The 72,089-nt window shown below is 45.8% G+C and overlaps 1 protein-coding gene across 3 annotated transcripts; it reads right to left on the reverse strand.

Moving 5' to 3' along the window:
* Positions 1-11,896: 11,896 nt before the first annotated feature.
* On the reverse strand, positions 11,897-53,665 carry LOC138268756 (thyroid receptor-interacting protein 6-like). 3 transcript variants are annotated; one of them, XM_069218744.1, is made up of 10 exons: positions 53,452-53,665; positions 40,748-40,963; positions 39,949-40,124; positions 24,666-24,785; positions 22,712-24,427; positions 18,314-18,404; positions 17,099-17,268; positions 16,097-16,275; positions 14,279-14,399; positions 11,897-14,027 (listed from the first exon to the last, which is right to left on the reverse strand). In XM_069218744.1, exons 2-10 carry the CDS (start codon positions 40,950-40,952, stop codon positions 13,896-13,898), a joined length of 2,910 nt encoding a protein of 969 aa, XP_069074845.1. In that variant the 5' UTR covers positions 40,953-40,963; positions 53,452-53,665; the 3' UTR covers positions 11,897-13,895. The 3 variants fall into 3 exon arrangements, with proteins under 3 accessions (XP_069074845.1, XP_069074846.1, XP_069074848.1); XM_069218745.1 differs by lacking the exon at positions 40,748-40,963 and having other exon boundaries at positions 53,452-53,554; XM_069218747.1 differs by lacking the exons at positions 24,666-24,785; positions 39,949-40,124; positions 40,748-40,963; positions 53,452-53,665 and adding an exon at positions 24,586-24,662.
* Positions 53,666-72,089: the final 18,424 nt, after the last annotated feature.

Here is a 72,089-nt window from a genome sequence, read left to right on the forward strand (position 1 = left end):
CCACAGGACCCAGTGCACAGGAGCCACCCACCAGCACCCACAGGACCCAGTGAACAGAGACAGCCACCAGCACCCACAGGACCCAGTGCACAGGAGCCACCCACCAGCACCCACAGGACCCAGTGAACAGAGGCAGTCACCAGCACCCACAGGACACAGTGAACAGAGCCAGCCACCAGCACCCACAGGACCCAGTGAACAGAGCCAGACACCAGCACCCACAGGACCCAGTAAACAGAGCCAGACACCAGCACCCACAGGACCCAGTGAACAGAGACAGCCACCAGCACCCACAGGACCCAGTGCACAGGAGCCACCCACCAGCACCCACAGGACCCAGTGAACAGAGGCAGTCACCAGCCACCAGCACCCACAGGACCCAGTGAACAGAGCCAGCCACCAGCACCCACGGGACCCAGTGAACAGTCAGTCACCAGCACCCACAGGACCCAGTGAACAGTCAGTCACCAGCACCCACAGGACCCAGTGAACAGTCAGTCACCAGCACCCTAAGATGCGCAGAGGAGTCCTGAGCTGCCGGCAACGGACGGAGACTTAAATACCCCTCAAGGTGACAGGGCAATCAATGACGGAGACGGCCCCGCCCCGAGGTGCGAAGGGGAGAACGGCTCGAGAGTGTGACGAGGAGAGGGCACCCAGGATAAAAAGGAAGAACAAGAAGAAAGGGGAAGATACCTGTTGGGGAATAAAAGAAAAAGGGCCGGAGAAAAGGAAAGCAGGAAGTGTGGACGAATAAGAAGGATGAAAGAGGAAGAAAAGGGAAGACCGAGAGCAGGAAGAGGGGAGAGACGGAATAAAGAGCAGAGACGAAGGGATTTAGGGAAGAAGGGACGGATGGAAGCAGCGAGGGAAAAGAATGGAGGGAGTAAAGAGTGAAGGATGAACGGAGGAAGGAAATGTGGCTAGGGAGAGCGGAGATGCTGAAAGGAGTACAGGGTCGAAGACAAAAAAGAAGGAAAGTGAGGTGAGTGGTGGGAGGGGAGAAAGTAGTCAGGGAAGAAGTACAGCGCAAAGAGATGATGGAGGAAAGAGGTGAAGAGAGAAGAAGGGAGGAGAGAAGGGAGGAAGACAAACGGGCGGAGGGAGGAAGCACGGGAAAGGAAGGAGGAAGGAATGGAACTAGGGAAGGAAGGGAACAGAACGAAGGAGGAAGGGGAACAGAAGGAAGGAAGGAAGGGAAATGAAGGAAAGAAGACGGAAGGGAAGAGAAGGAAGGAAGACGGAAGGGAATAAAGAAAGAAGAAAGAAGAAGGACATGTGGATGAACATGAGTGAGAGAGGAAGAGGAAAGAAGGAAGGAGGAAGGGAGAAAGGAAGGAGGAAGGAAGGGAAAAGAAGGAGGGAGGAAGGGAACAGAAGGAGGAAGGAAGGGAAAAGAAGGAAGACAGAAGGAAAGAAGGAAGGAAGACAGAAGGGAAGAAATAAAGAAGAGGAAAGAAGGACGTGTGGATGAGCATGAGTGAGAGAGGGAGAGGAAAGAAGGAAAAAGTTGACATAAGGGAAGAAAATTAAGTACAAGAGAAGGAAGGAAGGAAGAAGAGAGGGGAAAGAAGGGAGGGAGTTAAGTAAAGAAGGAATGGTGAACAGCAGGGGGCGAGGAAGGAAGAAAAGAAGGGCAAAGGCATCACGGCAAGGAGGGAGGTAGGTTCCATCAACAGAGTCAGCCCGCTATGGGGGGGGTTCAGTCGAGGCCCCCCCACCATGCTTTACTCATGCTATCACCTGACAGGAGGCCCCCGGAGTGGGGGTACCCTTTGGATGTGCTCGAGGGGACCTCTAAGAGAGATGCCAGCCTTAGAGGCAGGGTTGTGGGAGGCACAACCCAGGTCCCTGCGGGTCGCCGTCCTTCGGTGGTCCCCTTTCAGTCCAAAGCCTATGGATAGCTGTGAGATACGGGGTCTCAGAGGTCTCTCGCCAGTTTTCAGGTGGCCCTCATGATGTGGCGTTATGACACTGTCGGGGGGGGGGATATATATATATATATATATACATATATATATATATATAGCGCCTTGAGGCCAGGAGCTGTGTATCGGGGGATTATGTCCCCCGAGCTGTGGACCGCACCCATTATGAAGATTAGGGTCCCTTCATTTGCAGGTTTGCGCTGCAGCCTTGGCTCCTGTCCTGCTGCCTGCGCAGGGTCGCTGCAGGACGTCTACGGCCCCTAATTTGGGTTCCCCACTACTTGTATCCCCTTCAAAAGACAAACTACTCACACTCACAGCCCTTTAAGAGCCGCAGAAGTGGTACCCATTGGGGGTTACTGGGGAGAGCTGCAGCACAGGTGGTTTTGTGCAGGAAGGTGTCCCTTCCTGAACAAAAGCAATCCTTCGTGCAACACAGGCACATTGCACCATAGTGCATGGGTGCCTGCATTGGCGCAAACGGCACCAGTGCAGGGGGAAAGGACAGGAATGCACCGCATGCCATAGATGCCGTTCACTTTGAAGTAGAGCAGCGCATCAAGGTGACGCTGGACTGTCCTGCGCCAAATGCCCGCACATCTCGGCCTCAATCTCTGTCGAGTTCCATCTTTTCAGATGTTCTGAGTTACAGGAGTGGGACGTAGAAGATAATGTGTTATGCGACAGTCCACATCTTGTGATGTCTCTGCGTGTGCCATGTGTCTCTACGCATCCAATGTGTCCCCCACGCGCAGAGCACTCTAGGAAGTGGCAATGTGAACTTGGCCGCCCTGCCGGCCTGTTCTGTGCCTGAAGCTTCCCTTTCCTCACAGTCCTTTTCTGTCCACTCGGTGCTGCTCACAGTCTGGTTTAAACCTGGGGCCCTATTACACACGGGGTGCACTTTCGCTGTTTGCGCCACGGCACCCCTTAAAACGGGTGCGCTGCTTCCAAAAAGAGAAAATACTCCCTATTGCATTGAGTCGTGTGATTCTGCTGGACAGTTTGAGGGGAACTGGAGGTTTGGCACTCAAGCCATTTCACTCTTTTCTCCTGGATAGAGCAATCAGTGGCCCTGGAGACCCTGCATCTAAGCCCCTTTCGCACCGTGTGGCGTTCCCCAGGCGCTTCACCGAGCCCCACACGTCTCTGTATTCATGCGGCTTCGCTCCTTTGGCTTCACGCTGGCGGCTTAGGCTGATGACACATTCTTGTGCCGATTTCTGATGATGCAGATGAGACTGCATATCGTTTTAGTAACTGCATAGGTGCTGTCGTAGGTTGGATGAACAATAACAGTCTCATGCAGAACCCCGAGAAAACTACGATTTTGGTTCTGGGTAGAGACTGCATTTTGGAATCTATCTTGGTGGCCACAGCTGTTTGGCCTCTTCCCTCTCGAGTACCTCAGGTTAGAAATGTGGGCATAGTTTTTGAAGCCCACCTTTCGTTTAACGCACAGGGTAATAAACTCTCTTCTAAAAGTTTTTCCGTATATACCATATGATTTGCAAAAATCAGTTGTTATAGCCTCAATTTGATCACGGCTGGATTATTGCAATGCCCTATATTGAGACATTCAGCAACGCTCTCTAACAAAACTTCAGAGTGTGCAAAACGCAGCAGCACAACTTCTAAAGAAATTCCCTCAGTTCGAGTCAGTGTCTGAGGCTTTGCATGAGTTTCACTGGCTCCCTGTGAGGAAATTAGTCATTTACAAAGGCATGTGTATAGCGCATAAAAACTTATATGGCAAAGGTTAAGCTTACTTGGCAAAACATCTTATCTGGTATCCCAAGGGAACCTTGCGCTCAGGATAGTCTAAGACTGTCAACATTGCATTGTATTGTAATAGTATTTATATAGCGCCTACTACCCCTGACAAGGCGTCGAAGCGCTTTTCGGCAAGTAGCACGCTACTCCGGAACTCTAGAAGAATTAGTTGTGGATTAGTATAGGGAAATATGAGTACATCTCCAAATTCAGAAGTAGATGCTGGGGTGGCAGGAGTTTCCCTCACATTATGCCTCAACTGTGGAACAATTCACCCTTTCGAACTTAGAAGTCAGTCCAACCATCTCAGTTTTTAGTAGTACTGGCCTGTTGTCTTTCTCCTCCCTCTACGTCTGCGGACTCAGCGCCAAGACACCTTTAGTCATTTGTGTGCTGTATACGAACTCTCACGATCAACTGAAGGCGCTGCCGCCGAGACAGCGGCGACCTCGCACTGCCCCTTGGGAAGCACGTTCAAGTGAAAAACGGAGCGGCTTTGAAACTGCGGCTTTGTGTTGCGATTGTGCAGGCGACAACCTGCCTGCGCTTTTAAGGGAGATTTGAGATCCCCTTGCAGGCGGGTGCAGTGAGTGACTGAACCCACCGGAAATGGCATGTCTTAGGGGTCCCTAGGACCACCTTTATCCCCTCTGGAGAGCTTTCATCAGGGGGCCATTGACAGTGCGCCTCCTGACAGCTTCTTTGCCTCTGTCCCCGTGACGTACATACGGCAGAGCCAATAGGTTTCCCTCATTGGCATGGGGCCACGCCCCCATGCATATGAGGGAACACCTTCTGATGACAGCGCTCGCCGTACCTGTGTGCCAGCGCTATCTATATTACAGAAAGAACCACACAAGCGTCTGCGGCCCCCTCTGTAATACCAAAGTGCCCCCGGGCCGCGCAGTGCGGACATCCCCGTTGCGCCCCCGGGGCACTTTGTATAATGCAGCCCCTGGCTTTATCACTGAAGATCGTGACTGGGGTATATAGATCACTCTCTTCAAATAGAGCACCTTGTTCTTCGGTCGCCATTGTCTTTACAGCATGTGCACTGCAGGAAAAACTATACACAGTTCACTTTAATGACATATATAAAAGCCTTTACTTGTTCTATTTCTCTTGTACTATAAGCTTTCCTCTTGCTTGCCAACAGACATGTTGCATCCCGTTTGCTGGGATTTTAACATCGGGCGTTTTTAACATTATTTTTTACCCCCTCTCTGAGCAGCAAAATCGTTATTCAATTCAGTAAGTGGCGTGGGTGAGTTTAGGTTGCCGGTTTGGGATTTTATGACAACATGATTTTGTTCTCTGGAGCTGTGATGAAGGCAGTGCGAGTTTCTTGCAATGTCTTTCAGTGGGTGATAACGGTGGTCAGACTATATGCACATCCAATCCTTGGCCTCTGTATAGCGCCTAGAGCAGGGTCACCTATGTACAATTTTTAAGTGTTTGATGGGCGTCCACTTCTGCAAAATATGGACAGTGGCAAAGGTATAGAAAGCAAGAGCGCTCCTTTCTAATGTTTAATTCAATCTCATATTTTCAGAACTAAAACATTTTCATTTCCAATCATCACAACAAAATCCTTGTTGTTACTCATTTATTTGATAGTGCTAACAACCCTTGGCAAAGCTGAGGCCTGGCTTTGTCGGCACTGTGCTATACGCCTGGGTGCAGGAACAGAAGAGACACAGAAAGGCACATTATTGTCATTTAGAGGTCACATTGGTGATCCCTGGCTTCTCCTTTGCGACCCACTAATGCGATCTTTGCCGCCATTTTATTTGGAAATCGTTCAGGGAGTCGAGATTGCATCATTGCAATCCTTGCCCCAACCCTTCTGCCTCATCAACAAACAGGGGGCAGCTAAAATAAGGGAGGGTCAGGTGGTCAGAACTCCTGTTCCTTGTACCACCCATAACTCCATAGCAGTTTCCTATTTCCTTCTTATGCACTGGTGAAGGGAAAGGGGCCATAATCTTGCCTCATATATCACATTACTATGCAGTGGTGCTCGAACAATTTTTAGAGTGTGGGATGCTGGTATTGTTGTCATAGCTCTGAAGTTAAAGGGACTGTGAAAAGTCCTAGCATCATACAAAAAACAATGGTAGCATATGAGCCACCCCCACTCAGAAGGAGAGTGCTACGGGTGTGGGAGGCAGCTGGTGGTGTTTTAGACAACTGGTGAGGTAGAAAACACATTTACACAGAATATTTTTTTCTTCTACATTTGCACAAACAAGCAGTTCATCTGTCCTTGCAGTTTTTTTTCATTCATTTGGGCAACATGCTCTCTACAGGATACCTAGTTTATTTCCATAGACTACTAGAGATAGTTAATTTCACACTGTGCGCTATAAATGTGAACTTTTACCCCCCTCACTGCTTCTGTTACCACTTACATGTGTGTAGTGTGAGGTACGCCTGTGTGTGCCCGTCTCTGGACTTGTGAGTTGCGGTCACTTCTGTGCCCGTGCCAGTCCTGAGACGGCTTCTCAATGCCTTGTGTTATTTATTGTTTGTTGTTTTCCTTGGGGGTTTATCTCCTTGCTCTGTCATTCCTGGAGCAATTAGATTTGATTTCTAAATTATTTACTTTATATGTTTTCGTGCATTTTATGATACACACTGCACAGCGTATTCCTATTTGTAGGATGGAGTCTGCAGACAGCATCTATGTGTGTTTGCGCATGGACGTCAGGCGCTCATGTGTGCACAATAAGAAAGTCCCACCGCAGTCAGTGAGCATGTGGTGTCACCTTCCTGCAATGTCCAGGCGCTAAGGTTACAGGCCAGAAGACATCACTTACTGTCATGTCACCGAGGTGAAAGGTCAGGGGGGTCATTTCCTTCATGCAATCAGGAGTCATTGACCTATGATGTCACTCCAACTACCCCCTGCTATTTTGGTGAACTGTGTGAAGAACAGGATTTTAGTTTACATATTTTAAGCCATGTCCTTAATTACACAGTGCACACCTCTTGGAATGCACTTATAGTACCATTTACTTTTCCAGACCTTATTTAGAAACCACTCCATCGTCTTCTTCCTACTGAAGGCACTGGGTGGACGAGATTAGTGACCAGTGCTTATTTTGTGGCAGTAGTAATAGGTGAGGTGGACATGCACTCTTTTTTTGTGAAAGGCTGGGATTTACTTATCACCGTTCACTTATCACCAGACTTTGATTCAGAGCTAAAAAGAGACAGGCAGAAAAGGGAGAAACAGAAAGACGAGAAACAAGTGACTGAGGCAGAACGCAGGGATGAAAAGAAGAACCTGCAAGAGTTCACCCCACTCCAGATCAATCCACCCAGTCCAGTCCAATCCACCCCACTCAAATCCACCCCACACCAGTCCAATCCAATCCAATCCACCTCAATACAAACCACCTTACCCCTATCACTCCAATCCACACCACCCACCCAATCTAATCCATCCCACTCGAATCCAACCCAATCCCATCCACCTCACCCCAAACCTATCCACCCCACAACAATCCAATCCAATCCACCGACTCTACTTCAATCCACTCCAACCCACTCCACCACAGAAACACTCTACTCCTCCTACTCCACAATATTTCAACAAATCCACTCTACAACACTCTACTTCAACTCCATGCCACTAACTTTTAGCCATGCTGCGCATCAGCCACACTTGTGTACAACATGGCAACACACATTGCCAAGGTCAGTAGCCCTTGTATAGGAGAGACCTATTGGCTTTGCCAATGCTTTAAAAAAATAAGTAAATAATAATAATTTTAACCTCTGCATCCATGACAATTGTGGGCACTGAGCAATCCGTGTGCCAGAACTGGACCCAGAAATGGGTTCTGAGGTCTACAGGGGCAAAACAAGGGCTCCCTCCTTTTTCAGAGCAAAACAACCGTCAGCTCCCTGGGCTGTTGAAGACCGACAATGGTGGCAGCAACAGATTCTAGTGGTTGAAAACTTATTTTTACCCGTTATCTTCCAGAGAGAAAGATGCTCAATACCATGCTGTGAATAGGACTTTCACTAGGTCCTTCACTTCGTTTATGTGGGGTGTCGACAACATGCATGTGTGTAGGAAACATTTACAGTAGAATGCCTCTAAAGCAAGCAGGCTACATGTGACTGTGGCAAACAGGAATCGCCTTTGGTTTCATGGCAAACTGGTACAGAAGATGGAGCCTTGAGAGAGCCCTAGGCAGCAAAGGGAATGCAGGGCTCCTCCAAAGCATTCCTGCGGTCCTTTGTAGTGGACTACACTCCAGAGTGTCGAAGATAGGTGACAGTCCCCTGGCTTTTCCTGCTGTTTAGTTCCCAGAAAGGATTACTCTCAATAGGTTGAGTTGTACTTAAGACAGAATGACTCTCCCGCTTTAGGCCTTTCTTTTGGGATTTCCAGGAGAGGAGACTTCTAACTCCACACCACCAACCTACTGTATACATGTTTGAGGCTCTATCGGTCAATATGTTTAATTCAGGAAAGAGCCTGATGGTATTCCAGAGTGGACCACACAAACTATGCAAACACTGCATTCGTAAGTGCATTAACTACCAACTGACAACATTTCTGTACCATGAGCCCTGGATGCAACACCAGTGGCAGCAGAGAAACATTTCTGTGCTCCAGCGTTTGCATCATGGATCGCCAAATTCTATTCACCAGGTCTGGTAACTGGAAACTGGACAAACTCTAAATCAGCCAGGAGAAGCTACATGAGGAACTGAACAAGAAGGTTGGGTGTTTAAGATTCCCTTGCAAAGGTCAGAGTTCTAAGCGTTATTCTTCACAACTATTGCTGACATACACACCTCCCTCAAAAACACTTATGGAGAAGATGTCTTACCATCGTCCATCATCAAAGCTCATTCTTGTGATGCCCTATTACCCCCCTACTCACCACTTTCAATGCCTCCCTCACACAGGGCATCTTACCAGAAGTGCTCAAGACAGGCCAGCTCCTCCCACGCCTAAAGATACCTACACAAGACCTAGATGACCTCACCAACTAACTGCCCACCATTCAATAGCAAGATCTTTATTAAAAAAAAAAAAAAAAAAGTCTGTTCAACTCCAAGATCCCAAATCATGCACAACCAAACAACCACTACTGTCTTCAGAGGATACTGCGGAATGGAGACTGCTATCAAATCGTAGACTATGCCCTCTTTACCACACAGAAATATGACCCAAGCCTCTTGAAACTAATCGACCTCTCAGCTTCCTTTAACAGATGCACCCTGGAGTCCTCCTCCTACCTTCCCAAACTACACCGGTTTGTTCAAATGGGCAGCTCCTGCTCACAAAAGATCCCTATTACCTGTGTGCCTATGGACTTCCCCAACCTTTAAATAGAGTTCACTGGTACTCACAGACAACAGCTTCAGGGCTCTCCAACGTGCCGATGATACGCAACTCTACTTGAAAATGTCCTCTACTAAAGGCATCCACCATTTCAAACGTTGCTTGCACATCATCTAGACTGTATGTCCAGTGCCTACCTGAAGCTCAATCCACCCAAGACAGAACTCCTGTTAGTTGCTAAGAAGAATAAACAACATACAGTACAACGTTGTCTGAGTGGCATGAACCTTGATAGCTTTGAACCCCAACTTTCATCAAATGCCAAGTCACTTGGATTCACCCTGGACCTCAACCTCACCCTCAAGGAATACACCGACAAAAACCAATACAGCCTAGTATCAGCTTTTTCTTTTAAAGAAGGTCAAACCATTTCTTTCAGAAAGCACCTTCAGAACTGCTGTTCAACCCCCTATACTTTCTCATCTGGCTGGGGATAATGCCCGACGTGATCTCCCATGTATTCTACACGTCAAAAAATGTCACACTCAGAGAGACTGAAGAAATATGATCAAATCATCCAGATCCTGATGGAACTCCATTGGCTCTCCTTGGTGGTCCATGCCATCTTCAAAACCAGCTGCATTATTTACAAAGCTTTGCAACCAGCACCCCCCTCATCTTGCAACCAAGCTCACCATCTTTGTTGGATCTCGGCAGACTATTTGACTGCACACTATCAAGCATTAAAAAAGAAAAAAAAAAAAAAGAAAAGAAAAAACAAGGCAGCAAACTTTTCCATACATGTATCTGGAACATTCCTGAATCCATCAGGAACGCCCCAACAGTGCTCCAATTTAGGAAAGAGGTGACGACTCTTAAAAGAACACATCACAAAGCATTAATTGTCCTCTTACTCGCTGAATTCATGATTGTCAGTGACCAATTGGCTAGTTTTGTGCTATAGAAATGCCATACACATTCAAGACCCTGCCCTGCCTTGAAAAGGAGGACTCTGAGAGGCAGAGACAGCAGGAACAGAACACAGTCCACTGCAAACCGCAGAAGGCTCTCCACTTCCAGGCCATGAGACTCTGTGGCCCCTTCTGCAGGTCTAGAAGCTAAAGTGCATGAGACTGGGCAATCATGGACATCAACACTGCATCGCTCTGTCTCCACATACTGAAACCAGTCATCTGTGAGCTTTGAGATGATACGTGCTAACTCAAAATCGTGTTCCACAACCTTATCACCAACCTATACAGGAGCATCGCTATGACAAAGTGGACTTTATTTCAGTGGAGGACATGTCTGATCCGAGGGAGAACCACCAATGAGAATTTAAATTAATCCCTGCAGCACCTTCAGACCACACCCTTCATATTGCCAGGCACGTGGCAGCCTTACTTTTTGGACTGAATGTGCAACTGCACTCGACTCAACTGTGCAGTGTCAGCCCACCTGCTCTTGAAGGGCTGAGCTGGACTCCACACCACTGGGAACAGTTCAGTACCCACCCAGAGCCAGCAAAAGAGGACTAACCTGCCCAGGACTATGAAGAGTGAGGGATGGTACAGAGGTCTCACAAATCTAACAGTATTACTGGTGGAGACGGTACGGGAGAACCAAGAAAAGGGGGCGGGTGGACAGCAGATGACCTGTACTCACCAGTTTCCAGATAGGATAACAGGGCCAGAGTTTAAACTGAAAAGAGAATACATTTTCTTAGGACAGGGAATAGCATTTGTTAATAATCATATTTCCCTCACAGTAATTTTACTTTTAAATATTGTGTACCACATTTTTGCCTTGCCCATAAATATTTTATGTACAACATTGTGTTCTATGACTTAAGCATTTTTTTCTATTTGAGCAAAAACACTGGCTGAATATGTATTTATTGATCGTTAGATATTTAATTGAAATGTGCATCTTCACCCCTCACCACCACTATGAGTAAGCTTTGGACTACTCAACACTGCTACCCTGAGATTCAAGTGCTAAGTGAGTTACTTGGTACTAAGTTTTGGGCTCAATAGTAAAGTAAAGCCAGGACAACTGTGGTAAAAGGGTCTGGTTGTTACAACTGAAGTCTGCTTGGACACCAACATTCCCCCAGGCCTGGGACAGCAAACATCTCAACTTCTTTCAAACAAGGAATTAAATACCTTCTACTAGCAGACACCTCTGGTCTACATTGCTGCTCTAATATTAGCCAATCTTCTAGACTAGGATTTTTTTTAAAAAACCCACACCACAGGATATTGCCCCAGCAGGTCATCTACACTGAGTTGTAGACCTCTCTAGTACACCTGCTTTACACACTAAAGCATTATAGGACAGTCATCTCCTCTAATAACAGTTACTTAAATGTTGCTTACTGTTATAGTACTGTTAGTATAGATCATACAGATTTGTGAATTGCTTTTAGGAGACAAAGACCTTACATTCTCTGCTACATTTTCTGTATACATTCAGAGCATCTTGTCATGCAACAGTATGTGTGAGCTATATAAAACCACCTTTCCTCTGGTTTGTACTTACTGTACCTATTTGTAAAGAGTCCTGATGTTGTCAAAAGAACTGGTCCACACAACAACAAAAAATTAAATTGAAATAAGCAAAAAATTTGCACATGACATGGGCCAGTCATCCGCCATGACTCAAATAATTCCATCATCCTAAGGGGTGGCCATCTGTTAGGAAGCACAGAGTCCTCCTCGTACCCCCAGGGAGTCACCTTGAATAGTAGTTGCAACCATTAATTTAATAACAAATATTTGTGAATGCAGTGCATGCAGCCAGTACCGAATGCACCTGTGGAGATGTGCTGAAAAGCAGAGAAAGCAGTGTTTCAAACACGACAGAAACATCTCACCAACAACAAAAATAGACTTCTGTCTTTACACTTTAATACACTCAAATTATCACAGCGAGTCTTTTTTTTCAGTTCCGCTGACAGAATTGAATGCGGTTGGTTATGGATTGTAGATGGCATAGTGATAAGGCATAAAAAGCTGACCAAATTGAGCTTCAGAATCTGAAAACTCACAAGGTAGGGACGGAGTCCGGATGAATGTAATAAAAAAAAAAAAAAAAACATTAAAAAACAGGCCCAGAACTCTCCTTTCCTCCTCCCTCAATGATTTACTGAACCGTAATTAGCAACAGCACTTGTCCGCATAACTCTGAAGAAGTCGTCCAATCATGCAATGCACAGAAAATGAAACCTTCATGCACAAGCCAACAGTCTTACAGAAATGAGCGACTCCTGTTGTTCAAGAGCAGAAACTGTATGCCATTAAGCTAGTAGCCACACAATCTGGGGCACCTCTGGCAAAAGGTTTCAAACCTGACTCCAAGAAGAACTTAAAAGCCCACACTGTAACAATAATCCATAGCTTACTCTGAGGAGCAGCTCTCAAAAGCTGCATTGAGCTCTTAGCAAAGGTGGGGCACCATATTAACACCTCCTCCCACCATATGTGAATAACCCTATCACCTCCCACCCAAAGAGGAGGCTCTAGGGAAGCTGTTGGCCCACTTGAGTTCAGGCAGGAGTGTCAAAAACGAGTGTGACAATAGCACCAAGAGGGCCAAAGATCTGCCAGATTTTCAGAATATCCACAAAAGACATTTCAGTAATAGTCTAACTGGAACATGTTAACATAGTTAGTACTCGTCCTGAAAGTCTAGCAGGGATCTGGCTCTTCCTGAACTCAGTGATCTGCACTGGGACTGCCTATACACCTGGGCAGCAGAGAAGGAATAATTTATTTGCCCTTAAGTCATATTGCTCATGGGGAAATAGAACTTCTTAGTCAGTGGCCGTGCAGTCCACGGAAGGAAGAGGGCCCTCGAAAGCAGACCCAACAGTCAGCTGCAGGTGCATCAGTACAGAGAGCAGAACGCCAGTGAACCCTGCCAGGGTAAGCATTCAGGAAGCAAGGCCTCGGTCCCTGGTGCAACCTATGCAACCTTTGAATGAGACCAAATTTGAGACCTCAATGTTTTCCCTTAGCACTGAAGGTGCTGATCTGAGCTCTATCACAGCATCAAGGATGCACTTCATAGAAGTAGAGAGAAGCACTGGATAAAACACTCGATGCCCACTTCACGACAGTAGAAAGAAGCTGAAGCTATGAACCACAGAGTGCAAATCATGCAAATCATCAGTAGTGAGATTTTCAGACTCAGCACCGTAGAGGGTACCAAGATTCAGTCCATCACTCCAGAGTGCACACCACAAGGATTCAGTCCAGCACTCCAGAGTGCACACAGTAGCACCAGTGAGAATCACCAGCTCAATCAACACCCGAAGGAGGAAAGAATGGCCGCGTACATGGCTCTGTTGTGTGTCAAAGCGCCTGACAGTTGATTGTGGTGCTGCAGATGGCTTAGGCGACATGGAACTAGCTGGATGGAGGAGAGGAGTTTAGGGAGACTGTCATTAAACTAAAAACTCAGCAATTCAAGATGCTGCTAGTGCTTAGTATTCTCTGATACTGGGCCAGTCTTGGCCACTGCACAATAGGAAGGTTCAGGTCCAGTCCAGGCACCATATTTTGTGCAGCAACACAATATTTCCCCCTGCAGCAGGAGGCATGCACAAAGATGTAGTGTTTTAATTGAAAGAGAAGTTGGCATCACCTGCAGCATTCACACTGGTACCAAAGGTTGAAGCTCCATTTCATCAATCTGGCAGTCGCAACAAACCATATACGCTTAAAGACTCCCGGTAGCGACAGCTGCTGCTTTCACAAATGTTGTCCTTAAGGCTCAGCTGTCCCTAGTGCAAAACATTTCAGATAGGACCAGCAGGTGCATTCACGCAAAGCACTGCACCATCCTGCTAGAAGGCAACTTGGACAAATCTTGGCATCCACATTTTAGCAATCCGTCGTGATCTTGGAAGAAAGCTCCTGGATCCGCCGGGCACTGCAGCTCTTGCATAGAATGTGGCCATCAAGCGGGTAGCAGCCCCTGCCCTCTCCTTCGGAGGAGAGCAAGAGACCACACTCCTAAAATGGAAAGCAACAAGCAGTCAGAAGATGGGCAGGAGAAGAAGGCAATGGGGATGGAACTAAAGGCCAGAGAACAAAAGCAAGTCAGAGGAAGGCATCAGTGGAGGATCACGGAGGGGAGCAAGAGACCAGAGTCAGATGACGGGATAGGGAGCCGGGAGACCCAAAGCAGTTAGATCAAACAAGAAATGAGGGGCTGATGACATTTTTTGGGAAGAGAGGCTAGAGATAACATTTTAACTTCCTACCTCACACTTGTAGCAGTTAATGTGAAAACTTCGATCCAGGGCGACAATTCTCACCGTCTCTTCCTGCCCTGGCTCTGGCATGATGGCATTTCCACAAACAGAACAACGTGGCGCAAATTTGCTGCGGAGAAAACACAGGAGTTAATCAGGTTAAAAACATTTTTTTAGCTTGTAATCTTACGTCGCCATCACAGCGTAAGAATGAGTGAGCGAAGGTTTTTTTTAAACGTACAAATCAGCAAACATTGTCTTGGCGCTATAAAGATATCACGGAGGAAAAGCAACACAAGAAGACAATGAAAACGGTCTGGGAGAATAGAAGAGTTTTTAGCTTCCTTCTCAACACCAAGAGATGATTTATTTCTAGAGAAATGAAGGTGAGTCACTACAAGGTTCAGGTCTCGTATGAGAAGAAGAGACTTCAAGTTCTGGACCTACGAATCTTGGAAACTACGAAAATATCCTCAGAAGAGGATCGTAAGTAACAGGCAGGGGAGTAGATCTTTTAATTTATAACACTGGATCATTGGCATAAAAGGCCTGCTGACAGAAGCAGAGGGCCATAAAGATGAATTGTCTTTCTATTGGAAGCCAGTGAAGCTCAAACAGTAGGGGAAAGGAAATGGGGCAGATAACAAGAGGTAAGGAAAAGCTGTTGTGCTGCTGCATTCTGAACCACCTGGAAGTGTCTAACCAGGCAGCCCAAAATAAACAGAGTCCCATACTCCAGGTGAGACCGCACAAATGCCTGGACCAGTCTTCTGAAAATAAATGGAGAAACAAATGTAGGGATTTGTGGTGCAAAACTATAAGGCCGGGTCAAAATAAACTCCACGGGCCTTAGCCGTGACACACCTGGCATATCTGGGCAGCAATGCTACCCTGATCCACGGGAAATTCCTTTACATTCATAAACATTTCTAGGTTTTCTTTAACTTGTATTGTGCTTTTATTCACTTTACCTTACAGCTTTTCTATGTGGTGTTTCAAATAGAAGTACTCTTACAAATCAGCTTATGGGTGAGAGATGATTAATGGAGCCGCTCTAAGGCTGTTTCATTTTGTATACGGAAGCACCACAGAAGTATAGGGTCTTTACAAGTCCTAAGGGAAGGGTACGGCAGCATATACTGTAACATAGTTATTGCTCCAGTCAAGATCAGGAGGTAAGAAGTTCATAGACTGAGAGCTCTGCCAGACACAATCATGGCCAGATTGCTGCTTGACAGGGTCTACAGCAGTGGTCTATAAGCTTTGTAACACTGCACCCCTCCCAGGAAAAGAAGAAAAATCAACAACAACAACAAACAAAAAATCATCGGACCCACCCTCCAATTTTTTCATTATTTTTCTGTTAAATTAGCAATGTTTAAATATTATTGGGCATTGCAGTTAAGTTTTGTTACTGTTTTAAAAATGCAATCAAATACATGATGCCAAACCTACTAGTCTGGTCAGGCAAGCCTTACTTACGTGTACAAGTATCCACAGTGCGATTATTAGAAGTGAGGATGGGGATTTTTGGAGTCCCTTCCCTTTTGGCACATACTACCAGCGTGGATGTAATGACAAAACATGTTAGTGATGGTCCATTACAGAGATGTTTACTGCTGCTTATTTTTCTCAGCTTAAAATAAAGTCCTGTTATTAGCAAAATGCTTCTTTTGACCAGAGCCTGACAATTAACCCCGCCCCCAAGTTTTAGATCCCTGGTCTACCGTCACTTATAAGGCATGGTACCAGAAGCAGCTGATGCTCAGTGACAGTCCTACAGACATCTGCAGATTCTGAACTAGACACAAGGTGATAATGACTTACCGGTGAAAGTCATCAATGCAGTGGATCTGGCTGGTGGCATCCACAGTGAAGGGTACACCGTCTAGGCAGCGCCTGCAAACCACACAGATGAAGCATTGCGGGTGATAGGCTTGGCCCATAGCTCGCAGAATCCGGTCTAGGATGGGTTTGGCACACATAGAGCACTTTTCCAATGTCACCTGTGAAGGCATAAATCAACAACTAATCTGTGGTCAGCAGACATTCCTGCAAACTTGTTGAGTGAAGAGAACACGTTTGCTCAGATCACTCTGTAAAGCAGGCACTGCTAATGTTGTTATAATAGGAGAAAGCAAGGAGATGCCACAAAGACAAAGGGAAGGTGAATACACATGACGCACAGTCCACTCAGAGACACCTGGAAATGGAATGACCAATGAAATCTGTCCAGAGTCCCAATATACACAACCTCTCAGTCACAGGAGGTGTGTGCACCAATAACATCAGTCACAGCATGCCACTCGTGAAGCGTGGTAAAGTGTGGGGGGAGGGTACGTCTGTGTGTTAATTTTTAAAGGTGGGAGTTGCTACAAAACCCAAGTCACAGGTGATAACACAAGCAGGTGATAAAGTCTAAGCAGACCTAGTTTTCTTTTTATCAGACCACTCTTACCAAGACAGGAGGGAGGATCCAATGCTCTGTGCTCAGCAGGTATGACATAACCATATCCTGGTTAGAAAGCAGAACAGGGTCCGTCCACTCCCCATGCATGGAAGTGGGGCCAACAAAGGATGTGCTCTCCTGTGGCCAGGGGGAAAACAGGAGGCACTGCTCCTCTCACCCACCACGGCCACAGAGATGCCCATCATCAATGAGGCTAGGCCACACCAGCAGTTGTAGTCAGTGTGGAGCTGTACACAGAGGTGCCCTTAGTTAATGCAGTGGGAAGTAAGATATAGCAGTGGACAGGAACAGGCAGACAGCTTCATGCAGGGTGTGGAGAACAGGAGACATTTTCACCAGTGGTTAGGGGCTGCACTTACAATGTAACAGGCCTCACAGTAGGATTTCTTTTCGATGGCGTAGAAGGGTTGCCCACGTAGGCGGCAGTTGCAGCTAATGCAGGTGAAACAGTCCTCATGGAAGACCTGGTCCATTGCAATACAGCCGGTGCCATCCCCCACCACGTTCTCTCCGCAGCGAGAGCAGCGGCCTGTAAGAAACAAGTTAAATGGGCCAGTCAAAAGGGAAGCCCTATTATCCCATGTGGCGCACAGGGTTGGCTTGGAGGACCAGCCCTACAGTGAAATCCAGAGATTGGTGCAGATCCACAGCACAAAGCCACGAGCTCAGATCCCTACACAATTACAACATCAGTTCGGGTTCTATCACAGTTTAAAGACAGGGTTTTAAAAGATGATTTGGTACACTGGATACCGATGGCTGATAATAAACATCTAGTCACCTGTACAGGGACAGTGCAACTCTAAAACCGGATCACTCAAATACACGTAGGTATTCAGGCCTATGTCAACTTCCCTAAGAGCAGGCCATTCATCAGCCTTTTCCCTGCAGGGATCGCTCATCCATCTTCTCCAACAGATTGCTCCTCTAGTTCCAGCCACTTCACTATTATAAGGGAAGGCCACATTTCATATCTCTCTCTGCTTTAAGGAAAGTGAACATATTGGTATTTCTAACCCATCCCCCCAAGAGCAGACTGCGACTCAATTTTCATCAGGGTTGCTACTCCGATTGTAAGCCATGCATTCATTTCTGGTCAGCGAGTTCCCGGACAGCAGAAAGCTTCTCACTTTCCACCCCTCCTTTCATTGCTCTGAAAGCAGGACCTGCCCCAGCTTTTCCCAGGTGTCACTGCTCCCAAGGTAGGTCACATATTCCATCTCTCTATCTAGTTCTCTCAGAGCAGGCCACTATTCACTTTCTCCCCAGGGCCACTGCTCTGAACAAAGGTCAGCTATTCATCTCTCTCTCCGGCTAACTGACAAAGCAGGTAATCCCTCACCTTCTCCAGTTTGGGCTCACCCAAGAGCAGGTCGCCCTACCTTTTCCCCATGATCACTGCAATAAAGTTAGGTCACCTCTCTGCTGCCTATTCCTGGACAGCAGCCCGCACCTCCATTTCTCCCAGTTTGGTGACAGCCTTGAGCAGACACCATCTAGCTTAGCCAGAGAGTAGCACATTCTCAGCAGGCTGATGGCCAGATACGGTCTGATTTAGAAACATTTAGACTCACCAAAGTACTCTCCTGTTGGAGGGTGGTTCATGTCGTGGACAAGTTTCTTCGTCAGTCTGTCAAGTTCCTCTTCAGACCGACTTGAGGACCCCTAATGAAAGAAAGAGGTACATAAATCTAATGGTTCTAATCTGTCGCTGAAGCTTCTTTGCCACCAGCTGCACAGTTCTCATGTAGGGCTAGTTACCACCAATGCCACACTGTGCCCTAACAGATTTCATTTGTAGCTCTTAGGTTCTCCTTCTAAGCACTTTTAGCACCAAAAGCTCCAGAGCCCATTTCAATCTGCATGAGCCTCTTGTTCAACTTTTTCTCCATTTGCTTCTTCATAGATATGACCATCTATGTCCACGTCAGGACAGAAAGGCTGGAACAGAAGAAGTGCATTTCCCCCTCCCCAAAGTCAATAGGTCTATTCCTAGTACAGTTTTATTGCCTATTGCACTTAACTCGTCAAATAATCCCAGAAAAAGTACAGAAATGGTAGACGTATTTTTAATGACCATTTTCACTATCTTTAGCAAAGAAAACCTATTGTGGCAATAATTTTTTAGGTTGCCTTCACCTCATCTCTGATGCTACTGGAAACTGTTAAAAGCAGCTCTGGGGGCAAAACGTTGACTAAAATGTGTCAATGTGACTTATTTGAACCCCAAAACCGAGTCCTTTTCAACACAAGTACTTCAGTTAGTCTTGTCTTCAGTTCTCTTGTAGCCCTAAGCAGCAATCCTCCTGTAACTGGGTAAGCAGGCAATCCTACTTAACCTTGCTTTGATACACTACAATACTATCAAAAACTTGAGGACCATCTTTTGTCTGCATGGATAGAACAAGAATTGGGAAGCTAATAGGTTTGGAGTTGGCTGACAGCCTTTTGGCTTTATCAATGCTAATTTTGCAATGTTGCAATATCTTATAAAAACCTTTAATGTTGAGGAGCTGCAAGACCCTCGTCAATATGTATATACATATTTATATAAAAGACACTGATAAAAAGCAAAATGTTTTTGGGCTTATAAGTGCACACTGCCATATAGCCGCATATTGTGAGGGGAAATACTTTGAGTAGATCCATGTCACGTGAAAGAGCAGAATGCAATCACTCTCATTCAAGCTAGCCAACGGCTGAGGCCGCTGATCTCTTGAGTTATGCAGTATACGTAGAAACATTATTGAACAAAAAATCCAAAGGTCTTTGCTAACCTCAGACTTAAAAAGCTTTTGCTAACCAAATTTTAAGTGCTAAATTCATAACCACCCATAAACCTTTAACCAGAATGATCTAAGTTGCGTTGGATGGAGGGACACAACGGAAGGGTGGCACACAGTAGAACTATCCGACTCTTGTGCAACCCTGTAGCCCCTTGCTTCACACCTCTGGACCCAGACCGCCCCGTAAAGCCCCGCTAGCAGAACTGGCTTTTTTGAGGTTGTGGATGAGACAGTGCAGGGGCCAAGGATCTCTGGAACAAGAGTGGAGATGCTGAAATACACAGACGGATGTATGCAAAAGTTGAGAATGGACCACGACCTTCCAGAGCACCTTAAAAATCAAAGGGAAGATGTGGGGAATCTCTAATGGTACGGATTGCCAGCATGACTCAGTTTCGGAGATCATGTTGATGTGGGCTACAGTGGACTGTTGCGCAGATAGGATCCCAAGCTGCCCAAAGCAGGACAGGTCACGCTAGAAACCAACATGGTTTGCAGTAAGGGCTAATTGGATGGTTAGATAAACTCTTCTTTCATGTCAGAATTTATCTAATGCAATTGTACACTATATGGGAAATGCCTAGTGACTTTTCAAAGTCATGCCAACATTCCCATGTAAGCTGAGTACCCCGTACTAAAAGTAGTTGGAACTGCACACAATGCACAGGAGATCCTTTGTAAGAGGCAAAGATCGCAACTCCTCTACAAACACCTAAACGTTCTTGCTCCATGCTGAGTAGCACACAAGAAAGGGGGGCAGTTAAACTAGGCCATACCTTGCTCCCCTCCTCAGGAACTGTCATGGTGCTGGTCGCATGGCAAATAAAAGGAGGGTTGAGATGATATGGTTCAGCCCTGAGTGACACAGACGCCTCTGCCCATCTACGTAGCTGGAATCCTAGGCTGGGTCAGGACTGCTGTACCAAGCACTAGCAATGACAACCGGTCTCGAATGCAAGCGCTATTGGCTTGCTTTGTCATTGTTTTGTTGTCATGCTGTACAGCACCACAGGTGCTGTGCACATCATGGCTAAAAGTAATAATTAAAAGAGCGATATGATGCTGGGAGAGCTAGGCGCATCACAGCACTATATTTAATTACTTTTAACAATGCGGCAGAGCATGGCTACAAGACACTGACAAACCCAATAGCTCTTGCAGGTGAAATCTATTGGCTAAAAGCCACAGGTACAGAATCAGGGCAGCGCTAAGACTTTCATCATTCTAAGGTGGCATCTCACACTGACAGTGCTGTGGGTCAGCAGGCGCTATAAAAATAATTAATCATCATTTCTAAACTTGGGGAATTTGTAATGCTCCAGAAAAAAAAGTTACACTTTATTTTGCCTAGAAATAAATCTGTGCTATCAGAATAACCCTTAACATGTCAAATCTCTGGACGTACAATACAGTCCATAAATGCCTCGAACTCTGGTTTACGTATGGGAAAAAAGATTGTCCCTTAGGAGCAATGCTAGTAAAATAATTTTTAAAAGTGCACAGGGTTTCTTTACTGCAGAGGGGTGACGTGGAATTATTTAAACCAGTCAAAAACAAGCACCCCCACAGTTCACCTGTTTATTAGTAACAACTGTTCTCGGGGTGACATCCAAAAGTCACCGGGAGGAAAAATAAACAATTACTCTTGTGGGGGTACTGAGTGCACTAGCGCGGTGCTGGAATGTATTACACCACGACAGGGAGCACCTTCTGACAGCTACAGTCGAGCTGCTTGCTTCACACCACCCTCAATTATGTCAGAACCCTTTAGTCCCCTGCAAAGGTGCCACCTTCCTGTGAAGCCACAGCTCGAAGAGACTGCTGGGGTCTCCGCAGCCCTATGCTGTGGTTAGACAACATGAAGACCACCACTGGAGTTGCCCCTGCCTTGTCTCTACATTTTGCTCACAGTGTAACAGCTAACTTTCTTTTAGATAACCAGAAAAATGTCTGCTTCTGAATAATTGCCAAGTTGCTTTTAACAGTAAACATTGTCATTTTGGGGGCAACTGTATATTGGACAAAGTTTGTCCATGTGGTGGGTTGTCATTTTTTCCCCGTTAAGTGGCTATTTTAAACAGTAGAAGGATCCTGGAAATAAAAGGAGAATACTTGGAGAATAGAAGGAAAATGCATTTTGGTACTATACAAAGTATCCTTGCATGAGCTAGCTAGCAAGAACGTGCGAAGGATGGGGAGGCAACGGTGGGGCAAGCAACAATAGGAAGCAATGGGACAGGAAGAAGGGAGAAAAAATGAAAAATAGTATCTTAATCACAGCATCAGAAGCAGAAGGACCCAATCAAGATAAAGCTATCTGCACCTGGTCCATGCTCCAGAGGAAAGAAGAAAAGTGATGCTCTGACACACACTGCCCAATTAGGAGGTAGAAAATAGGAGTGACAATGAAGCCAACAAATAGTAAGCAATGGGGGAGCTCCAAGACCCTTTTTGTCCACAAAATCTCACAAGCGAGAAAACGTGCTGTTACAAGCTAGACCTAAAAATTGCCAAGCCTGTTCCTGACTGGTTTGGGACTGAACAAAGCGGTCTGTTATATTTCATCCTTTGTTGTAGGTCATACCACCAACATGGTATGCTTGCATGTTTCATCTATGACAACTTTTCCCTAGGTACTGTGCTGCCCTCCTGCATTCCCTGAATTGGAGCAGCTAGATTGCATGCTGTAGAATATTTTATAAAAGTGCCTCATTTAGTTTGAAATATACGTTTCGTGGTTACTGAACACACCTGCAATTTTGCTATATTTGTAGTTCTAACATCCCATCTCATTTAGGAATGCTAATGCCTATGTTGTGTCAAAACGTTGTGTGCATTTATACGAAACTCGAAGAAAATCCAGTGCTGCTGTGTTCAGGTTTTAAAGCTTGTTTGAGACTGAAAAGGCCTATCAAGGAGACATGAAGTCCTTCCTCCTCAACTACACGAAGGCTGCCTTCTGGCAACTTTCCTCGCTCCCTTACAGTGGTCCTACTCTCATCACTGCATTGAAATTTACTGCTCATCCACCTTCCTTGAACCAACTGCACTTACCCCTCTCTGTGCAGCCATGATCCCTACTTTTGGATCTCTTGCTCATTCCTGCTGTGAAGGCCTCAAACCCAGACTCCTCCAACTTCTCCTGTTACACCGCCTGCTCTCACCGCCACCTCTCCAAGGTCTTACCTGTTGATGGTATCCTGCTGATCCCCCAGATGACAGGGCCGTCTGTTCTCGGTTCACTCTGCTGACTACCCCCGGCTGTTGCACAGAAACCTTTGTTCCTGCACTGTATTGGTCACCTTCTGCCTTCTTAGAAGGTAGCTGTCCAAATTTCCTATCCTGTGGAACCTCAGTGACACTGTATCCTGAATCCGCTCCACCAGGATAGGAGGAGGTCTGGTACCAGTTCTGACCTGGTCCCATCTCTGGATATCGACTCTGCTGTGCTCTATTCGACACATCTGCGTTGTGCAAAGATGCTCTGTGGGCCAACTCTGTAGTCTGTGGTCCTCTGTAAGAAGACTCAACGTTCTGTGAGGTTCTATATGACAGATCATTGCCTTGCATTCCTCTAGGCTGAGAACCTCTGAAGGCCTGCTCAGTCGACTGAGGTTCTCTGTACGATGGTTCAGCCATCTGAAGCCCACGGTATGATGGCTCAGATGCCTGAGGTCCTCTGTATGATGGCTCAGATGCCTGAGGTCCTCTGTATGATGGCTCAGATGCCTGAGGTCCTCTGTATGATGGCTCAACTGTTTGGGGTGCTCTGTATGGTGGCTCTGTTATTGTAGGTCCTCTGTAGGATGGCTCAGCTGCCTGTGGGCCTCTGTACATTGCCTCAGCTGCCTGAGGACCTCTGTACGGTGGCTCAGCTGCCTGAGGACCTCTGTACGGTGGCTCAGCTGCCTGAGGACCTCTGTACGGTGGCTCAGCTGCCTGAGGACCTCTGTACGGTGGCTCAGCTGCCTGAGGACCTCTGTACGGTGGCTCAGCTGCCTGAGGACCTCTGTACGGTGGCTCAGCTGCCTGAGGACCTCTGTACGGTGGCTCAGCTGCCTGAGGACCTCTGTACGGTGGCTCAGCTGCCTGAGGACCTCTGTACGGTGGCTCAGCTGCCTGCGGTCCTCTGTACGGTGGCTCAGCTGCCTGCGGTCCTCTGTACGGTGGCTCAGTGCTCTGCATTCTGTAGGAATATTCTGTGTTTTGCGGTCCTCTGTAGGGTGGTTCATTGGTGTGAGGTCCTCTAAAAGACTGTTCGTTGGCCTGAGGTCCTCTGTAGGAGGGATCCATGGTTGGGGATCCTCTGTAGGATGGCTCTGTAGTGTGATGTCCTCTGTAGGAGGGTTCCATGGTTGAAGGTCCTCTGTAGGGGGACTCCATGGCCTGAGGTCCTCTATAAGACTGTTCAGAAGTCTGCTGTGCTCTGAAGGGTGGGTCGGTAGCTTGCTGTGGGGTGTAGCCGGACCCCATGTGACGCGGTGATGGTGGGCCATAGGCTTGCTCTGCTTTCCGGCGTGGCTCTGAATAGTTCGTCACCGGCTGGGCCACCTTGACCTGGACGTTAAAAGCGGGACTGGTGGAGGACGAGGCAGTAGTGTAAGATGCTGGCATTGGCTGCGGATAAGGTTTCGGCAACTGAGACACCCCATAACCCCCTGTCAGGGATGCCCCATGTGACTCAGCTGGTGAAGGGTTGTAGGAAGAGTTAGTCGTAGAAGAGACTGAATATGTGGCAGCCTGCGGAGATGCCCCATATCCTGATGTCTTTCGATCCATCCCATATGATCCAGTATTAGCTGTTGCCCCATAAGCAACTTGCTTCGGTTTGTAAGCTGTAGAAGCTTTGGAGGCATGCGACGCATGAGTTGCACCTGATGAGTGTGTCATCGCATCATAACCCTGCAAGAAAAAAAAAAAAAGAAAGGTGTTTCTAGCTTTGCTTTCAATTTGTAAGCCATGAAGTAATTTGTCTCCCCTTTGTCACCACACCCATTGGCAAGCTACATTTGCTGCATAAACCATTGCTTCGCGTTTTAAGGTACAGCTATTTAACCTACCACTTCTTGTATCTTTCCATAGTAAGAATGCATTCGAACGGATCACTGACGCAGGTCGCCAGGATCAATCAAAGGTCTACCTGAGGCTCCGGTTGCCGCCGGGGCCCACTGCTCTCCATATCGGCCAGCATGCTGGTGAGGGAGTCTATTTCTGCATCAATGCTGGAGGGGCGGTAGCTGCCCCTTTCGAGGGAGATGCCCTACAAAGGAAGAGACAAGTCTAGTCTAGTAAGGGATCAAAAAAATAAGGGGACAATTCACAAAGAGCCCTTTGTCACCATGATATGGTTATTGGAGCACAAGAGCGGGATTAAACCCGATATTTAAAAAAAACCTAAGTAAGTAATGAGGACATTTTTCTTAGAAATATGAAGCCTTTACAATGTACAGTGATCTGTGCAATGCCAAAACCATGCATCGACATAACGTCCACAATTGCGTAATAATAATAGAAAAAAAAATAATCGATCCTTTTAAGGGCTTTGAAAAACATATTGCAGAACATTTCCATCTTAATAAAATATTTTTGTTTTGTTTAAGGAACACTTCAAAACACAACTGTATAAAAACAATGCACGTGGTTGTATCCTAGTAATTCTATTTGGTGTATAATACACAAAACAAATAAAATGTTGGGTTTTAATAAAACATACCATAACACAAATTATTCAAAGTCTGAATACACTCTTCAACAGGGAGCAACTACATTTACAAACCTAGCGAGACGATTTTAGAGTCAAATTGATCTTCAGCATAAAAACTATGTACACTACAAGGGGCCCACCCTCGATGATTGACACAAAATACATTTGCTGTGTAGCAGTGGTCCTTTTCGACAGTTTAAACAGCCCAAAAAGAGCATTGCACTGCGGAGTTCAATGATGCTGCACTGTTATTCAAGTCCTGAGACACCCTACTGTAATTTTACTTATGTGAGGAGCTTGCAGCATATACTGCTAGCTCAAACTGAAAACAAACCTCTAGCCTGACCTGTCATACACCGCAGACCCAACACAGAAACCTTCACTCAGGTTTTACAATGCATCCCAGTTCTACCATACCAGCAAGAGGGAGCCACAGTTCTTTCACATTGCACTAATTTCCAGATCTGATATATGCTCTGGTCTTCATGTACAGAAACATCCACAAATCTCTGACAACCAGCTAGGGGGACATTTCTAGAAGAAACTAAAAGGAGACACTGAAAACACAGCAAAAAGGCCAGAAATGGACAGGTGTTCATAAACACCACTTATTCTGCATGTTGCTTAGACAAACCTCAAGGCAAAATACACCACAAGAAGAAGTCTGATAAGCCAGTCAAAAAACTAATGATAAATGTCTCCAGTTATCTCTATCAAAGTTAGAGATAGAAACAATTCTTAGAGGTACTTCGTGTATACCAACTGCACAAACTGCATTACAAGAGATGGAAATTTAATTTTGCTGTTCCATGAGGAATATTGATAGAGAAATATTTTTTTCCAAACATAACAGAAAGAGAACCTAACATTGCACCAGGTACCTAAAATGAATTTAAGTGTACATTAAGCACCTATGTCCAGGGCCACTGGAATTATGTGATTGTGCGGCTGGGCCATTGTTTTACCTAATTATTGATTTGCGGCATTTGCCATATATTCCATCACATACGTCATAACCTGCAGATATTTACAAACAAATTGTTCTAGCTCATACGGTGTAAAAGTTACCAAAAATGCAGCAACACACATTGCCGTGCAGTTAAGGACCCGTGCAAAGGTTGACTGGTCACCTTTCTGCTGCTTGTTGCTCTAACTGGCTGTTTTAGTGGTACAAAAGAGGTGCAACCAATGGCAAGACAGTATTAACAAGTGTAAAAATGACAAAATAACGCAGTAATCCTATGACAAAATGGGCTGAACTATGTCTCTCCTTGCTGCATCATTTTCTCAACCCTGCCACATAATTTGGACCTCCTCAGCCACATAATTCTGGTGTCCAAGCTTACCTCATAGGATACTGGATCGGATTGAAACCATGGTGAAAAAGGAAATATAAAACATTTCATTCAAAAACAGTACAAAACAGAGGTCGATAAATCAAGGACAAAATATGCCAGTCTGAAAAAACTATGAGAAAGTAGGTCAATGTGAATAATGAAGTTAACAGATAAAGGAGGTGCCATGGTTCTTATGGACACATCAGTTTATGGGAATAAAAACAAAGAATATGCAATTGATACCACTAACTAGATTGAACCTCACCATTATGCTACAAATGAGTTAACAAAAGTATTATAAATACCAAAAAGAGCTGCACAGGTAGTTAGAATAACTGATAATATTAACACAATCTTCCCTAATTTAACTATGATTCATAAGAATGTCTCACACATACACCTCCACTGGGGAGACTTCATTAGGTATGTATCTGGACACTGTTCTACAAAAGGCAGCAAAAGAACCTATCACTTATGTTCAAGATACTACTGGCTTTCTAAATAAACTTGGAAACAATACACACAAGCTGATGCACCCATGGATGTCAGTTCATTATATACATCAAATGCACAATGTGGGGAACTTGTAACAATGAAATACTACCTTCTGTGGACACTGGAGACATAGGGCAACTGTGTTTCTTTTAGAACTGACTGACTTCATATGACATCACAACTGTAGGCAAATTCTATCACCAAACAACTGGTACTTCAATGGGCTCTTCAGCAGCCCAATCATATGCTAATATGTTCATGCGCAAAGGCAAAGAAAATCACATATGGGGAGAAGACAGGTGGAAAGGGGGCCTCAAAATATACTCGGATATACTGACTAACGTTTCTCTTATTTGAGTAGGAACAAAAGAAGAACTAGAAGACAACCAACTTAATGATCAACAGACAAACATCAAATTTACCTACACTGTTCACAAGTAAACAGTTCATTACCTTGATGCACAAATAAATGCACAAATAAAATAGAGCTACTCTATATCCAACAGCACAGAAATAATCTACCTATTGGTCATAGCTTTCATCAACCTCGTCTAAAGAAAAATCCTCCATACACCCTTAAAAGCAAAAAAAAAATGCCATCAACAATTAGATTATGTACACAAATTCTCAGAACAAATTTCCAAAATTGAAAGGATCCTTTTAAAACTAGTAGAACCTGAAAAGGACTTGAAGTCTTGTTCCTCAGAAACCAATGTTTGTATAATGAAGAAGCAGAAGTATAAACTGACTTGATTATCAAAACTGACAAGATCACAAAACAAATAATCAACAATAGCTTAACCAAAATGGGAGATTTTCCCCTGTTTCCTAAACTGTGTTTACTGCACCAAATTAGTAATGGGTACAGTAAATCACTATCCCGCCACTGACAAATTAAAATTAAATATTATCTAAAATAATATCACTTTAAATTTAAATTAAGTGATGCCAAATTAAGTAACCTCTAAAGGGGCATGGCTTGAGCCCAAGGAAAATGACGTCTGAGACCTCCTGTTGCTCCCAACCTCTCCTGTGTCAAGGAGGACATGTACTGCTAGTGTTTCTGAGGCTTGAAATAGTTTCATGGGTGTGCTGCCATAATAATTTGTCTCACAAGATCAACAGATGAGGAACTGCACTGGATCTATACTCCGATTGTCATGACAGTCTGAGTAACATGAAATGGTGCACCCATATTGTCATTTTCAAAGTAGCTGTGAGCTCATTTGAGCACCTGCAAAGAACTGACACCAATATGTTCTTTGTGATCACTAAAGTCTGCAGGTGACCCATACAACATACAGACACATCAGCACAGCAAGATAGGGTGACCGCTGGCAACCGTCGATCCCCTTACAGCTGAACCTCTATCATGAAGGCAGCTCCTAAAACTATCAAGAGTTATGTGTGACCTATAAGACATTCCCGCACACCAGCTCTATACTTTTATAAGTGTATAACAAACAGTCTTAACTCCAAGATAGCTGAATCCCACATAGATACTTCTAGGGTCACAAATAAGGGAAACAGTGGAGTATAACTCAACCCTGTAATTAATCTTGAGGAAACTAAATGCAGTTCATGACAAAACTGCACAAAGCACAACAACCAACTGAGACCTCCTACAAGCGGAGATGGACGGGGTCAAGAAGGTTTTAACAATACAAATCTCTAATGCAGAATCCGGGATCAGCAGAGCACAAGATGATTACCTCCAAATAAAGCCATCAACAACACTGTTAAGAAGATTTCACAACTGCAACTGGAAATCACAGACAAGGAAGATCTCAACAGGAGTGGTAACCTTAGAATTTTCAACCCACCAGAGGATTCAGAAGGCTCGGACTCTTCCTGCACTACCCCGTGAAACAATGGATACCTAGCACCTGAGCTCCTACCTTCAAATGAAACCGTGAAGTAGAACAATGCTCTTCACATCCAATGACTTCCTGTAGCCTTATCGCAGATGTCATTCTTGAACATTTGGGTGCTTGATGGAGTCTCATTGGGCAGAGTAGGGGGGCTGGGCAAGTAAGGTTTTTCGCTGCTCTTCTTCTGGTTTATATGTGTCTCTCTCTCACATCATCTTCTTCCTTCTCTCATATGCTGGGCTATCACACAAGGGTAACTCTCATAGCAGGATGAGCCACAGTCCAGCCTCACAAGTCACAAAGATCTATGGTACTCATCCCAACATCAATAATGCAAAGGAGTCTGAAGGGAAGGATTCCCATTGACAGTAAGTCACACTTATTGTCCTTATCACTCACTTACCCACCATTTGTTCACAAACCCACAATTACTGATCTCAAGAGTATTTAAATACAAAAGATTGAAATCACCCAATAAGAAGAAATTGAACCTTTTTGGCTGCTGTCATACACTGAAGGAAAACATTGGCCAAGATCAATTACAGTGAAGCCCTTGCAATGGAAATCGGATGGAAGGAAGTAGTTACCAGTTCCGATGCAATCAAGAAAAAGAATGGCAAAGACACTTGTGTCTAAATGATCAGATACAGACAGACACTGACTCTAAATAAGAATAGCTAATTACTAGGCTCCAGTGGCATGAGTAAAACATTTATGCCATAAATATTTATGCTCTCGATTCTGACACGTGTAGTTTAGAACTTACACAACAAAAAACTAAAAAGGTTACACAAAATGCTAACATCATATTTAGAGGAGAGTTTAATCTTCCATGGATGGCCTAATAGTGGTGGGAAGGGTACTCTACTCAGTGGCCAAAGGTGGCACTGGTGACCAGTAACGGAGCCAACACCGAAAAGGTAGTAATACTAAAAAATTGAAGAACTAATCGTGTTTGTGGGCATTATACACTAAGCACAGCAGATGCCATAAAACTCTGTCATACTCTAAGCCCTGGGGTCACCAGTCACTGCTACACCACACTGTGGTCATTGGACGGGTCAATCAATCAAAATTTGTAAAGCACAGCTACTCACCCGTGAGGGTCTCAAGGCGCTGGAGGGGAGGGGCCTCATCCGAAGAGCCACGTCTTGAGGTTCTTCCTGAAGATGGTGAGTGAGGGGCTTTGTCTGAGGTGCGGGGGGGGGGGTTGTTCCAGCTCTTTGCTGCAGTGTAGGTGAAAGATAGCCCTCAGGCTGTAGTTTTGCGGATGCGAGGGACAGTGGCCAGGGCCATCTGAGGAGGGATCTGGCAGGGTTGTGAAAGGAGACACGGTGGTTCAGATAGGCTGGTCCTGCATTGTTTATGGCCTTGTACGTGTGGGTGAGAAGCTTGAAGGGGATTCACTTCTTGACCGGTAGCCAGTGGGGGGTCCTCAGGTGTTGGGAGATGTGTTCTCGGCGAGGGAGGTCCAGAATGAGTCTGGCAGCGGCGTTCTGAATGAGTTGAAGTTTTTTGATGTTCCTAGTTGCGGTGCCGGCATAGAGTGTTGCCATAGTTGAGCCACCTAGTGACTATCACCATAAATGATATATACTTGCGCCATTACGCATGCATTTTTGCATCGTGACCTTGTTTTTTTCTTCTTTTCAGCTTTGAATTTACTGTTCCAAGATGGTGGCCAACAACCTTGGAGTGGTAAATTAAAAATGTATACGTGAATGAAAAAAGGATTATCTGGGAGATAACCAGAGAGCAAGACCCTCCAAAAAAGGAAGAAGAAAAAACTACAGTAAGCCAACAACGTGGTTGGAAAGGGTTGGGGTGAAGAATTCAACCCTGGAAGGAGTAGCTGGGGGCATCAAACAGTGTACCAACAGAGGAGTTTGCAGTAAGATGTAAACTTTAAAATATATATTTTTTTTAAAGTGAAGGGGTAGAATTTTTGATAGGGGAAGCAAAACACAAAGAAGAGAGCAAAAAAATATGAACCCCCATTATGTGCTGAAATAAAAAGAACATTTTAATTCCTTGGACATAAGCAGCAGTGGAAGAATACAAGCCATCCAATCAAAAGGATGGTAACAAAACTATGCTCCAGGGAAGGGACAAAGTCAAGAAATGGAAGGAAAGCCACTGAATTACACGTATGCCATTGAGAGGGATAAGAAAGCCAACTAATGGTTGGCAATGGGCTAATCTAACGCCATTATAATTATTCTCATTGTCCTCAATAGGACTTCGACAACAAACAGCTAAAGGACATCTGTAGACAAGACATAAAAATCAGACAGCACCAGCATCACAACACAATCAAGGAGAGGTACAATTCAAGCCAAATTAGAATACAAATCATAGAAACAATATAAAAAGCACATTAAGGACATGGCCATGATCTTTGTCCAAAAGAGAACATTACTGGATAAAAGGGTCAAACATTTAGTCCCCCAAGTCTCAATGATAGGAAAGAAAGTAAGTTCTATATCAGGACCAAAGGAGAGGATTATGCAGTCCTTTCTTCACTTTATTTACAACAGCAGGTTCAAAGCTCAAACAAGATCAGAACCAAATAAAACTTCAAATCCCATGATGCCCCAGTAACCATGACAACCCATAACCAATCCAATGTCCATAACGAGTAGTATATATATATATATATATAACTGACGGGCACAGTCCTTCCTCTTTCTTCACTGCTGCCCGTCAGTTAAGTCCTCGCTCCTTCTCGTGTTTTCGGGGGATCGGGGATTGCCTTGTGCTTTTAACCGTCTTTTGTGCTTGAGTAGCTTGGGCGAGGAAAGATCCTCGCATTCTTGGCATATTTCATTTCGCTTTGCTGGCGCGAGGAACGTCCTCACATTTTTTACTTTTGTGCGGTAGGCGTTTCGCCCGAGCGTGTGGTGCGGTGACGCCCTGTCACCACTCGGGGTGCACATCGCGCTTACGGATCGGAGAACTCAGCGCTTCGTGTGCTGTGTTTTCTAATCGTTCTGAGCCTGTCAGGAGCCCGCCCTCGGGGTTTCCTGACATTGTAAGGCTCCCAACCCTTGCCTACACCACATGGCGGTACAAGCAGGCCTTCCTGCAATTCTAATTTCTCTTTGGGGAACCTTCTCAGGGGCACATATTTATATATATATTTGCTGACTTTACAACTTCTTGAGCACGGCAAGGGGGCTGCCCAGTTATATTAGGTTAGGAGTTTATTCTTTGGTGCTCTCACCCCCTTTCATTGACGCCCCTTTGTGGGGTAGGTGACGCATTTGTTCTGGTCTGGCCCTTGGTCCTTCCTCTGTGGTACTTTAGTGTTGGGGTTTGTTGTTTTTCCAGGTGAGATGTCTTCGTCTACCCCTTCAATGGACTCTTTCCTGCATCATGCCTACGCCCCATCTTTGGGGTCGGAGGAAGTTTGGCATCCTCAGCGCCATCTTCCTGAGGGTATGGACAGGTTGGTTTTGCAGGCGGTGGCGAAAGCCTTGGCACCCCTGCAAGATAGTGGACAAGCTTATGCATAAGGTGTCCAACTCGTCTAGTGTTTTGGGGGACCCTCGGGCTAGTACCTCTAGGACTCCTCCTTCCTCCAGGAAGCGCGACGCGGGGCACCTGGAATGTTTCGCCCGGTTAAGGAGGGAAGCCTTCTGCAAGAGTGTGCGAACGCTAGACCCTGTACCCTGCCGGGAGGACGTTTCGACCGGAGAGCATGGCAGCACTGCTGCCCTGGCACTGGATCCCTTTGTGGGATCACCCCATTCGGGGAGGGTGACTCCGATGACTCATCGGAAGAGGGTCGCATTATGGGTAGACATTGGCGCCCATCTGTGAACACCTCTACTGTTGAGGAAGAAGGTTGGGACTCGGATATGTTCTACCCAGAGGACATTTACCATCCTCGGTCCTCCGAATGGGCCCCCAATCCCAAGGTGGTGGCCTTTGTGGCTAAGGCTACCCCCCATCCTTTGGAACAGGAGGTTCAGGCCCGTTTGCGGGCGGAATGCCCCAGGCCTGCGCTTGGGGACAAGGTGGCGGCAACGCCTACGCTGGATCCTAAGCTATGCACTTTATTTTCGAAGTACATGCGCGATCCTAAGAAAGGGATCGATTGTTCTTGGCGGTCTTGCCAAGATAAACTTTTAGATGTGTTGGGTCCATTGACAAAGATTATTGAATTGGCGGATTCAGCTAAGACCTCAGGGGAGCCGTTGCAGACCGATATGGCTGCAGGATGGGCACAAAGGGCGGTTTGTCTTTTGGGCAACGCCAATTGTGCCATCTCTAGGGAGAGACGATGTTCCCTCCTGATTAAGATCGACCCTAAATTGGGGGAACTGGCGACGTCTGAGGCTGGCGTGATAGCCCAGGGCAATCTCTTTGGCGACCCCTTCGTGAAGGAGCTTGGGAGATTTGTGTCCACATTCTCCGCCTTGGATAAAGCGCAGTCTTCCATGCGCAGGATCTTCCCCGGGAAGGTTGTTGCCGGGGCCGGTCGAGGAAGGGGTCGCTCCTCCGGCTGCTCCCAGCAGTCAGGCCCCTCCAGAAGCCCAAGGCAAGCGGAATAACGGTTGGATCGATGGCCGTCAGGGGACCTTCTTTCCCAACAGAGGCTCTGGCCGAGGACACTCCTCGCGTTTCCACAGACAACTCCAATTCGCAGGGAGGAAGCACAGGTGAGCACCCCCCTTTTTTCCCCCTCAAGATCTAGGAGGCAGACTTGCTCTCTTCGCAATAAATTGAGCACGGCTTACGTCCGACCCTTGGGTTTTGGAGACAGCGTTGGGGTTCTGCATAGAGTTCTATGGACCCCTGTTTCCCCCCCCCCTAATTCGGTTCAGCGTTCAGGACTCCCAATTGATCAATTCAGAGGTCCAACTTCTTCTGGGCAAGGGGGCCATTTTTTCCGACTCCTCTCCATCTGAGGGGGTTCCTGGGTAACATCTTCCTGGTCGAGAAGAAGGACAAGGGTTTCCGTCCGGTGATAAACCAGAAAGGCGTCCAACGAATGGGTGGTTTATCGTCATTTCAAGATGGAGGGAATCCATCTCCTCAGGGATCTTTTGTGTCAAGGGGACTGGATGATCCATTTGGATGTCAAGGATGCTTATCTTACGGTCCCCATTCATCCTCCTCACTGCCGTTTTCTGCAGTTTCAATGGAGGGACCAGATCTACGAGTTCACATGTCTCCCATTCGGCCTTTCTTCAGCACCTTGGTGCTTCACGAAGTTGCTGAAGCCGGTGGTCGAGTTTCTGAGGACTCAGGGTGTCAGACTGATTATTTACTTGGACGACATCCTTTTGATGGACCAGTCCAAGTCGCAGCTGTTGTGTTGCGCGAACATGACTATTGCGTTGTTGCAGGACCTGGGTTTCGTGATCAACACGGAAAAGTCCTCACTTTGCCCATCTCAATCCACCACGTTTTTGGGGTTTGTGGTGGACACGACGTCCGCAACGCTGAAACTTCCAGAACAAAAGGTCTCCAAGATCAAAAAGGAGATTTCCAAGGTGCTCCGCAGGGACAGGACCTCCCTCCGGCAGACTGCCAGGATTGTGGGGCTTCTGTCGTCTTCTATCCAGGCCATCTTTCCGGGTCCCCTCCATTACAGGGCCCTGCAACGTCTGAAAGCCTCTCATCTCCGGAAAGGTCATACCTATTCAGCTCTAGTGGAGCTCTCTTCGGAGCCTCGTTCGGAGATGCAATGGTGTTTGAGCCACATGGATACATGGAATGGGAAGGGCATTTTTGGTTCTCTCCCCGACCTGGTGATAGAATCGGATGCCAGCAGACTGGGCTGGGAGCCAGGTGTGGTCAGATCTCCATGGGAGGTCAGTGGACATCGGAGGAGCTGAACCTTCACATCAATTGCCAAGAGCTTCTTGCAGGGTTGTTTGCGATTCGGTCCTTGACACAAGACAAGATTTCCTGTTGTGTCCTTCTTCAGATGGACAATATCTCAGCTGTCCAGTACATAAACAGACTGGGGGGCACTTGGTCCAGGGTCTTGGCGGATCTGGCAAAGGATTTCTGGCATTACTGCCTCCAAAGACTGATTTCTGATACAGCGGAATATCTCCCAGGGACTCAGAACCAGGTGGCGGATTGGAATTCCCGTTACCTCAGGGATTCCAGCGATTGGCACCCTGATCCAGAGATCTTTCGGTCTGTGATGGATCGTTGGGGTCCTTGTTCTGTGGACCTATTTGCCTCTCGTTGGAATGCCCAGCTTCCGATTTACTTCAGTTGGAAGTCCGATCCGGGGGCGAGCGCAGTGGATGCGTTCTTGCAGGATTGGTCGAACGACCAATGTTATGCTTTCCCTCCGTTTCTGTTAATTCCCGAGTGGTAGCTGAGGTCCGACATCAGCGGGCGTCACTGATCCTGATATCTCCGATTTGGAAAGTTCACCGTGGTTCCCCACTCTTCTGGAGTTGTCTTTGATGGCTCCTCTCAGACTACTGTGCGTTTTGGGAGTCCTCCAGGACCCGCTGGGTCGCCATCATCCTTTGGTGCTTCAAGGCCACCTCGATCTCATGGCTTGGAGGAATTCAGGGGACGTTGGGAAAACGTCTGCCTTTCACTGGAGGCTTCAGCCCTTATCAGACAGTCGCGGGCTCCAGGTAACATCAGGCGAAATAGATCAGCCTGGAACAGATGGGCTCGTTGGTGTCTGGAGAGGGAAGTGGATCCCGTGGGGGCCCCCGTTGAGTTTGTAGTCAATTTTTTGGCGGAACTTTTTACCTCAGGTCTAAGTTATTGTACCATTAACTCGTTTCGTTCTGCGATTTCGGCAGGGCATAATACGATCAATGATGTCCCGGTTGGGGAACACCCCTGGGTAAGTAAGCTCTTAAAAGGGGCTCGTTTATCCCGACCTCCTGAACCTCGATACTCTGGGTTATGGGATGTTAACAAGGTTCTTAATTTCCTCTCCTCTTGGCCAGAGAATCGTTACCTATCCAGGTAGAAGATTTCCGCTAAGCTGGCGATGCTTTTGTGCCTTGTTTCTTGTAAGCGTGTTTCAGACGTGCATGCTTTGGATGTGTCAGCCCGGGTCTTCACCCCGGAAGGGGTTACTTTCACTATTTCTAGGCGGACCAAAACAGGTACCAGGTTTGTTTTGTATCCCAGTTTTGATTCTCACCCTAAGTTATGTGTGGTAAGATGTTTACAGACTCATGAGGCTGTCACGGAGGAGGTTAGACCTCCGGGGGAGAGGCAACTCTTAATTGCTGTCAAGAAACCGCTTAGGGCTGTGTCTTCCCCTACCATTGCTAGGTGGGTTTGTTGGGTCATGACCGAGTCTGGCAATGACATTCGGCGTTTTGGGGCTCATTGTACTAGAGGTGAGATGCCTTCCAAGGCCATTATGGTCGGTGGGAGATTGGAGGATTTCATGAATTCAGCGGATTGGTCCTCGGAGTCAGTTTTTAAGAAATTCTATTTTAAACCGCTCCATGAAGCTGCATCGTTGGTGGTGAGTAAGCTTTGAACTTGCATAATCCTCGCCTCCGGTCCTGATATAGGATGAAAAATTTCCTAGCTATCATGAAGGAAACTTTCAATTCTATTAAGGACACGGAGGCGAGGATTATCCCCCCCTTTTACTGTGGCAGTATTTTCCAACCCGAGTTAAGTTATTACTTTGTGGGAGTCCTTTGCTTACAGGTCAGTGGTAATCTTGTCTTATCTGTGAAGGTTCTTGGTTTTATGCATTCTTTTGTTGTTTCCCTTTGGTGATGACATTGTTATTATTATGATGCTTCTAATGTTACTAGTCTGTTCATTTTCATCTGGAGTATTCTAGCGGGTGTCTTGCTTTTGAAGTATGTGTATTTCGGCGTCGGATCTCTTCCTTATTTTTGTACGAGGTGATTCTAAAGGAGAATGAAGCCTCGAGTTCCTTAACTTTCTTCAGTGAAGAAGAGGAAGGACTGTGCCCATCAGTTATATATATATACTACTCGTTATGGACACTGGATTGGTTGTCATGGTTACTGGGGCATCATGGGATTTGAAGTTTTGTTTGGTTCTGATCTTGTTTGAACTTTGAACCTGCTGTTGTAAATAACGTGAAGGACTGCATAATCCTCGCCTCCGTGTCCTTAATAGAATTTAAAGTTTTCTTCACGATAGCTAGGAAATTTTTCATTCTTTTTAAGAGACTAAGCAGAATATGTTAACAGTAATACTAGAAATACAAACAATTAGAACGAAAAAGAACAATGGGGCAGCAAACACAAGGTAAGAGTAGCAGAAGCGTGTGCTGATCTCACTTGATTACAAGCCCCAATGGAACAAGGTAAGTCTTGCACAATAAATTCACCACATTCTTCTGATAAGAAGAAGTAGCAACTCAAAGAGATTAATCTAAAGTACCACAGTAACTGAGATGGAAGAAATATAACTGTGGGTATGCAAGAACCAATTGTCTGATGCATTGCTGGCCCTAGCAACCAGGAATTGTTTGCACTCAAATGTGTTTTTGAGGTAGTACTGCAGAAACCACCTAGGAGACAGAAGAGTCATACACTGTCCACCTCGCAGACAGAAGATTTAATACACAGTTTAGACACTATCTTTTGAAGTATTGAAAATCAAACCTTGGCTTTCAGAATGCTGCAGAAGTCAACAGACTGTGCTAGAAGACCCAGAGCAGAGATAAAATCGACATGCCACAAGGACAGATTTTGGGCCTGATTTAAAGTTGGACAGATTGGGTTACTCTGCCACAAATGTGACATATCCTATCCGCTGTATCCCGATCCCATTATATCTTATGGGAATCGCAATACGGTGGACGGGATTTTTGATATGTTTGTGACGGAGTAACCCATCTGCCAAACTCTGAATCAGACCCTTACTCTATAATCGTGCCAGGATCTAACACAAACTTGATTTTCCAATTCAAGGATTATTGTACATATTAGTTTCATAATTAAAAGTAGGAATTACAGGTATTATGTGCTTCCTCAAGACACCCCAAATGGGGAGAAATTTAAGATCATCTGCATTCCCCAGAAACAAATAATTTGGTACACAATTCATATTGGAAATATATTAAATTAAATACACTATACATATTGGGGGCTCATAAACTGCTTCCTTGTTCTGGTGAAGTAAACAGTACATGGCAGGGGTTTGGAACCGAGTGAAATGCATCTGCTTCATGCATTACAAAGAATTTAGAAAACTGAGGAATCTGTCTCTATATTAGGTTCAAAAGAATTGAATAGTTGCACTGGGACAGATCAAAAGCAAAGGCTTCAAAGATTTACTGATGCAAACAAGTACACATTTGGATAGGCAGGTAGGTACCAAGAGCAAAAAGAACACTTTAGAATCACAGTTAGAAGGTGGGACTGTCTGCCCAACTCTAAACTTTAAACAAGGTTTTCCATGCATACAGTGAGAAATGCTAAATGGAGATGCTGGTTACGATATGTTGCTCCAACTTTAAAGGCGAGATTTGCATTGGGTGCCCTGATAGAGGAAGTGAACAAGAGTAAGGAAAAAGGAACCAAAACAGAAGGGCCAATGTTGAATCTTTCACCCACCAAAAGATTATTTATTAATAATCCAGAAACACAAGCAGGTCAACAACATACACGTTTGTGGTGTAGGGCAATAATTACTGCTTGGGTCATGCAACGACCACGGGTAGGTGACTCAACACTAGCTGTGAACTTAAACAAAGAGGTTTTGCATGGGCTTTCTCAAAAGTGAAGTCCAAGGTAACCAGTGGACAACAAGAAAATGAAGAAGACTATACTGGTGGCCAGCTAGATATAGTGATAGGCAGAGTATAGATCAATCCCTAGTGGGAAAAGTGATGGTTTCACACTAGCAAGTAGTGTAGGGAACGGGCACCCAAGGATAGTGAGGAGGTGCCACTGGAGGGCAGTGTTTAAACTGGTGTAAAGGACATCAAAGTCCAACGTTCTTAATTTGACACCTTCCACAATATCAAATGAATTCCAGATAAGCACACAAAGGATGACAACGTCAAGACCGACGACAGGTTAGCAAATGCCTTACTCCTTGATCACACACCACAATGCTTTTAGAAAGATAGACAGAGTAGTGACCATGACTAGTCTTAATATTTGTTTATTGGGGAACCTATGTACACCACTGTCAGTACTACATTTCCTTTCAATCCAGTTTCACCTCAGTGGTTTACATAATCAAACAAAGGTGACCGTGTAGGTTGTCAAAGTTCCTGGATGAAGTTAATCTAGTTACTACCTTTGCTAGACACCAACATTGTGTTATACGCAATAGTTTTGTGTCGTCAGGCTACAGTAGCACGAAGCAGAAACTAAAAAGGGGACTTAACACAAGCACAGTTGATTTACAGGAAATCCAAGGGTACTGTCCCAGGGTCTAACCATCTGTTCTCACCGAACAGCTTTACTATCTACCAAACACAATGAATCTAGTAACAAAACAAAAAGACAAACATCAATGTGGCCCACTCCAGGATAGAAACTTAAAACCATAGTCGCCATTTTGTTAGCCTAAATTGAGACCACAGATCGCACTCCCTCCATAAAAGACAATTGTTGCTAGAGTGAGATATGATTAAGTCAAAAGATCTCTCCACAAGGCTGAAAAACTTTTTAGGTGGTACCCTCTCAACGCTCTAAACACTACTGCTAGTAAATGTAATTAAATTAGGGTGGTTTGGCCTAATTATTTTAAGTTTGAGGTAGGACAGTCAAGCATAGTTTCAGACCCAAAGCTAGATGCTGCCTCATGAGATGGGCAGAGATCATGATACTGCATATAGGAAGGACCACTCAAAAAAAGGAATGATATCAACATCAACTGCACATCTCATCTTAAGCCAAGTGTCCACTCCTAAAATTACTTTTCTTGTTTAGCAACTTATTTCACTAACACATCTATACTGTACAAATGAATGAAAAGGTTTGTTTAAAAAACATAACAAGATGTTGTGAATGTGCTAAGGAACACAATGGGTGCGGGAGAAAGAATACCAGGGGCCATTGTACTCACCTGCATCTGCCAGGAAGGATTGCCCGGATCCCAGGCGGTTATACCCTGCCCTTCAGATGCAGCTGTGACTGCTGGATAATAGTGTTCTGTGGTTTCGTGGGAGTGTGGGCTGAAATCCTCGGAGCTAGGCGACTGACTCCCAAGACTGTCGGGATTTGAGGGTATAGTAAATCCTCCTGTAAGAGAAAAGAGATTAGCCATGTGTCGGAACTGAAGATTCTGTCAGAGCAAGAAGCCAAAAAGTGGTCCATGAAATCAAATAAGGAGAAGAAAGCAGGAAATGGGAGACAGTGGGGTTATTATGGGGGCCTGGGAACAGGGGAAAGAATGATGTACAGACCAAAAGAAAAAGTGAGGCTCTGAGTCTGAAGGAAGAGCATATCAAAACAAGAAGAAATGATTGGTCGATGGTGGAAACCAGAGTTCAGAACGTCTCTAAAAGTGTCCCGGAAATAGGTACCAGAGATTCAAATGCACCCTTTCAACTACAACATTGCAAACTGCTTAATAACACCCAACCTGCCACCCGAAAATCTGCACTCCATCTCATTAACAACTCCATGCATTGTTTGTCTTGTAGAAGTGGCACAACCATGGATTCCCGTTAATGCCAGTCCCAGCCACTCAACATATACCTCTCAAATTATCTACTACCCACTGTCTACCTGTACTCTGCATCCTTCCTCTCTCTGTATGCCTATTGGGTCTCTCTCTCACACCATTTGTCACTGTATGAACCTTTCATATTACTCTCCTACAGAGCACCAATCTCTGGAATTGAGGTGATATAATAACTTACCCGCAGGTGATCTGTAGTAAGGCGGTGGCTGCCTGAGGCCTGAGCCCCCGTTCTGCTCACAGGAACTAGTATGCGACTTGGGCACTGGGATTGTGGCAAACTTCCTCTGGGGTTTGAAGACCGGTGGAGCAGAGACGGAGATACAGGCACCTGCCTGCTCTCCTTGGCTGAGATGTTTAGGGGGCAGCCAGGTCGGCCCCGACATCTCTGGGGGACCTGGGGCACAGAAGAGAGCCAGAGAAAATGTTCAGAGTTTTGTAAACTTTCACCGTCCTCTTATAAGGACTGGGAAACACGTTCTCCTTCACGCACCTACAAGTCAACTGCGAAAGCACAAGTTGTTCTTCCAAACAACCTTAGCACCTCAGGGCATACCACACCTTTAAAGAGGCGTGTGGAGGAGCAGAAACACTGTAGCAAAACTCAATTTGTACAAATACATGGACGAAGAATGCCTCAGCTGCTGCCCGTCTACTCATTTCACGATAATGAAAAAGAAAACAAGAAGTACTATAGTCCGAAAGCTATGGGAATACCCCTCTCTAACATTTCTAGATAACCAATGACTAAAGTTCACTTGCAATGAAAGAGCAAAACTCCTTCAATGAAGGAAACCCAAACCACTTGACGTTCCACATCGGGCATTCCAGATACAAGCACATTGTGACTAAGTTACCAGCAGAACTGAGAAGAATTGAAAGTATGACCAAAGCTTGTCCCTGTTGATAACAGACAACGCAGACAGACTTCGGTCTCCGCGGCTTCTCGCAGCCAGGGAAACGACAGAGAAACCTACTCCCCATTGGCACATATGCTTTGCCATTCCACAAGTGCTTATGCTCTTGGAATGGGTCCAGCAATCATGCTCTCACTCTGCCAAGGTGAATCGGGTGTGGTACCTCACCCTCCTTGCTAGCGCCTGGGGCTTTGGTTTAGCAGCTTCAGACTTGCCTACTAGATGTCTCAATGCTGACGGAGCTGCTGAAGAATTAAGATAAGAGTTGTTGCTTAACTTCCCTTCCTGAGGCTCAACAGTCATGCCTGTTTCCCAATCTCTCTTTTTTGTATGCTATCACTGTAACCAGCCATCCACTCTGAACTATACTGTAGAAAATAAACATTACCTATGATAGTCATACATCTTCATTGCAGTTGTTGATAATGAAAACATTCCTAGCCGTAAAGAAGCGTGTGGTATGTCAACAATGGTGGAGACTGCTCCTGGCATGTTCAAAGGAATGTTTGATGGGCAGCTACTGGTTCTAGCAGAGGGTGCCTCAAAACCTTCACTTACAGGTGGATCAAAGCAAACACTGACAAACATTCTCTTCCTCTCAATTTCCATTTTGTTCACAGTGCCTGGAGCAGTTCCGTCCACAGAGTGCAAGGCTTGGAAGGATTTTTGTTTGCTTTTTTGGAAGAGGATTGGCAGAGATCCCAGAGGTCCTTTTTTTTTTGTTTTTTTCAAAAGGTCCCTTGGATCACAAGTAAGAAACTGCTGAAAATTTGAGGGCCGCTGCAGCCTCTTTCAATTATGCCAAATTGGAGCAAAAAAAAAAATAGAAGCTTTAATATCGGCTTTTGAAATCTGCTGGAATGCCACTATTTCTGCTAATACACACCTACCCAGATGGTGCGGGTTTGTCTCTGATTTTAATGGTAGATACTGGAATTACAGGGGCCTAGCATGTCACTGTCAAAGCAGGAGATAAAGAGGTATAAATACTGTGTCTGTGGCCTTGAGCGTTCAATGTTAAAGAAACAAATGTTTCCCCCCCTCAAAAAGCAGTGTACTAGAGCAGATCAAATGAATTATGACTAGAGCAGGGGTCTCCAATTTTTCTTTTTAATAACAGGAACTTATGTCTTGTTAAAGTCCTACTGAGCTACTATTATTAATGCTGCAATAGTGACCATGTTAGACTAGATTACTTTAATAGCAATCCCATTTAAGACTACCAGCAGTAATCACCTCAGAGCTTCAGGTATTGAAGCAGTAATTTGAAAATGACTTTATCAATTTAGAATGAATCCACCAAGTTAATATTGCATGACAACCCACTGCAACACCCCTGGCACCAAGGTAACACGTTTAATAAATGTCTCCCCAATGCCTCATGATTTATCATTATAAGATCAGCTTTACATATATTTTGGAAATCCAGACATTGTGCTCAAAAAGCAGCTAAACACATGAGTTCGAAAACTACACGTTTCTGTCTCAAATATCTGTTTTTTCCATTTTGGGATACATATATTAATTCAATCAAGCAAACCGTTTTACTGCATAGGCTGGCCTGCACAGTGATGAGCTATATTTGCAGGTCCCTGTAGAGCTACCAGCAGCTCACACAAGCTATTTGTTGAAGAAGCCTGGACTAGGGACAAATAATGTAGCATTCTGGCAGTCCACTGTACACGGACTATAGCTTCAAACAGAAACATAACTTAAAACTTACAAGGATGTGTTTAACTGCTTGACCTTGCGCACAAGACTCAGGGACAACTACCCAGGATAGCAAAGCTTAACTGAGGATTCCTACCACCACCTGGCCACTCTCAAACATTAACGGAATCTTTAAGTGCTGGTACAGAAAAACGTAAGAGCTTCCTGCCACATAGTCCTAGATTCAGAGTCCGACATCCACTGAAACCAAGGATTTAGGAACGTAGGGCCATATGTACAAACACATTTTCCCCATAGACACAGAATGGGTAAAACCCTTTGGTACACCTGGCCTGTAGTCACTGAGAAGTTAATTAATGGGGGAGAAATTCTATAAAACCCAACAATAACAGAAGGTGTATCGCCAAGGTGAAGGGCACGAACAATAGGTAATTTGTAAAAACAAAAAGTACCGGGACCTAAATCCAAACAACAGAGAATCTTTTATTTACCACCGGATATTCATTGCTTATCTCACACTTGCTGGTTCTTTCCCATCTTTGCTTTCTCCTGATGTCACTGTTTTTCAGTCTTTTTCTACCTCTAGCATTCTGTAGTTTGTGTTTTTCTTGGTCTTGTTCTGGGTGAAAGTCTAATGGGGAAACAGAAGTGCTGGTTTCCAAAAATGTGTACAGTGGCCCCACTGGTTCAAACTAAACACTGAAAACAGCAGTGAGCTGGTCTAAACATGGGAGCTTATGAATTTATGTGTATGTTGCACCAATCTGAAAGAACTTAGACCTACATGGACATGATCATAAAGGACTAAAAGAAAAAGTCAGGACTTCAGAAGATGCCTGTCCAATAAATAAAACACCTGAGATCCAACACAAAAAGGGCATGCTGGAAAAGCCTGCTTAGAAGTGGCAGTAATTCTTAAGTCTGGTTGCAATGCCAGGAAGGTTTTGCGCATGGTCAGTAATTTTCAATACTCTGGGCACCGGTACATGCACAGTACAAGTCACGTAGCGCCTCCTTTCACTAGCTCACAGATGTATACGAAACTTATATATTTCAACTCTAGAGTGATGGAACTGGACCTGTATCCAGGTCAACGTGTGTAAAGAAATGGCTCCCTGTTGCAGTTACCCCCCACTTTTTGCCTGATACTGATGCTGACTTGACTGAGAAGTGTGCTGGGACCCTGCTAACCAGGCCCCAGCACCAGTGTTCCTTCACCTAAAATGTACCATTGTATCCACAATTGGCACACCCTGGCATTCAGATAAGTCCCTTGTAACTGGTACTTCTAGTACCAAGGGCCCTGATGCCAAGGAAGGTCTCTAAGGGCTGCAGCATGTCTTATGCCACCCTAGAGACCCCTCACTCAGCACAGACACACTGCTTACAAGCCTGTGTGTGCTAGTGAGAACAAAATGAGTAAGTCGACATGGCACTCCCCTCAGGGTGCCATGCCAGCCTCTCACTGCCTATGCAGTATAGGTAAGACACCCCTCTAGCAGGCCTTACAGCCCTAAGGCAGGGTGCACTATACCATAGGTGAGGGTACCAGTGCATGAGCACTGTGCCCCTACAGTGTCTAAACAAAACCTTAGACATTGTAAGTGCAGGGTAGCCATAAGAGTATATGGTCTGGGAGTTTGTCAAACACGAACTCCACAGCACCATAATGGCTACACTGAAAACTGGGAAGTTTGGTATCAAACTTCTCAGCACAATAAATGCACACTGATGCCAGTGTACATTTTATTGTAAAATACACCACAGAGGGCACCTTAGAGGTGCCCCCTGAAACTTAACCAACTAGCTGTGTAGGCTGACTGGTTCCAGCAGCCTGCCACACTAGAGACATGTTGCTGGCCCCATGGGGAGAGTGCCTTTGTCACTCTGAGGCCAGTAACAAAGCCTGCACTGGGTGGAGATGCTAACACCTCCCCCAGGCAGGAGCTGTGACACCTGGCGGTGAGCCTCAAAGGCTCACCCCTTTGTCACAGCCCAGCAGGGCACTCCAGCTTAGTGGAGTTGCCCGCCCCCTCCGGCCACGGCCCCCACTTTTGGCGGCAAGGCTGGAGGGAACAAAGAAAGCAACAAGGAGGAGTCACTGGCCAGTCAGGACAGCCCCTAAGGTGTCCTGAGCTGAAGTGACTCTAACTTTTAGAAATCCTCCATCTTGCAGATGGAGGATTCCCCCAATAGGGTTAGGATTGTGACCCCCTCCCCTTGGGAGGAGGCACAAAGAGGGTGTACCCACCCTCAGGGCTAGTAGCCATTGGCTACTAACCCCCCAGACCTAAACACGCCCTTAAATTTAGTATTTAAGGGCTACCCTGAACCCTAGAAAATTAGATTCCTGCAACTACAAGAAGAAGGACTGCCTAGCTGAAAAACCCCTGCAGAGGAAGACCAGAAGACGACAACTGCCTTGGCTCCAGAAACTCACCGGCCTGTCTCCTGCCTTCCAAAGATCCTGCTCCAGCGACGCCTTCCAAAGGGACCAGCGACCTCGACATCCTCTGAGGACTGCCCCTGCTTCGAAAAGACAAGAAACTCCCGAGGACAGCGGACCTGCTCCAAGAAAGGCTGCAACTTTGTTTCCAGCAGCTTTAAAGAACCCTGCAAGCTCCCCGCAAAAGGCGTGAGACTTGCAACACTGCACCCGGCGACCCCGACTCGGCTGGTGGCGATCCAACACCTCAGGAGGGACCCCAGGACTACTCTAAGACTGTGAGTACAAAAACCTGTCCCCCCTGAGTCCCCACAGCGCCGCCTGCAGAGGGAATCCCGAGGCTTCCCCTGACCGCGACTCTTTGAAACCAAAGTCCCGACACCTGGGAGAGACCCTGCACCCGCAGCCCCCAGGACCTGAAGGACCGGACTTTCACTGGAGGAGTGACCCCCAGGAGTCCCTCTCCCTTGCCCAAGTGGAGGTTTCCCCGAGGAACCCCCCCCTTGCCTGCCTGCAGCGCTGAAGAGATCCCTAGATCTCCCATTGACTTCCATTACAAACCCGACGCTTGTTTCTACACTGCACCCGGCCGCCCCCGCGCTGCTGAGGGTGAAATTTCTGTGTGGACTTGTGTCCCCCCCGGTGCCCTACAAAACCCCCCTGGTCTGCCCTCCGAAGACGCGGGTACTTACCTGCAAGCAGACCGGAACCGGGGCACCCCCTTCTCTCCATTCTAGCCTATGTGTTTTGGGCACCACTTTGAACTCTGCACCTGGCCGGCCCTGAGCTGCTGGTGTGGTGACTTTGGGGTTGCTCTGAACCCCCAACGGTGGGCTACCTTGGACCAAGAACTGAACCCTGTAAGTGTCTTACTTACCTGGTAAAACTAACAAATACTTACCTCCCCTAGGAACTGTGAAAATTGCACTAAGTGTCCACTTTTAAAACAGCTATTTGTGAATAACTTGAAAAGTATACATGCAATTTTGATGATTTGAAGTTCCTAAAGTACTTACCTGCAATACCTTTCGAATGAGCTATTACATGTAGAATTTGAACCTGTGGTTCTTAAAATAAACTAAGAAAAGATATTTTTCTATACAAAAACCTATTGGCTGGATTTGTCTCTGAGTGTGTGTACCTCATTTATTGTCTATGTGTATGTACAACAAATGCTTAACACTACTCCTTGGATAAGCCTACTGCTCGACCACACTACCACAAAATAGAGCATTAGTATTATCTATTTTTACCACTATTTTACCTCTAAGGGGAACCCTTGGACTCTGTGCATGCTATTCCTTACTTTGAAATAGCACATACAGAGCCAACTTCCTACATTGGTGGATCAGCGGTGGGGTACAAGACTTTGCATTTGCTGGACTACTCAGCCAATACCTGATCACACGACAAATTCCAAAATTGTCATTAGAAATTGATTTTTGCAATTTGAAAAGTTTTCTAAATTCTTAAAAGACCTGCTAGGGCCTTGTGTTAGATCCTGTTTAGCATTTCTTTTAGAGTTTAAAAGTTTGTAAAAGTTTGAATTAGATTCTAGAACCAGTTGTAGATTCTTAAAAAGTATTCCAACTTTTAGAAGCAAAATGTCTAGCACAGATGTGACTGTGGTGGAACTCGACACCACACCTTACCTCCATCTTAAGATGAGGGAGCTAAGGTCACTCTGTAAAATAAAGAAAATAACAATGGGCCCCAAACCTACCAAAATACAGCTCCAGGAGCTTTTGGCAGAGTTTGAAAAGGCCAACCCCTCTGAGGGTGGCAACTCAGAGGAAGAGGATAGTGACCAGGAGGAAAATTCCCCCCTACCAGTCCTATCTAGGGAGAACAGGGTCCCTCAAACCCTGACTCCAAAAATAATAGTCAGAGATGCTGGTTCCCTCACAGGAGAGACCAACACCTCTGAAATCACTGAGGATAGCCCCAGTGAAGAGGACATCCAGTTAGCCAGGATGGCCAAAAGATTGGCTTTGGAAAGACAGATCCTAGCCATAGAAAGGGAAAGAAAAGAGATGGGCCTAGGTCCCATCAATGGTGGCAGCAACTTAAATAGGGTCAGAGATTCTCCTGACATCCTAAAAATCCCCAAAGGGATTGTAACAAAATATGAAGATGGTGATGACATCACCAAATGGTTCACAGCTTTTGAGAGGGCTTGTGTAACCAGAAAAGTGAACAGATCTCACTGGGGTGCTCTCCTTTGGGAAATGTTCACTGGAAAGTGTAGGGATAGACTCCTCACACTCTCTGGAAAAGATGCAGAATCTTATGACCTCATGAAGGGTACCCTGATTGAGGGCTTTGGATTCTCCACTGAAGAGTATAGAATTAGATTCAGGGGGGCTCAAAAATCCTCGAGCCAGACCTGGGTTGATTTTGTAGACTACTCAGTAAAAACACTAGATGGTTGGTTAACTGGAAATGAAGTGTGTGACTATGTTGGGCTTTATAATTTGTTTATGAAAGAACACATTTTAAGTAACTGCTTCAATGAAAAGTTGCATCAGTATCTGGTAGACCTAGGTCCAATTTCTCCCCAAGAATTGGGAAAGAAGGCAGACCACTGGGTCAAGACTAGGGTAACCAAAACTTCCACTGGGGGTGACCAAAAGAAAGGGGTTACCAAAACTCCCCAGGAGAAAGTGGGTGACACCAGAAACAAAGAAAAAGAGTCCTCTGTAGGCCCCCAAAAACCAGAACAGGTGGGTGGGCCCCAAGACACAACCCAAAACAAAGGTGGGTACCAGGGTAAGAACTGGGATGCCACTAAGGCATGGTGCCACAACTGTAAACAGTCTGGGCACCACACCAAGGACACTTCTTGTCCCAAAAACAAACCCCAGAACAAAATTCCAGGGGTAACCAGTGTAGCCATGGGAGATGACTCCTCAGATGAGGAGGTCTTCCTAGCCTTCAACTGGAAACAGGGCCCAACAGGTGAGTTGGAGATTCCAGAGGGAAGTAGACACTTCCACCACCTACTGGTGAATGGAATCCCAACCACAGCCCTGAGAGACACTTGTGCCAGTCACACTATGGTGCATGACAGGCTGGTGCTCTCAAACCAGCACATCCCAGGTGAGACTGCCAGGGTAAGAGTTAGCCTAGACAGGGTCACTAAGAGGCCTGTGGCGTTAGTGCCCATAGAAGTGGGTGGCACTCTTAGCTGGAGAAGGGTAGTAGTCAGTACAGACCTCCCCCTTGATTGTCTCCTTGGAAATGACTACCCAGAGGTTAGTCAGAGCCCAAGAGAGAAACTGGTCCAGTGCCAGTCCTCTCCCAAGGATTCTGGAAGTCCTGCCTCTGCAGTAAATGCAAGCAGGCCCCAGAAGAAGAAGAAAAGAAAACAGAGTAGGAAGGGTGGACAACCTTTAGCCAAGGTTACAGCAAGCCAAGGAGATTTTGCTCCAGTAGGGGAGAACTCCAAAAATGGCCCTGATAAAGTCCAACCTGACCCACAAGAAGTCCTGGCTAGTCAGGCAACTGTTAAACCTGAGTGGGTGGCTCCTCAGCTAACAGAAGAAAGAGTGGAAGAAGGGTGTTTACTACAAGATGTGGTAACCCCCCACTCTAATACAGCAGACAGGCAACCTGAACCCAAAGAAGCCTGTAACTTAGCCCCTTCCCTTTTAGGTGAAGAGCTAAAGGTGTGGTTCTGGGCACTGACAGCTGTCAGTGGCCTCTGCTGGGTGTTAGCCTTTATGGCTGCACTATCCTTAGCATGGTGGTCTGACCCCATGCCAAATAGCAAGTTAGGCCCCCTGACCCTATTGGTCATGGTGGGGTTACTCCAGCTCTGGGTAACCTCTCTGGGTAAGCTAGGGGTAACCCTGGCCAAGATAAGGTTAGCAGAGGTGGATACCTCTAAGACCAAAATAGAAAGAATGGGTGGAGACATTGAAGAGGCAGACAAGAGGCAATTCAGACTAGGTCCTATCACTGTGGAAGTGGGTCAGTTCCCCAAAGGGAATGACCTGAACAGAAGGATGTAAGGCAGAGTAGGCCCTGCAACTAACCAGCCTATTTCTCCTACTCTTCCTCGCCTGACAGACTAGGAAGACTCTCCCAGCTTGGGCTGAGTCTCCTGGCCTGTAGGCTGGGGGGGGCTTGTGTAAAGAAATGGCTCCCTGTTGCAGTTACCCCCCACTTTTTGCCTGATACTGATGCTGACTTGACTGAGAAGTGTGCTGGGACCCTGCTAACCAGGCCCCAGCACCAGTGTTCCTTCACCTAAAATGTACCATTGTATCCACAATTGGCACACCCTGGCATTCAGATAAGTCCCTTGTAACTGGTACTTCTAGTACCAAGGGCCCTGATGCCAAGGAAGGTCTCTAAGGGCTGCAGCATGTCTTATGCCACCCTAGAGACCCCTCACTCAGCACAGACACACTGCTTACAAGCCTGTGTGTGCTAGTGAGAACAAAATGAGTAAGTCGACATGGCACTCCCCTCAGGGTGCCATGCCAGCCTCTCACTGCCTATGCAGTATAGGTAAGACACCCCTCTAGCAGGCCTTACAGCCCTAAGGCAGGGTGCACTATACCATAGGTGAGGGTACCAGTGCATGAGCACTGTGCCCCTACAGTGTCTAAACAAAACCTTAGACATTGTAAGTGCAGGGTAGCCATAAGAGTATATGGTCTGGGAGTTTGTCAAACACGAACTCCACAGCACCATAATGGCTACACTGAAAACTGGGAAGTTTGGTATCAAACTTCTCAGCACAATAAATGCACACTGATGCCAGTGTACATTTTATTGTAAAATACACCACAGAGGGCACCTTAGAGGTGCCCCCTGAAACTTAACCAACTAGCTGTGTAGGCTGACTGGTTCCAGCAGCCTGCCACACTAGAGACATGTTGCTGGCCCCATGGGGAGAGTGCCTTTGTCACTCTGAGGCCAGTAACAAAGCCTGCACTGGGTGGAGATGCTAACACCTCCCCCAGGCAGGAGCTGTGACACCTGGCGGTGAGCCTCAAAGGCTCACCCCTTTGTCACAGCCCAGCAGGGCACTCCAGCTTAGTGGAGTTGCCCGCCCCCTCCGGCCACGGCCCCCACTTTTGGCGGCAAGGCTGGAGGGAACAAAGAAAGCAACAAGGAGGAGTCACTGGCCAGTCAGGACAGCCCCTAAGGTGTCCTGAGCTGAAGTGACTCTAACTTTTAGAAATCCTCCATCTTGCAGATGGAGGATTCCCCCAATAGGGTTAGGATTGTGACCCCCTCCCCTTGGGAGGAGGCACAAAGAGGGTGTACCCACCCTCAGGGCTAGTAGCCATTGGCTACTAACCCCCCAGACCTAAACACGCCCTTAAATTTAGTATTTAAGGGCTACCCTGAACCCTAGAAAATTAGATTCCTGCAACTACAAGAAGAAGGACTGCCTAGCTGAAAAACCCCTGCAGAGGAAGACCAGAAGACGACAACTGCCTTGGCTCCAGAAACTCACCGGCCTGTCTCCTGCCTTCCAAAGATCCTGCTCCAGCGACGCCTTCCAAAGGGACCAGCGACCTCGACATCCTCTGAGGACTGCCCCTGCTTCGAAAAGACAAGAAACTCCCGAGGACAGCGGACCTGCTCCAAGAAAGGCTGCAACTTTGTTTCCAGCAGCTTTAAAGAACCCTGCAAGCTCCCCGCAAAAGGCGTGAGACTTGCAACACTGCACCCGGCGACCCCGACTCGGCTGGTGGCGATCCAACACCTCAGGAGGGACCCCAGGACTACTCTAAGACTGTGAGTACAAAAACCTGTCCCCCCTGAGTCCCCACAGCGCCGCCTGCAGAGGGAATCCCGAGGCTTCCCCTGACCGCGACTCTTTGAAACCAAAGTCCCGACACCTGGGAGAGACCCTGCACCCGCAGCCCCCAGGACCTGAAGGACCGGACTTTCACTGGAGGAGTGACCCCCAGGAGTCCCTCTCCCTTGCCCAAGTGGAGGTTTCCCCGAGGAACCCCCCCCTTGCCTGCCTGCAGCGCTGAAGAGATCCCTAGATCTCCCATTGACTTCCATTACAAACCCGACGCTTGTTTCTACACTGCACCCGGCCGCCCCCGCGCTGCTGAGGGTGAAATTTCTGTGTGGACTTGTGTCCCCCCCGGTGCCCTACAAAACCCCCCTGGTCTGCCCTCCGAAGACGCGGGTACTTACCTGCAAGCAGACCGGAACCGGGGCACCCCCTTCTCTCCATTCTAGCCTATGTGTTTTGGGCACCACTTTGAACTCTGCACCTGGCCGGCCCTGAGCTGCTGGTGTGGTGACTTTGGGGTTGCTCTGAACCCCCAACGGTGGGCTACCTTGGACCAAGAACTGAACCCTGTAAGTGTCTTACTTACCTGGTAAAACTAACAAATACTTACCTCCCCTAGGAACTGTGAAAATTGCACTAAGTGTCCACTTTTAAAACAGCTATTTGTGAATAACTTGAAAAGTATACATGCAATTTTGATGATTTGAAGTTCCTAAAGTACTTACCTGCAATACCTTTCGAATGAGCTATTACATGTAGAATTTGAACCTGTGGTTCTTAAAATAAACTAAGAAAAGATATTTTTCTATACAAAAACCTATTGGCTGGATTTGTCTCTGAGTGTGTGTACCTCATTTATTGTCTATGTGTATGTACAACAAATGCTTAACACTACTCCTTGGATAAGCCTACTGCTCGACCACACTACCACAAAATAGAGCATTAGTATTATCTATTTTTACCACTATTTTACCTCTAAGGGGAACCCTTGGACTCTGTGCATGCTATTCCTTACTTTGAAATAGCACATACAGAGCCAACTTCCTACAACGTGAAACAATTCTGATACTCATGTCTATCTAGGGTGTGTGCAATGTTTGTCATGAAAACAAAGACTGCAATCATGTACATTTAACAGTTACGTTTATTCTTCACCACCAGCTAAACAACTGTCAGAGCTTTAATGTCATGAGCTCACAGCTGATTATTTCTCCATGGGGAGGGCTAAGGGAACAAGGTCTTGGGGGGAGGGGGGGCAAAGGAGGGTATCAAAGAAGTAAGACTAAGAAACATAATAATTGTTATAAATTGTATTTGTATAGTGCTAACTACCCCAGACAAGGCGTTGCAGCAATTTGCGGTGAGTAGTGGTCAGTCAACTGGTTATTGGGGTTAGTTTTGCATGCTCATTCCATGCATTCTGTGGTAATGGTCAACACAGATGTAATCATTATGGGGGGGGGGGGGGGGGGGGGGTGTTAGGTGAGGCACATTGTTATGGTTTCCAAAGAGCTTTAAGGTATACAGGCATGAGATTTTTAGAGTGACGTGTATATAGAAGAGGGAGACAGAAGGTAGAAGGAAGCAGTGGGTGATTTTAATAAAAAGAAAATGATTGAAGGCCAGTTTTTCATGCAGGATTTTAAGAGTTATAGCAGGTTGAGAAATAGGAGGGAGTAGAATAGAGGTAAAAAGAAGTTAAGAATGGTACATATAACTACATAAACTTACAATAGTTTGCATGGAGAAATGGATAGCCTTCCATTAGCAAAATATGCATGGAGAATTGAAACTTTACAGTCAAAGACAACCATGTGTGCAAGTGGCACCTGACCTCACAAAGCGTGCATTGAAATGAACAAAAAACGAGTGTGGTGGGGAAAGACCGACCACTGGGTTCAAAGGTACAAAAAAATATATTCAGGAGCAATTTACACACTGCTCATTTCTGATGAAAGGATTTCCTAAGCAGGTAAGAATAAGGAATAAATGGATCCTCCCTTCCCTTAAACCCGTCCCCCGCCATCGACCTCCTCCGTCAGCCTCGGTAGCCCGCCGCTTCCGTGCCCACCCACACTCACCCTCGGGGTTCCGGTTTGCTCCTCTTGCCTCCCGTTATCAACTTTCTCTCCTGCGGTAAAACTTGGCCCGGCCTTGGCCCGCCCAGTGACGTCAGCGCATTCCGGCCCCGAGCGTCAGGTGACCTTCGGACCCCGCCCACGCTTCCGGCCCCGCAAGCCAGGTGGACCGGAAGGAACGGTTTCAGATGTGGCTCGAGGCGGCCATCTTGGAAGTAGCAAGGAAGACGATTCGGAAGCAGAAGGGGAACAGCGTCCCGCCCTTGAACCGGATGTTGATCGCTGGGCATACTACATGAGAATAGGCCAGATTCAGGAGGGAGACTCCGGATATTTTGAAGCAAAAAATCTGGCTTAATTTTGGCTGCCTTCTGCTTCAAATTGTCTCTACTCCAATAGAAGTCTACATGGGAAAAATATCCTCCCTTTTTTTTTTTTTTTTTTTTTTTTATTCTCCCACTTTACTCTTCTAAAATGTTGCCATGTATGGGTTGAGACATCTTTGACTGAGGGTGCTTCCAAATCCCATTACTGATATAATAGATAAAGTGGGAGACACTATGGAATCAAAGAGAAAACTGCATTCGATTATGTGCCAAATAATGCAACTGCAATGTGCAACTGATGTAGCTACACTGGGCACTGACCTGGAAGGGCGGCACTGACTTTGGGACTGGGTGCTGGATTTTGCAATAACTTACGATTTAAAAGCACCAGCCGCAGAGTTCCTTGTGTGTCCAGCTTTCACACACCAATAGAAATGTGAAGATCACTCTTGTGATTAGTGTTCCAGCTAGAGAGAGATATGATAGAGTTTTGCCTCGCGGCAATTCTGACTCACAATAAAGTAGCACAGATGCTAAATATGTCTGCTGCGAAGAACATAACTGTATTTTATGCGGATAGCTGAGTTGGATGAGTCCCAGTGCTTTAAAACAAATTAAATGTGTTAGAGAGGGGCTGTTAAGCGATGAGTGGCACTTCTGCTGGGTGGTAGTGAGGGAATTCAAGGAGGAGATCGGGGTGCTAAATTATTGTTGCACTGGGTGCCACCAGCGAAAAAGCAGGCTCTGCGTGCACGAGCCAGCTTACCAGAGGAAACAATACACAGGACAATCACAAACACTTGCAATAGGATACAACAAGATGCTCAGCTCCCCAGCAGGCACCGTGTCACTCCGAAGCCCAAAAACCACACCTCTTCTAAGTCATTTTCTTCATTTATTTTTCATAACTCTTTCCCCAAGACCAATGCAGACCTGTCAATTCATACTTTGCCACTGTGTGTCACATGATATTAACACTGTTCACACAACCACTCTGAAAAGCTGATCCCCCTTACTGACCACACATTGAGGTAACACCTACATATAGTAGATTTCCAGTTCATATGTGGGGACTATGCACAGTGAAATCCCATTATGAATTATGTCACCTCCATGGGACTATGGTTGCCACCTTTCCAAGAAAAAATACAGGGAATTTGTTGTTGTTTTAAAAGTCCTCAAATGCCTGAATGTGATACTAAATAGGCCTGCAAAAAAATTGTCTTTACTCATTTATAATATTTTCTGTTGGAATTTACTTTAATTGTTAGTCATGGATCGTTAACACAGGTTGAGAACACATTTAACTCTGTTTTCTATTGGTATTGAGTGATTGAACTATGTACAGATAAAGGCTAAAAATACCAGCTTTAGGTGAATTTGCTTATTTTTGTACCAGCTGGGACATCAAAATACTGGTGGTGCCTGTAGAAAACCAGCCAGGTGGCAACACTACGTGGGGCAGGGAAGGCAGCTTTTGAAGTCTTTTGAGTTTTTGGTCAGGATAAGGGTAGCACTTGAAACCAAAACAATCTATCCACTATCTATGTGCGGTCACTCCAATAACCCTCTGTGTCTGCCTGGGCTGGGATAGACCGAAAAGCCCAAATATTCTTCAGGCCACAACCTTTTTGAAGCGGGACCTCAACACCGTGAAAATGTTTTCACAGTTGGCAGGTCCGCCAGCATGTACCAAACTTTGGGAAACTAAAGGTTGGTGGTAGGATGTCTATGAGTGTTACAAATGTATTCATTAGTACACATTTATCAAAAAGCTTCAAAGGGAATGCCAACTCATATTTTTCACACACTGTGATTTCCCCAGCCAGATTTTTCTCCACACGCAATTCCAAAACTGCTGAACGAATCTGTCATTTGTACCTTTTTTTAAGGTTTAGTAGAAATATGTTGAACCTTTTGGATACATAAGGCAAAACTTAAGTGTCCAGTACATATGTCAATGTATATTTTTCAAAAGGTTAATTAACACCTGCCGGTGCAGGTTTGGACTACAGTGAACATGAGCAATCCCCCTTGCATGCACTCAGGACACTCACAAGGCTTGTCCTCGCAATGTTTGCAAATACTGATAGGAAAGGAGAGGAGGTGCAAAGATGTGCTGAGAGGGTCATGGCAGGATGGAACATCCAGGAGCCGCACTGGTGGGGGTCACAAAAGACTGCAGGGAATTGAAGGGGCACAAAAATGGACTGCATCGGCAGGTAGGAGGCATGGAGCGGCTGTCAGGGTCAGGAACACACAAAGGGGTTGCAGGAGGACTTGGCCACAGAGATGGCACATAGAGGGGATGGGGGACACACAATTTGAAGGGGTGAAAAATACACAGATGGCTAGGATGGGTGGTGGAGGAGGTCAGCACACAGGGACTTCCTCAGATACTTAGGCACACAGAATGGCTGCAGGTGTGCTTGCAGGCACAAAAAGAGGATGCAGGGAAGCACTCTCCCTCAAGAGGCAAGGGGGGATTTTTCCATACCCCATCATCCTGCCCAAGTGCAAGTGGGGATTTACATGTTTATGCGCAGAGGTGGTAATTTCCTATTCCCTCTCCCTTGCTCAGTGATCAACCTCTCTCACCTTTTTCACAAGGTCGAGGGTGGGTTTGCGTGCACCCCCTCTAAAGTTGTTAAAGGGCAAAGGGGATTAATTACACCCTCTCCCCATTGCCTCGCTTAAAGGTGAGTGGGGCATGTACCACTAACTTCCAACATTAGCTAGATGAATATGTGGAAATGCCTAAACACCCCCTCCACCTTGCCCCAGGGAAAGTTTATTGTTTTAAATAGAGGGTAGCTAGCAGCTGCACCACTCTTCTGTAGCCCTCACAATGCTGCTGTCCACATAGAAGAGTAGCATCTTCTACTCAGTCCAGCATGCTGTTTCCAGTTGGAAAGAGGACACAGAAGTGGGAACCAGCTGACCAGCTACTCCTTGACGGTAGCAGTGTGCAGATCATGAAGGAGCTGTGTCGCAGTCCCCCCTCCTGCGCCTTCTTCTCAAATGGCAACAGAGTCCTGGAGAATATGCCAGATGATCCACTTCTGAATGGCCTATACGATTGTGCTAGCATGGGGGAAGCATGTGGACTTGCACCCACTCCTGCCCCATGTTCACAATTGTCAACAGTGAATAGAGACGGATGACAGCTGATTCAGTACTTGTGGTGCACAGAGGCCAGTGGGACATGAACCACTCCTTTTTTAACGCTAAAACTGAGCCTGGGTCAAGGTGGGCAACACACTACTCAACCCCTGAGTAATGAAGAGAGAGTTACACCCACCCTCCCCCCATCCTTAGGCAAAGCAGGGAGGATCGAGACATGTTACCCCCTCCATCCCCCCCAACCCCTCCCCCAAAATCGTTTTTTAAATCTATCCAAGCACACAAATGGCCTATGAGAGGAAAAGGGGCAAAAAGAGAATTTTCAGGGAAGGGAGGGGCTAATAGGGTGTGGAGGCACAAAGAGGTTTGCACAGGGGTGGTGGGACACACATAAGGCCAACAGGGGCAGGGCAGAATGCCATACACAGAAGCTGCATGGGAGGTGGTTGTCACGCAGAGGCGCTACTGGGACAGCAGGGGCAGAAAAAGAGGCTGCAGAAGCAGGGCAAGGTGACACATATACTGTAAGGAGTGCAGAGACACACAACAGGGATGTGTGTAATCAGGGGCTCACAGAGAGCAGACAGGGCACATACCGAAGCACAAGGAGGTACACAGGGGACACAGCTGGGAGGCCGTGTGGCACACAGAAGGCTTGCAGGGGGGAGAAGGGCATGTAGAGACCTAGCGGGTGGGCCATGGCAGCACACAGCAAGGGTGTAGAGGACATACAGAGGTGCTCCAGGGAAGACAGAGAAACCCACATTTGTTTATAATTACTACACATGAAAAAAACAGCATAGCATAATCCATACATGCAGGTTCACCGGCTGTAATTGTCTTAATCGCACTTGAGGGACTGGGGGCATCATGACCTGCTCAAGGCTTCACCTCTCATGAACCATGTCCCCACCTCTGACTCAGCAATGGTGACAAATACAGTCTTGCACTTGGCACCTCTGCATGCATCTACTTGTCACAGGATGCCTCATATCCCTGCTCCATTCCTGTAGGAATCACACCCTATGTCCGCACAAGAAGACAGCAAGACTATTACAACTAGCATAGAAAAAAGACTTATGCAACAAGAAGTTGGGAAGAAGGAAGCACCTCGCCTACAGGAGTTGGAAGTTGTATCTCGGGAAGGTGACCAAGGTCCACGTTCTTCTCCACCCAGGGCACAGCAGGAAGGAGGGGGTTATTTATACCTGAAACGAACTGGGAAGAGGAGTTTGGAGGAAAACACAACAATAGCCTAGGGGTTAGGGGCAGCTCAGGAGGGAGGGGCCCAGGGAGATACTAGGAGGAGATGGATAGCTACACAACCGATTGAAGATTACCCTGACGAGGTGAAGGAGTGGAGAGTGGTGAATGCCGAAGAGGAGGTGGAGCACTTGTAGGGAGACCTAAGCAGCTTTTTCCCGAATAATGGTGACATCTAGGAGAGTGGCAGCACCACTAAATAATGTGACCGAGGGTGTATCACAGGCCAGACATGTGAGGAGAACAGGACTGTACATTTATTATACAGCTGTACTTATAAAGGAATAATTCATTTTTAGAAAGGTAGAATCTAGAATCCTTCCCTAATAAGCATATTTCTATGTCAGAAGAGATTATTTCCTAACCCATAGCTCACACAGTGGTGCAGCTATCAATCGTGCAGCAGGTGCGGTGGCACAGGGGCCAGGGATATGAGGCGCCCACTTCATCCAAAGTATAGGTGCTATCGTTACAACCAAATAGGGGGAAATGAGGGCCCATTCGCTTTTCTTCCATTATGGTTCATGGCACTATTGCTACACCACTGACCACACAGTTTCAAATGTTTTGAGTTTGAAGATTAATGGTATACGTTTTTTTCTTTGTTTTCCCTTTAGTTTTAATATTAGGGGCGCAAACATCTGTTCGTATTTTAAGGGTATTCATATATGTTCAGATATATGATAAAAGAGAGAGCACGAGGGAAATATGTTTTTTACAGTCTGGCTTTGAGATCACCTCCTAAATTGAAACAAAGAAAACTGTATCTTTCCTGGTAGAAAAAAAATAGTTTGAGGTTTTATACAGGATAAGAAAAATAGATTGAAATCTTAGGAGATAGTATCCTAAATAGAGAGGGAGAAAGGTTAAGTGAAAAACATCGGTGCCTTATTCTATATGTTCTTTCGGGGTGTTTTTTGAGGTTGTGTCTGAAGACTACAGGAGATATCAAAAGGTGAGTCCCACTTCCTTTGCAGATTTCATCATCAGGCCTTTAAAATCTGATTAAATTGGTTTAGAAAGATTAGAATATTGCAATATATTTTTTCAGTTTTTTTTAAAACTACCCAATAAAAAATTATTTTGAAAACTGAAAGTATTTTTTTCTTGGTATTTAATGATAATCAGAGCACGAGGCACTTATTTTGTTCTTAGTGACTCTTTGTGGCACTAAGCAATGTTTCCACAATTGAGCTGTTTTTCCGTGACAACAGAACCTGACCCTTGCACTATACTATTAAATGGGTGAACCTTCAAACCAAAATTGAAAATGTCTCAGTTTAAAAGTACACATTGTTACAGACACGGGCTACAGGAGCAGGTCACCAGTGCTGCAGGTGGTGACGGGGCACATGCATGAATTCACAGCCTCATCTCCAGTGTGCAGCCTCAGTGATACTGCCATGACACATAGAAGCTGCTGAACAAGAATTCAGATCCATATTTGTACATGTAGAGCAATGTAAGTCTGTGGAACAGCAGATCCTTTAAAGGTTACAGTACAAGCTCTAATCATGAGGCTCCTGGATTATGGCAATGTCCTGCTAGTAGCAGCCAATGCAATGATACACTGATATCCAAACTGCAGGTGGGCAAAACACCGTTGCACATCTGGTAAGCAACCTTCTTTCAGGCCCTTCTTCGGCCCCAAAGTTTAGAGCCTTACACTGGCTGCCGGTCAGGAAACGTTCTGTCTTCAAGCTGTGCTGTCTCAGCCACAAGTCCTTGATGGGTAAAGGACCTATTTATCTGGGCAGGAAGCTGAGCTACTACTGTCCCGAAATATATGCTTGCATTTTCTCCAAAATTTTGCAATGCTTATTTATTTTCATTTTTTTTTAACAATACTTGATGGACAAACATTAGCAAGGTCAGCAGATTGACCCTCACGTTTTAAAGGCAAGACCGTTTGGCTTTGCCAATACATGTTATGTTCGTGTTGTTTGTAGTGGAAGGGGAAAGTGTTGGGCCTTGAGTCATTGTAATTTGTCTTTCATGGCTTCCTCTGTAAAACAGGATGCAGATTATGGAATGCTTCTTTTTAAGCTCGAAAGGGGCTGTTGCTTCTGTGCCTTGCCCCGCTGGTTGCCAAGGGCGTAGGTTAGTCAGTAGATTCAGGGCGTGAGTCTGAGATTTCCCAACCATCTCTGTAGTGTGCCCAACTAAAAAAGACCTGCTCTGCAGTACTAACCTTTCACTTAATCCCATCTTCATATTTGCACTAAGCGCTACAGAACGGGTGGTTGTAGAAAAGTTGATGGCCAAATCTCTCCACTTTAGGGCCGCTGCCTCTTGGTTTAACCTTGAAATGCTGCCATAATATTTGAATTTTAGATCTAACTTTGCATTTTTATTCTTTTTTATTTTTATTTTGCATCAAGTGGTATGGAACACGTGGTAAAAATCGATATGCTGCCATAACATTGGCATTTTGCAACCAATCTTGTATTTTATTTCCTTCCCATTTTTGTACCATGCGTAACCGAACAAGTGTGTGTAGAAAAGGAGTTGGCCAATCTTTGCACCTTATGCTCAGATCCTAGAAAGGCACTATCGGTTTGCAGAGTCTTCCCACAAATGCTGCTCCAAAGGATGCACTTTAATGTACACTGCACCTTTGCATGAGCCCTTAATGAGGTTTTAATTTGCAGCTCTGTTCATAGTTTGCACTTATTCTCTCTTTACTTGCACCATCGCGCTGTGGGATTATGCAGCTGTGTTAATCACACTTGTGCATGTGAGACTATATCTTGCACTTTACACTTTGCACCGTGTGTATTATATATAAGTATATATAACACCGGGAGGTCGCACAAGTTTGGCTGAAACAACAGGCATAATAATTTATGCGAATAATCTAGTTACCTCCCTTCTCTCACTTTACAACTATACCATAACTCTAAGATATTTATTACATTGTTATGTTCTTTTTTCAATTATTGTCAGGATTTTAATTAATCATACAATAAAGTATTTTGGTATTTCAAAACTAAAAAAGATGATACTTAAGGCAGGGTTTTCAGGAATGCGTGATGGAGATTGGGTGGGTGGAGGCTTTAGCTGTCTGTGCCTAATCGTGTGTTGTATCGGATTAGATTTGAAAGTAGCTGGCAGGAGACTGGTGATCTGGGCACATGCTGTAGAAACTGTCATCTGCAGGAAACTGTCATGTGCAGTTTACAATTTCCGATCCCAATGACCTAATTCATAAGGTTGAACATCCACTACAGTGATCTATGTGTCAGAACTTTAAACTTGTACAACCAGATGTAATAAGATACTGGTCGCAACCAAATGGCCACAAATTGTAGCTCTTCTTTTTGCAACCAGTATCTTTTGTTCGAGAGCCTACTTAAGTACTTATAGGCCGATTAACAGAATACTGAATCGCAGAGGGTTTCAGACCAACCTGCAAAATGAATATTATTTAAGGAGGTTCCAATTTATGACCCAATGCAATTGGCTAAAATCACAGGGATGGTGACCCGCAAGAGTCAACGCACTACGATCCTTTTTAAAAACGAGAATTTTTAAAGCAGGCCAATTTCCTCAGGAAATAGAAAGCTGTTTTTTTGTAAAAGAAAATTATTTGTGTAAAAAAATTTGGTGAGTTGGCAGCCGTCCCCTGTCTACTACCCAAGCTGAGTAGTCTATCCGCAAAGGGAACATCCCTCCACTTCATAAAAAGAGCAGACACTGAACAGAGGAACATCGGTATTTACCCCGTTACCATTTATCTATCCTATCACACATAATATAAGAACACTGGCACCTGACCAAAAAAAACACAACTGAAAACTTTTTCTCTTACAGCCAAAGGGGTGAGAAGCACAGATTTACCTGTCAAAGTGATAGCTTAGTGAGGTAAGTTGAGAGTCATTGGTTCTCAATGGCCTAATAAGAGTATTTCTTCATCCTTGCCAAATGATGTGTGGGAGGAGGAGAGACTAGTCAAATAAGATTCTTCACAGGTAAGAGGGAAATAGGCCTGTGCTATGAGTGTTTATGTTTATGAGAGTATCTAGGAAATCTAACATAGATACTGCTAACCCCACCTCAGAGTCCCTGGATCCAACTAGTAACTGGACAATGCATTGGCACCCCACCCACCCCCATGAAGCTACACCGCTGCTGGTTACAGTTTTAAGTTCCCAATAAAAGCTTACCTTTAAAGATGGTGTCTTTGTCAGAAAACCGCTGATGGTCTTCTTTCCCCAAATATACTTTTTAGGGTGGCTGTACACTTGCAGTCTCTCATGTGCATACGTCTCCTGTGAAGTGAGAATGTAATACCTGACACCCATTTTCCATACTTTCTGCAAACAGCACACCTTGCAGTGTGAGTGCCATTGTGGATAAATGAGTCCTAGACTGCCAAGTCTGAAAGATGCCTACATGATATGACCCTTTGAGCTCTCTTGTCAGCGGTGTTCTTGCCTGGTTCGTGGTTATCAAGATGACTTTCAGTTTCAATATTTCTTTAAAATACAGCACTCATATCACTCCAACAGCCTTTCCGTCACTGTGCCCCACTTCTGTGGCAGACGTATGATGTTACCACGGATGCCATTACCATGCATGCCTTTACCATCCATGTTATACCACACGTTGACTTCTATACATTTTTATGTGAATATACACACACACGCACATTTTGGCAGTCACCACTAGGTAGTTATAGTTAGGTCAGCATTTCCATAGGAGTCGCTTTTTTGTTTGCCAATAACTCTGGCCCCGTTTGACGAATTGCCCCAACTTTCCCAAAAGTTGCTACTCTTTGACTAGTTTATGCTAGGTTAGTTTCGGGATGATCTGTCAAGCAGGCCCTGACGCTATAGGAGGGGTCCACGCTGCTTCCTGTTTATTACATTTCGGCCCTGGGGGAAGGGCTCAGAGCGGGAGGCCAGATGCCATCTTCTGTTCATTAATTACTCAGCCCAACGGGATAGGGTCCCCAGGGCCTAATAAGGCTCAAAGGGGGATGCAAGCCTTCTCCCTATTTTTTTAAATTAAATTTGGCCCAGCTGATGGGGTTATGGGGCTCAAAAAAACCTTGGTATGATCAGTGATGTCATAAATGATCTCATAGAACATGTCATGAGTGATGTAATATATTAGGTCATAAGCAGTGCATGACAGGGACTCCAGTTACAGTTAGCTTTGCTAACTATAACTCGTGAATATCCATGTTTTTTGGAGTTCAAAATATTCATGTTGTCAGTGACATATTTACCTAAGTATAATCTCACTTTAACCTTTATTTTTTTCAGTGAAAAAAAATAAATATATATTTTTTTTTACTCCTAACCTCCCTTTAACTCTTCCCTCTCTGGAACCCTAACCTTACATTTACCTCCCTTTCCCTCTAACCACCACTAAACCCTCTACCCAACCCATACCTCCCTTTACCTCTACCCACCCCTAAATTTATCCCTACCTCACTGTACTTCTTCCCATCTGTAAACTCTAAATCATCCTTGCCTCCCTTCACGTCTACCCATCCCTGAACCCTAAAATCACCCTTAACTTTATTTACCTCTACCCATCCCTAACCCCAAAATCACTGTTACCACCCTTTACCTCTACGCACTCCTAAATAATTAAATCACCATTACCTTCTTTTACCTCTACCCAGCACTGAGCCGTAAATTCACCCTCCTCTCTCTTACCTTCCTATACTCTACCCGCACTTGAACCAGGTTTTCTTGTAAATCAAATGAATTTTATAAAGAATGATAAATGTGCCAGCACCTGTGTGGTATTTACCTGCATGATAAAGGCTGAGTGGTAAAGATCCTGTGTTGTAAAGGCTGTGTGGTGAAGGTCCTGCGTTGTAAAGGCTGTGTAGTAAAAGTCCTGCGTCATAAAGACTGTGTGGTGAAGGTGCTGCGTTGTAAAGGCTGCATGGTCAAAGTCCTGCGTTGTAAAGGAGGTGTAGTAAAAGTCCTGCGTCATAAAGGCTGTGTGGTAAAGGTCCTGCGTTGTGAAGGCTTCATGGTAAAGGCCCTGCATTGTAAAGGCTGCGTGTTAAAGGCCTCCGTTGTAAAGGCTGCATGGTAAAGGCCTGCAATGTAAAGGCTGCGTGGTAAAGGCTGCGTTGTAGAGGCTACGTGGTGAAGGTCCTGCATTGTAAGGGCTGCGTGGTAAAGGCTGCGTTGTAGAGGCTACATGGTAAAGGTCCTGCGTTGTGAAGGCTGTGTGGTAAAGGTCCTGCGTTGTGAAGGCTGAGTGGTGAAGGTCCTGCGCTGTGAAGGCTTCGTGGTAAAGGTCCTGCGTTGTAAAGGCTGCGTGATAAAGGTCCTGCATTGCAAAGGCTGTGTGGTAAAGGTCCTGTGTTATAAAGGCTGCGTGGTAAAGGCTTGCGTTGTAGAGGCTGCGTAGTGAAGGTCCTGCGTTATAAAGGCTGCGTGGTAAAGGCCTGCATTGTAGAGGCTGCATATTGAAGGTCCTGCGTTATAAAGGCTGCATGGTAAAGGTCCTGCGTTGTGAAGACTGCGTGGTAAAGGTCCTGCGTTGTAAAGGCTGCATGTTAAAGGCTGGGTGGTAAAGGTTCTGCGTTGTAAAGGCTGCATGTTAAAGGCCTGAGTTGTAAAGGTTCCGTGTGAAGATCCTGCGCTGTAAAGGCTGCATGGTTAAGGTCCTGCATTGTAAAGGCTGCATGGTAAAGACCAGCATTGTAAAGGCTGCGTGGTAAAGGCCTGCGTGGTAAAGGTCCAGCGTTGTAAAGGCTGCATGGTAAAGGTCCAGCGTTGTAAAGGCTGCATGGTAAAGATCCTGCGTTGTAAAGCCTGCATGTTAAAGGCCTGCGTTGTAAAGGCTCCATGGTGAAGGTCCTGCGCTGTAAAGGCTGCATGGTTAAGGTCCTGCGTTGTTAAGGATGCAAGGTAAAGGCCTGCATTGTAAAGGATGCGTGGTAAAGGCCTGCATGGTAAAGGTCCTGGGTTGTAAAGGCTGCGTGGTAAAGGTCCTGCATTGTATTGTATTGTAATCGTATTTATATAGCGCTTACTACCCCTGACGAGGCGTCGAATCGCTTTTCGGTGAGTAGCACGCTACTCTGGAACCCAACAAGAATTAGTGATGGATTAGTATCGGGAAATAATGAGTACAGTTTTAGTGTTATTATTGAGTTAATTTGAGCCGCGGATATGAGAGTTTGTTAGTTAGATTGACTGGAGTAATGGAGGGGTGGAGGAGGAAAGAAATCCAGAAGTGTTAATTGGGAGTATCCTTAATTTACTCAACCCAAAGGCTTGGGATGAGTAAAGGGGGGTGGAGGAGGGAAGAGTATGTGGAAGGGTTAGGGAGAGCATAGTAGCAGGGTGAGATAAATGCGGGAGAATTTAGTAGGGTTGTGTGGGAGGTCACAGAGGTAGAGTGAGGTTTGGTGAGTTAGATGTGGAGGGAAGAGCTTAGGCAGAGATATTTAGGAGATGAAAGTAGTAGAAAGGATTTGGGATGAGTCTGAGTGGGAATGGAGGATAGTTTGATAGAGACATGACATATGATGATGGGTAGATAAGTGTGATAAGATGAGAGCAGGAATTCATAGATATCTAGTATAACAACCCATCCAGGAGCCATGCAATGACCCACGAACATGGCAAGCACAGAAACAACATATACACATACACAAACACATGAACACTTACACATATGCACATACAATACAAAATTAGAACCATGGCTAAAATATACTTAGTCAAACAGGTTTAAAGAGTGTGTGTGTATTTTATTGTTATGACATAGTAGCAATACATATTTTCTAAAGAAACTATACATAACTAGAAATATACACATAATCAGAAAAAATATTTATCAACATAGGCATATGTAGTTCATGGTTGTTTGAATATGGAGGTTATGAAGGAAATAGCCAACTCTTGAGTAGTTTTCTGAAGACAAGAAAGTTATCTGTGGCTCTTATAGTTGGGGGTAATGAATTCCATAGTTTGGCTGCTTGAACGGAGATGGTTGTACCACCTATAGTCTTTTTCTTGTATGGTGGTGTTCTAAGGCGGAGTGCCAATCTTGAGCGGAGGTTTCTTTGTTGGATGTATTTGGTTATTTTGTTTCTGATAAAAAGCAGTTCTGTTCCATGTAAAAGCTGCGTGGTAAAGGTCCTGCGTTGTAAAGGCTGTGTGGTAAAGGTCCTGCGTTGCAAAGGCTGCGTAGTAAAGGCCTGCGTTATAAAGGCTTTGCGGTGAAGGTCCTGCGTTGTAAAGGCTGCGTAGAGTCTGGCACCGGAGAGTCTTACTGTCTTTCGATATTGAGCTCTTGCCCTCATGTACCTGAGGCATGTGAGTACTGATACAAGATGTGAGGTGCAGTTGCCCTGAATGTGTTTATATGTATAAATTTGTGTTACTTTTCCTTCTGGGGAACACTTATTTCAGCGGGAGCATTGCAAACACAAGGCGCTGTACTTAGTTTAAAACATAATTGTGTATTGGCTGTCAGGTTGAAACTACAAAGTGATGAAGAGGAGGGAGTGGCGCATGCAATTGCCGACTCTGGAGCTAGGGAACAAGGTTTTAGTCTCGGCGTCGGCTCAACATCCTGTGATCCTGGGCAAATCACTTTATCTCCACGTGCCTACCAAAAACGGTGTGTCCTTGTGAAATGTGACTGGTGCGCTTGTAAAGCCCTCCAAAACCTTCGGTTCGAATTTGCGCTACATACATTTAGATTAAAAAAAAGAACTGGCTATTGCCTTATAGCCAGCTCACTGAGATGACCTCGCATCGTTGGATGACACTGAGTTCAAGATACCAGCTAAGCTTATACAATGTTTATTTACCGATCAAGAATACGACATTGAACAAATGCATGAGTTTGGGCCTTATTTAAGAAATTGTGTGGCGCGTTTTTAGCCTTGTAAACCACCAATGACTTAGTCTTTGCAGGCACGTTTAGCACTTCAGGGTGTAGCGTGAATACCTTGCTTACATGATACCAGATTCGGTGCAAGGCATTTTTGAGCCCCTAAGAAAATGATATTTTTCTTCTTTGGCACTCCCTTTCACCCTGGCAAAGCGGCCGTATTTGTTACAACCCTCCCTCTCCCCTAGCAAAGTTGCCATATCTGTTACAGTCTGGTGCCCTCTTGTGGCCGACTGTGGTAATGCTGCAGTATGATATCCGCTCGCTCCATAGAGCAAGCGCCCTGACGGATTTGTTGATACTGAAAGGCAAGATGTCCTTAAAAAGGCACCCGTTTTCTTACACACATGGCAGAAATATTTGTAATATGTACATGATGGCTGTTCATGCATGTCTAGAGATCACACTTTCTTAAATACCATTACAGTGTATATGTACACTCCTGACCATTAACACCGAGGAAATGTTATCAACGGAGACAACGTATCCGTGTTTTAAGTTTTAAACCCGGTTTTTGTACCAGGCAAAAAATCAAGTTATACAAGAAAATAATTTTCTTTCGTCTGCCGCAGAGTATACAAAAGTGACATTAAATGTAAATAATGATGTAAACATAACTGTGCTGACCCTGGACTGTGCCAATTTTTTTTATATTATTCAGTTTTCATATAGCGCAAACTCGACCCGAAGGCATCGGAGCGCTTTACGTGAGCACTAGTTTCATTACACAAGGACACATTCATTTTTGGTAGGCACGGGAAGATTAAGTGATTTGCCCAGGATCACAGGATGGTGAGCCGACGCCGATGTGAGATTTGTGAGATTTCATTATCAGACAGGGATTGATTCTATCTGTGCGATTACTACATCCCCTGAAGGATGTGCCCCTTCTTTCGAAAATTCATTCTATCACCAGCAATACATAATAATATATACAGGAAGTAATTAAATCCAAGTGTCTGAGTCTCAGGTACAATGAGGAGCCTAAAGAGTTTATAATTATAGGCCAAAGAACGCTCCACCTTGATGTTACAGGTTCACTTACCCCACAGGGCCTCCAGATACTCCTACTCTGCTCTCCGCCACCAACACTACTATTTTCTGCTTCCATTGTGTGGAAGGGACTGTGTTTGTGTCAAGAGCTGGACATTGGGTCTGCCCTTCAACTCTTCCTTAGCGACTCGGCGGTAAATTTGCCCCTTCTGGGAGCTACACTGTCTGTGGTATAACACGTGGCCGAGAGGATGCCCTCTGGGAAGGAGTATTAGACAGCACCAAGAGAATCACGTGGAGGCACAGACACCCTCAAAGGAGGAAAGTCTCGATTGCAGGACGGTTCTAACAAGGCTGAATCTTCTGAACTAGATAAGACCAGAACTTGGGTTTGCAGGACTGCGGCAGAACTGAAGCAGAACGGGAGCTTGCAGGACTGCAGCAGAACTGGAGCCTACAGGATTGTATTAGAACTGGAGCTAGCAGGACTGGAGCAGATCTGAAGCTTTCAGAACTGAAGCAGAACTGGAGCTTGCAGGACTGCAGCAGAACTGAAGCAGAACGGGAGCTTGCAGGACTGCAGCAGAACTGGAGCAGAACGGGAGCTTGCCGGACTGCAGCAGAACTGGAGCTTGCAGGATTGCAGCAGAACTGGAGCTTGCAGGATTGCAGCAGAACTGAAGCAGTCCTGGAGCTTGCAGGACAGCAGCAGAACTGTAGCTTGCAGGATTGCAGCAGAACTGAAGCAGAACGGGAGCTTGCAGGACTGCAGCAGAACTGGAGCAGAACAGGAGCTTGCAGGACTGCAGCAGAACTGAAGCAGAACGGGAGCTGGCAGGACAGCAGCAGAACTGTAGCTTGCAGGATTGCAGCAGAACTGGAGCAGAACGGGAGCTTGCAGGACTGCAGCAGAACTGAAGCCTGCAGGATTGTATTAGAACTGGAGCTTGCAGGATTGCAGCAGAACGGGAGCTTGCAGGACTGTAGCAGAACTGAAGCTGAACTTTAAAAACTGTAGCAGAATTCGAGCTTGCAAGACTGGAGCAGATCGGAAGCTTGCAGGACTGTATCAGAACTGGAGCCTGCAGGATTGTATTAGAACTGGAGCTTGCAGGATTGCAGCAGAACTGAAGTGGAACTGGAACTTTTAGGACTGGAGCAGATCTGAAGCTTTTAGGACTGGAGCAGACCTGGAGCTTGCAGGGCAGCAGCAGAACTGGAGCTTGCAGACCTGGAGCAGAACCGGAGCTTCAGGGACTGAAGCAGTACTGGAGCTTGTAGAACTGTAGTAGAACTGGAGCTTGCAAGACCATAGCAAAATTGGAGCTTCCGGGATCGTAACAGCACTGGAGCTTGTAAAAGTTGAAGGACTGCAGCTGAACCAGTGCTTCTAGGACTGGAGATTGCAGGACTGAAGCCGAGTGGAGCCCACAGGATTGTAGCAAAACTGGAGTTTGCAAGGTTGCAGCAGAACTGGAGCTTGTAGAACTGTAGCAGAACTGGAGCTTACAGGACTCGAGTAAAACTGGAGTATGCAGGACTGGAGCAGAACAGGAGCTCGCGAAACTGTAGAAGAACTGGAGCTTGTAGGACTGTGGCAGGTCTGGAGTATGCAGGACTGTAGCAGAACTGGAGCTCGCGAAACTGTAGAAGAACTGGAGCTTGCAGGACTGTGGCAGGACTGGAGTATGCAGGACTGTAGCAGAACTGGAGCTCGCGAAACTGTAGAAGAACTGGAGCTTGCAGGACTGTGGCAGGACTGGAGTATGCAGGACTGTAGCAGAACTGCAGCTCGCGAAACTGTAGAAGAACTGGAGCTTGCAGGACTGTGGCAGGACTGGAGTATGCAGGACTGTAGCAGAACTGGAGCTCGCAAAACTGTAGAAGAACTGGAGCTTGCAGGACTGTGGCAGGACTGGAGTATGCAGGACTGCAGCAGAACTGCAGCTCGCGAAACTGTAGAAGAACTGGTGCTTGCAGGACTGTGGCAGGACTGGAGTATGCAGGACTGTAGCAGAACTGGAGCTCGCGAAACTGTAGAAGAACTGGTGCTTGCAGGAATGTAGCAGGACTGCTGCACTTGGGACTGCAGCAGAACTGGAGCCGGCAGAACTGTTGCAAAACTGGAGCTTTCAGGACTTAAGTAAACTGAAGCTTGAAGGACTTTACTAGAACTGAAGCTTGCAGGACTGCAGTGGAACTAGTGGAACTCGAGCTTACAGAACATCTTCAAGCATGAATAATTATGCATAGACTTTGCATTTCTCAAATTTAAAGGTGCTAACACTTTTTGGCAGGCCAGTGGGTTGAGTGATGGGCTGCGCTCCATCCTTGTTCCACTGGAGAAATCTCTCTCTTATCCTGAGTTCATCAATTAAGATATTATCTTTATCTTTCACTTCCAGCTTAAATAGTTCTTTTGCACAACAACAAAGAGATTGTCAATGGAAAAGATACTTCAAAACAGCAGCAGGCAGGTGTTTTGCAGGTGGTTTGCTACATCCTGTTGCTTTTTTAAGCCTCTATAAAGAAACATAACAAAAAATATGCATAAGAGATTCAACCAACATATAAAATAGATTGTAGTTAGATGATTAATACTTCTTATACCAGGTACATTTCCTATTGTTTAATATTGCCTCACAGTTGATTTGTCCTTCATTTAAACAATGTTCATGCTAGCATACATGAACAACTACAGGTCAAATTTAAACTTTCTCCCTTGTATGTTAATTTGTAAATGGGACGCTTTGAGAAGAACTATTTGTGGTTAAATTGTCCACCCGGCGTCACAGAAAATATAGGCCCTCATTATGACATTGGCAGTAAGAACCGCCTACTGCAGTGGCGACGGCCGCCAAAACACCGTCACCTTGGCTACCTACCGTTCGCCATATTATGACCGTAGCTGGAATTCCGCCAGAAGGATGGCGGAATTCTGGCTGTGGTTATGGAGGCGGACGGCGGTAAGGTGGTGCTGCTGCCAGTAGCAGCGCCAGACCAGTAGACCGCCGCAGACCCTATCATGACCCATGATATGGCCTGGTGGTGTTCTGCTGGCGGACGCTGCTACTGGCAGCAGCACCCCGTCCCGTCGCCTGCCGGAGGACCCCCTCACAAAAGGTAAGTCGGGTGCTCCGACAGGGGGAAGGGGTGGGGGGTGTTGTGTGTGTGGGGGGGTGTGGGTGTATGTTTGTGTGTGTGTGCATGTGGATGTGTGGAATGCATGTGTGCATGCATGGCTGTGGTTGTGCGTGTATGTTGTGTTGTCTGAATGCGTGTGCGAATGTTTGTATGTCAATGTGTTTGGATGTGTGTGTGTGATTGCATGAATGCAGGCGTGGGTGCATGTGGGAATATGTGTGTGTATGAGTGTGTGTGATGGTGCGTGAAGGTGTGTGTATGTTGTGGGGTGGGTCTGGAGAGGGAGGGGATGGAGGGGAATCTGTGGAGGGGGCGGGGAAGACCCCTATCAGTGACAGGGAAGGGATTCCCTGTCACGGATAGTGCCTACCGCCATGGTTGTCGTGGCAGTAAGGAGGCCACGAAAACCATGGCGGTAGGCGGGGTCATAATCCCGCGGGCGGGCTAGTGACAGCGGCCTGGCTGGAGACTGAAGTCTCCAGCCCGGCAGCTGTTACCGCCGTGGCGGACAGAGTGGTACATTGGCGGTTTGGCTTGAGCCAAACCGCCAATGTGATATTATGGGGAAAAGTACCGCCAGCCTGTTGGTAGTACTTTTCTCCATAATACCGCCGCCCGACAGGGTCATGATTAGGGCTATAGTGTATTGGGGGAGGTATACTGATGATGTCTTTGTGATTTGGTCAGGCGGCCAATCCGAACTGAACAACTTTTTGACTTACCGGAAAGCTAACCCCTACATTGTCTGTTTTACACACCACACAGATTCCAGACAAACTGAATAGTATGCTTGGCATCATATAATTGATTGCATTTTTAAAACAGTAACAGAACTTAACTGCAATGTTTAATTAGATCTAGACATATTTAAACATTGTCAATTAATTAAAATAATTTTAAAATTTTTGG

This window comes from Pleurodeles waltl, chromosome 12, assembly GCF_031143425.1.
Source record: "Pleurodeles waltl isolate 20211129_DDA chromosome 12, aPleWal1.hap1.20221129, whole genome shotgun sequence".
In the NCBI taxonomy this organism is placed as follows: domain Eukaryota; kingdom Metazoa; phylum Chordata; class Amphibia; order Caudata; family Salamandridae; genus Pleurodeles; species Pleurodeles waltl.

Excerpts from the sequence above, each read along its gene's own strand:
- LOC138268756 (XM_069218744.1), bottom strand. The coding sequence starts at position 40,952 with ATGTCGGGGCCGACCTGGCTGCCCCCTAAACATCTCAGCCAAGGAGAG. Across the intron at positions 40,125-40,747 it reads TTACTACAGATCACCTGCGG|GAGGATTTACTATACCCTCA; the intron begins GTAAGTTATTAT and ends TTTCTCTTACAG. Across the intron at positions 14,028-14,278 it reads TTAACTGCTACAAGTGTGAG|GAGTGTGGTCTCTTGCTCTC; the intron begins GTAGGAAGTTAA and ends TTTCCATTTTAG.